General features: G+C 36.4%; 2 protein-coding genes across 6 annotated transcripts; one reads left to right on the forward strand and one right to left on the reverse strand.

The window, feature by feature from the left end:
• Positions 1-13,556: 13,556 nt before the first annotated feature.
• LOC113287389 lies at positions 13,557-21,115 on the forward strand. Of its 3 annotated transcripts, none has more exons than XM_026536129.1 (16): positions 13,557-13,868; positions 14,192-14,686; positions 14,906-14,999; positions 15,608-15,794; positions 15,933-16,191; positions 16,710-16,925; positions 17,027-17,113; positions 17,211-17,345; positions 17,583-17,738; positions 17,861-18,108; positions 18,489-18,569; positions 18,647-18,878; positions 19,117-19,215; positions 19,315-19,500; positions 19,669-19,926; positions 20,674-21,115. In XM_026536129.1, exons 2-15 carry the CDS (start codon positions 14,354-14,356, stop codon positions 19,759-19,761), a joined length of 2,406 nt encoding a protein of 801 aa, XP_026391914.1. In that variant the 5' UTR covers positions 13,557-13,868; positions 14,192-14,353; the 3' UTR covers positions 19,762-19,926; positions 20,674-21,115. The 3 variants fall into 3 exon arrangements, with proteins under 3 accessions (XP_026391914.1, XP_026391916.1, XP_026391915.1); XM_026536131.1 differs by having other exon boundaries at positions 17,625-17,738; XM_026536130.1 differs by lacking the exon at positions 20,674-21,115 and having other exon boundaries at positions 19,669-20,101.
• Positions 20,440-23,300, reverse strand: LOC113287391. Of its 3 annotated transcripts, XR_003330035.1 has the most exons (4): positions 22,875-23,300; positions 22,434-22,519; positions 21,147-21,249; positions 20,440-20,913 (listed from the first exon to the last, which is right to left on the reverse strand). XR_003330035.1 is itself a non-coding variant. In XM_026536132.1 (2 exons), the coding sequence occupies exons 1-2, from the start codon at positions 23,227-23,229 to the stop codon at positions 20,849-20,851; spliced, it is 420 nt and encodes a 139-aa protein (XP_026391917.1). In that variant the 5' UTR covers positions 23,230-23,300; the 3' UTR covers positions 20,440-20,848. The 3 variants fall into 3 exon arrangements, 1 of the variants encoding a protein (XP_026391917.1); XR_003330034.1 differs by lacking the exon at positions 21,147-21,249; XM_026536132.1 differs by lacking the exons at positions 21,147-21,249; positions 22,434-22,519.
• Between the last annotated feature and the right edge of the window lie 48,789 nt (positions 23,301-72,089).

A 72,089-nucleotide genomic window follows, 5' to 3' on the forward strand; every position in this document is an offset into this window, starting at 1 on the left:
TCAAATGGAATGAATCCTTAGCTACTCTCACTCTTACACCCCTAGAATCAGCTGTCTTCTTACAACACAGCTGATCACAGGTGCATTCACTCAACTAGCCAATTATCAATCCTACTTAGTTTCAGCACTACAAGAACAGTGACATGAACAAGGACTATCCTAGCTTACAATTCAAGAGTATCATCTAACCCCTAGCAAATGGAGTTAGAACATAATGAAATTAAATGACAATGGAATTGAAATTGTTTAAAACATTGAACTAAACTTGAACTGAAATTAAATTCTAAAATGAACTGAAATTTACAAAACAATTTAAACTAAGAACTAACCCTTGAGGCACTGGCTATTCCAGTCCTCTTGGGTGAAGCACTGGCTAGCCCAGGCATGCCCTAAATAACATCCAAAGACCCATATTTATACATACAGTTGAAACCCCAAAATTCCCCCAAATCAGCAAAATTAGGGTTTGCTAAAAAGTTTAATTAAACTCACAATTCCCTCACCTAACACACTGATAACCACCCTAATTCGTGACCCATGCTTCCAATTGGACATACAACCAATTTCCCCAATTTATCCCCAAATTATGAAATTAGGGTTTTACAAAAAATCCTTACCCAATCTCTGAAAACGATTGATAGCTCTCAGCCATGCTTCATTCTCGTCTGCTGATGCTACCCATGCCTTCGATTTATCCTCTAACCTCACCTATTTCATCAACTCCTAACCTAGGGTTCCTGTGAGATGAAACGATTAGGAGATGATAATATAAGTGTCTAGAAAGGTAGGTCTTGGTTGTTAGAAGTGATGATGGCTCGAGTGGTGGCGGTATGGAAGGTGCAAACGGAGTTGGTGGTGGTGGCAGAGGCAGAGCAGGTGGTGGAAATGGGTTCTGCATCGGGGGTGAGGGAGAAGAGATGGAGAAGAAGGAAACTCGATGGGAATTAGGTTGGGGCGCGTTTGGTTCTGTTTTGGGTAGGGTTAGGTATTGTGGTGTTGAGCGGGTGCAACAAATTTTGATGAACAACGAAGATGAGCGTTGGATTGTCACTTCTGAAATGGATCTAACGACAAGATGGAAGCAGGTCTTGAGCGACCGTTGGATGCCTGATACAACGAAACTGACGGCTCAAGATGGAGTTAGGTGCTGTAGTGTTAGACAGGAGCTTCAGACTTTGATGTACTGACAATGCTGCGACCGTAGGATGCTGAGATGATCCAATCTGACGGCTAGAAAGGGAAACGGGTATGGATATAGGAAATGGACTTGGATGAGGGTTTTGGGCCTTGGGTATGCCAAGCCCATATCTTCTTTAAGAACAATTCTTCCTTTTCAAGCCCAGTTCTAGCCTCCTGGTCTTGCGCACAACATTCTTCGCGGTTTCCTTGTGTGATTCCTCTTGGCTTCCATCACTTTTCTGCTCTTTTCCGCTCCGCAATTCACCTAAACTTTATTTGGTACCTAAAAATGCAAAATTAATTAATAAAAATATTTATTCTTGAAAACAATGAAAATACAGAATATGGGTTAAAATGGAGAATTAATGCACAAAAGATGAGTTAAATGCCAAGAAAAATATATAGAAATATGCACTTTTTAGCACTCATCAAATACCCCCAAACCTGTATTTTACTTGTCCTCAAGTAAAACAAAACTAAGGAAATCCTACCTATACCACTGTCGCTGGTCTCTCGAATGCATTTAGCGAATGCAATAAGCCTTTTAAACCACTAAGTGTCCCTAGTGGACGAGTGAAGTCTCGTGAAGGTTTGCTTAGAACGTACCTACAAAGTTCTAGGCCAAAATATAAGCTCAGATTCCATGAAATGTGACATGTGCAAGACAATAGAAGCTCACAGCAAAATGGAGATGTCAATCTAGCTATCAAAGGCACAATCCTAGCACTGATAACGACTAAATACACGTGATAAGAGTGTAAAGTGTATTTACACATGTTTCTAGAATGACCTGAAGTTATGACTACTAATCACCAAGAGATAGTTTTTAGGCTAAGAACCGAATTCTAAGCCAAGCTAGCTGTCCGGCTTTACGAGAATTGTGAATGTTCACCCAATGAGTTGGTGATATTTCAGTTTACCCGCGTTATACATCGATGGCTGCACCCTCCTTGCTTATTACAAGACTATTTACAACAAAAAGATGACTCTTTACATGACTCTTATTTACATTGATTACTCTCTTTTATTTTTGGAACAAGAGAGAATATTGTCTTTAACATGACAAAACATGGAATAAATAAATACTTGATTGATTATTATTTTTTTTTCTTTTTTTTGATTTTTTTTTTGATATTTTTTTGATTTTTCTGAATTTTTCTGATTTTTTTTTTTTGAAGAAATAACTTTGATCTTTACAACATAGTGACACTTTTGATACATGAACAAAAAAGAAAAACATAATTACATGACTCTTAGCAAGAGGTGGCCCTTATCGAATGCATCCGGTCAAATTCTATGGTTGCTTTTCTTAACGTATCCTCCAACTTCTATCCCAGCTAACCAAAGAACAAGCTAGTCAAGTCTCATTCAGTATTTTAAAGTGATTGGCAATCTAACTTCCTATCAAACACCTTGAAGATCGAGGCTATACATGTATTGGTAGATCGTGCGCGTGCAAGTTTCTTATCACATGTGAATTGTGCTAGAATCAGGGTGCCTAAATATCTAGACTAAGAATCCTTATGTTTACATACATGCACAAGAGTCAACATTTCAAGGTAAATGAGCTCCATTTTTATGATTTTTTAATTTTTTAATTTTTTTTTTTTAAATTTTTATATTTTTTCAAAAAGAATTCAAAAAGAAGGAGTTCTTGTTTTCAATTATGGCATATTATCGTGGTATCTACTCTATACCCCCAAACCTAAACTAAACATTGTCCTCAATGTTTCAAAAGATGTAAAGAATTATAATACAACATATGAAGAGGATCATGCTGAGTAGAGAAAAAGGAAAGAGAATACCCGATTTCGGCGAAAGCAAGATTAGAACTCCGTTATTCAAGGCAAGAATCCAACATATGTCAGCCGAGATCATATTGGATTAGCAAAATATGTACAAAAGAAACAACTTATTTTTTATTTTTTATTTTTTTTTTATACAAAAAAATTTTGGTTTTGTCGGGAGACATTTTGGCAAAATTTGGTATTGTCGGGAGACATTTGGTTTTTATGGGAACCTTTTGGAAAACTTTGGTTTTTTTTAGGGAAAAAGGGGGGTTGCAGTTTGTTTGAGGCCCAAAATTCAGTTTAAAAAGTTGGCCTAGATTTTGGTTTTCAGAGTTACAATTACAGGCCCACAGTAAATTCAAACAAGCCCAAAACAGTTTTAAACAAACTCAAAAACAAATTAATCAAGCCCAAAAACAATTAGAACAAGCCCACAAACTGGGTTCAGAAGCGCAGTTGGGTATTTGGCTGTTGGGCTCTCAGAGAGTAAAAGTACGAGGACCACTTGGGCTTGGAATTTGTTTTTCAAATTTTAAATTTGGGTCAAACCCAGTGTTCAGAAACAAGCCCAGAAGTTCATTTTCAGTTGGGTTTTGGGCTAGCAGTTTAGCCAAAAGCTTAGGCCCATCGGGGCTTGAAAATGTTTTTCAATTTTTTGTTTGGGTCAAGCCCAGAGTAGAAACAGGCCCAGAAGTGAGTTTTAGAAATGGGTTATCAAAATTTTCAGAAACAGAATTTGTTACAAGCCCAGAATAATTACACTTTCAGAATTTCTACTTTTAGTTTAGGCTTACACTTTGAAAAGGGGAGCCAAGTTGGGCTCCTTAGTTGCACAGCCCAGTTGGGCTTGGTTCTCAGCAACAAGCTCAGACCAGCAACTCAACAACAGCAGAAGGAAAACAGCAACATCACCAGAGGCTGGCTGTAGCAATGGCCCAAGCACCAGCAGCAGCAGGAACTCAGCAGCAGCAGGGAGAAGAAGAAAGTAGCAGCACAGCTGCAGCAACAACAACAAGAGCACCAGAGGCTCAGCACCAGCAGCAGCAAGTGGCAAGCCCAGCAGCAGCAGCACATCAGCAGAGGCTGGCAGCAGCAACAGGAAGCAGCAGCAGCAGCAACACCTGTTGGCTCAAAAAGAGAAGTAAGTTTCTCTTGAAAAAGAAGCAATGAGGGATCAATACAGCAGTGATATGCAAATTAAGATGCAAACTAATATGCAATATGCAAGATGCTAATGCAAGTTACACTAAGATGCAGTTAACCTAAGATGCAATGCAAAACAGTAAGATGCACAGCAAGTTATGCAAAAACAGCAAACTAAGATACAAGAAAAACTTCAACAAAACAGCAGCCAAGTCCCCGGCAGCGGCGCCAAAAACTTGGTGGCTCTCTAAAAGAGTCACAAACTGATACCTGCAAGTGCACAGGGTCTGTTGTAGTGAGTGTGCAAGGCATGGTAGAACCACAGAGACTAGGGTGTATAGTTGAAGTGATGAAGCAAGTGACAGTTAACAAGAAAAATCAGTGGTAGTGAATAAGAAACAGTGAAACAAAGACAAACAAACCAAGGCTGTGAGCCAAGGGCAGTGACAGAACTGAAAAACAGTAGCATGTAAAGCAAGTAAACAGGAACATGGTAGGGCTTTTGAATCCACATCTTGATCCTCAACTAAGGCAGATCCTAATCAAATCATGTTCTTGTTTCATCTCAGGGAAGATTATGGATGATTTAACTAATCTTACTAACTTACCCCTAGCATCAACTGTCTTCTCACAGTACAGCTGATCACAGGCTTGTTTGCTCAACCAGTTATCTAGCAATCCGCATTAGTGGAAGGTTAATCCCCTAAGTTCTCTAGTTCACCCCTAGCATTGAGTGTCTTCTTACAGCACACTCAATCACAGGTGCATTTGATCACTAAGTTTACTAACTTCCCTACTTCAATTAAGCACAGTCCTTCAAATGGAATGAATCCTTAGCTACTCTCACTCTTACACCCCTAGAATCAGCTGTCTTCTTACAGCACAGCTGATCACAGGTGCATTCACTCAACTAGCCAATTATCAATCCTACTTAGTTTCAGCACTACAAGAACAGTGACATGAACAAGGACTATCCTAGATTACAATTCAAGAGTATCATCTAACCCCTAGCAAATGGAGTTAGAACATAATGAAATTAAATGACAATGGAATTGAAATTGTTTAAAACATTGAACTAAACTTGAACTGAAATTAAATTCTAAAATGAACTGAAATTTACAAAACAATTTAAACTAAGAACTAACCCTTGAGGCACTGGCTATTCCAGTCCTCTTGGGTGAAGCACTGGCTAGCCCAGGCATGCCCTAAACAACATCCAAAGACCCATATTTATACATACAGTTGAAACCCCAAAATTCCCCCAAATCAGCAAAATTAGGGTTTGCTAAAAAGTTCAATTAAACTCACAATTCCCTCACCTAACACACTGATAACCACCCTAATTCGTGACCCATGCTTCCAATTGGACGTACAACCAATTTCCCCAATTTATCCCCAAATTATGAAATTAGGGTTTTACAAAAAATCCTTACCTAATCTCTGAAAACGATTGATAGATCTCACCCATGCTTCCTTCTCGTCTGCTGATGCTACCCATCCCTTCGATTTATCCTCTAACCTCACCTATTTCATCAACTCCTAACCTAGGGTTCCTGTGAGATGAAACGATTAGGAGATGATAATATAAGTGGCTAGAAAGGTAGGTATTGGTTGTTAGAAGTGATGATGGCTCGAGTGGTGGCGGTATGGAAGGTGCAGACGGAGTTGGTGGTGGTGGCAGAGGAAGAGCAGGTGGTGGAAATGGGTTCTGCATCGGGGGTGAGGGAGAAGAGATGGATAAGAAGGAAACTCGATGGGAATTAGGTTGGGGCGCGTTTGGTTCTGTTTTGGGTAGGGTTAGGTATTGTGGTGTTGAGCGGGTGCAGCAAATTTTGATGAACAACGAAGATGAGCGTTGGATTATCACTTCTGAAATGGATCTAACGGCAAGATGGAAGCAGGTCTTGAGCGACCGTTGGATGCTTGATACAACGAAACTGACGGCTCAAGATGGAGTTAGGTGCTGTAGTGTTAGACAGGAGCTTCAGACTTTGATGTACTGACAATGCTGCGACCGTAGGATGCTGAGATGATCCAATCTGACGGCTAGAAAGGGAAACGGGTATGGATATAGGAAATGGACTTGGGTGAGGGTTTTGGGCCTTGGGTATGCCAAGCCCATATCTTCTTTAAGAACAATTCTTCCTCTTCAAGCCCAGTTCTAGCCTCCTGGTCTTGCGCACAACATTCTTCGCGGCTTCCTTGTGTGATTCCTCTTGGCTTCTATCACTTTTCTGCTCTTTTCCGCTCCGCAATTCATCCAAACTTTATTTGGTACCTAAAAATGCAAAATTAATTAATAAAAATATTTATTCTTGAAAACAATGAAAATACAGAATATGGGTTAAAATGGAGAATTAATGCACAAAAGATGAGTTAAATGCCAAGAAAAATATATAGAAATATGCACTTTTTAGCACTCATCAACCTCACACCACCCAAACCGAAAAAACCGATGAGGCCAAACAGACTAAAAATGTGGAAAAAATGTAGTGCGAACGAAAAAAAACAATCCAATGATTCTTTGAGAATGCAACTGAAAGGTATGTAATTCACCTCAGATCACATAGTTTTTTTTTTCTTGGTTTATGCTAGTTATTTTTAATAAGATTTTAATTTTTTTTTCTTTGTTGTTGAAAATGCAGCGAGAGAGCTTACAGTTTTTATTTCTGCAATCTTGATGTGGAAGTAATCATCAGCGGAAAGCAAATACAGTATCTAATGAATAATCAAAACATTCACGGCGAGATTATTGATTACTACATCACCATGCTGAAAACAAAGATGGAATCACCGCAAAAACCTGCAAACAGGAACCACGTTATTCTCTCAACAAATGATTATGTAAGTAACAGAAAATCTTGGTTTGTTCTCTAGTTAAGATGATCCATATTTAGTGTCAGTTTCTTTGTGGATAAACAGTGGGAGTTGATCCATGTGAATAGGATAAACAACCACTGTTGATCCAGTTCCAGTGTCAGTTTTATATGGATAAACAATGGGAGTTGATCCAAGTGAATGGGGTAAACAACCACTGTTGATCCAGTTTTAGTGTCTATAATTTATTTTTGATTTGTGTTGATAATGCTTTGCAGTTTCGTTATCCAGTTAAGATGATTCATAATATGGCAAACTAATATATTTGAAAATTATATTGATATAGGCAATATTGGGAATGACATTAGCCACGCAAAATATAGCAAAAGTAGAGAGATGTGGGATTCTGGAGAAGATAAGGCAAAGTTACACAGGGAATGTTGAAGACACGTACCTCATTATACCAGTGTGCTTGACTAATCAGCAAGGTGTTGGATACCATTATATGGTGCTCGCGTTGGTAAAAGGAAAATGGATAGTATACAACTCTGCAAGGCGCAATGCGGCTTACAATTGGCAGTATCTTGTGATGATAATACCACTGACTAAATTGCTGAATGAAATGGGCCACAAAGATCCAGAGACAGGTGGTGATATAAAGACAAGCTTTTCACACTATACAGTACCAGCACAAGACGGATGCGATTGTGCATTGCACACTTGCATGTACATGAAAAATTTGGTAAAGCGTGGAAACTGTGAAAATCTATCTGAAATCACTGACTTAGATGAGAAATTGAACAAGAAGAGAGTGAAGCTTGTAGTAAGAATCTTGTCAGAGTTGGGTGCATGGATGAATCCTGCTTCAGCTGCTGATGTTATCCAACTTCCTGATTCTGCTACTGACTCTGTTACAGAAATATTTCAATTGCAAGACTCGGCTGAACCATTAGACTGAGCTTGTTGTCATAGTCTTTTCATTGTCTGTAAAGAAAATGCAACTGTAGTTTTTAAAAAATCTATATTAGTAAGTAAATCTAATTGCTAGGTCTGATTTTGAATGAATATGTTATCATGAAACATTATTGTAGGTCTGATTATGAATGAATATGTTATTATGAAACATTATTATTGCTCTGATTATGAATGAATGTTACATGTATGTAAAAGCTTGAGGAGTTTACTAGTAAATAGAGATAGAACCATGCCAATTATTTTTTTGTTTAGTGTGTCAACAACCATTTTAGTTGGATAAACAACCACTGTTGATCCATTTCGGTTGGATAAACAATCATTGTTTATCCACAAGAAAAGGATAAACAAGTGCAGTTGATACATTCTATACAAGTGTGTTTCCTGTAAAAATCAATAAAATTGGAACCTGCATGCTGACATATACTAAAGAAACACAAGAATAAAATTCATAACAACAAATAAGAATCTATGTGATTAAAAAAATTAACAAGTCCAAACCAAAAAAACATAAAAAAGAAAAAGAAACAACCAACTAGTTATAAAACTAAAACAAGTGGTTCAGAATGTGAAAACACCAAAACAACTTCAAAACAACATCCTCTTCAAGAATTTGATGATCCTGGAATGAGACTCCTTGCGAAACGTTGGTGCACGAGGAGCCAAAGGAGCTCTGCGATATGTTCGCCGGTTGTGAAAGGTGAGCATCCCACATTGGCCACACTTCCTCTTCTTCCGCACCTTTTCACGAGAACAGTGATACCTAGTACATTTAGGCCTTCCAGCTTGTTCTCGACCACCATTGGGAGGCCAAACATAACCCTTTTTATTAATTCCAGGTGGTTTCTCAGAGTCTGGAATATGATATATGGGTCGAGAGTGCAACTTTCTATAGTAGTCAGAAGTATAATAAGGGCTGATGTACCTGTACGGTTCATTTTTCCAATATGCAACATTGCCTTCATTGCATGAGTGAAAGGAAAGCTATGTTTTTGCCACCATCTGCAGCTGCAAGTTCTAGAATCCAAGTCGACAATATGCTTTCCTGTTGGAGAAATGATCTCAAATACTTTCTCACTTGATCTACGAACCCTGTATGAACGACAGTCGTTTATCCTCTTGTTAAACCTCGCTTTCATACGAGGAGTAAGAACCGCATTCCACTTGTAAGGCTCTAATTTCCTCTTGTAATTCTGCTCCATTACCTTAGCACGAATAGAATCGACAAGCTCAAGTCCTGGAAGCGGCTTATCACTCTTAATAACATTATTGAAACTCTCAGCAATATTAGATGTGTTCTTACCCAACCTCTCTCCTAGAAATGCATGAGAAGCCCATTTCTCTAATGGAATCTTCATCATCCAAGCAACCATTGAATCCAACTTTAGATTACTCATACTCTTCGCAGCAGCATAATTTTTTTATTTTGTTAATGCAGTGTAGCACTGTTCGAATAACATGACTGCAGTTTGTCTGCTCTTGCCCTTTGGAACAAGAATATTTCCTTTCATATGGTACAGACAGAAGGATTGGTAAGCATTTGGGAAGACTTCAGGCACATGCTTAAAAAGGCCGATTCCACGATCTGATATGATGGTCAGTGGATGATCTTCACGAATAATACCCTTCAAATTGGTTAAGAACCATTGCCAACTCTCACAATTTTCACAAGGAACAAGACCAAATGCAACTGGATAAATCTCTACATTAAACAAAAAAGAAAATAAGTGTCATAAAACTGAAATTGATACATTTCAGTTGGATCAACAGTAGAAGTTTATCCATTTCAGTTGGATAAACTGTGGATGTTTATCCATGATGATGGATCAACAATAAGTGGCATAAAACTGAAATTGATATATTTTAGTTGGATCAACAGTAGAAGTTTATCCATTTCAGTTGGATCAACAATTGATGTTTATACATTTCAGTTGGATAAACAGTGGATGTTTATCCATGATGATGGATCAAACAAACAACTTGATTACTAAAACTACTAAATGAAAAAGAGTGATAAGTAAAAAGTTATACCTTGGTTACCAGTTTTGCCGCATGCAACCATAAGACCACCTTTGAACTTTCCAGTGAGAAAGGTACAATCGATAAATAGAATTAGACGACAGTAATTGTTGAAACCAGTTATGGAAGCTTCAAAAGCAACGAAAAACCTTTTGAACTGACGCGTCACACTATCATACTCAAAATTGAAGACACTTCTAGGATTGAAATGTTCAATGACATCTTTATACCAAACAAAGTCTGAATAAGATTTGATATCATCACCCCAAAGAAATTTCTTGGTGAAGTTTAAACCATGGTATGCCTGAATATACGTGAGGTCAACCCCATATTCATTTCAGAATAAATCTATAACTTCATAAGCAGTCTTCTTCTTCTTCGATGCTCGTAAATCATCTGCCAAGATATCCTTCATAAATGATTTTCTCGTCCTAACTTTTGATGGATCGGATGAAGCTAAACTACATGAATGCTCTGAAACATATCTCTTGCATTGGAATACACCATTTGATTTGTCAAGGAGAGAGGCGTGAAACCTCCAGCGACAATTTTCCTCCTTCTTGAACTTGCACTCCACAGTGTATCGTTCAAAGTCACTCTTAACTAATTTATATTTGCGACCACTATTTATTTCGTACTTTGTAACAACATCCTTAAATTCTCTGATACTACCTTGAAACAACTGTCCTACTCCAGTTAAGATGTTGGCCCAAGCATCAGACTTCTTCGGTACCTTTTTGATCAAACACGCATCATCAGTGATGTCTTCCACAACAACTACCTCATCACTTGAAATACAATTTGATGATGACGAAGAAGCAGGAGCAGAAGAAGATGATGAAGGAATATAATCAACACAAGTCCTTAACTGGATTTCAAACTTCAACAAGTCAATCCCTTGTGAGCTGCAGTAGTGAACGAAAAACCTCATTTCCAAATCGTGATTGATGATATTTGAAGTACCATCTACAGGGTAACCAAAAAGTATAAGTTCTTCAGGAACATAAGGCCACTTTTGTTTCACCAAACTTATCATATCCTTGGCAGTAGTTGAAAATGAAACAGGATGAGAGACGGTCTGATTGCAAAATTTGAACTCTGCAACAACCATCTTTGTCCCGCAACAACCATAACATATAGTGGTGTTCAGAATAAATCTGTGTAAACAATCACTGTTGATACAAATAAAATGGATCAACAGTAGAAGTTTATCCAATTTAGGGGATAAACAACAACAGTTGATCCAAATAAAAGAAGGATAAACAATAGAAGTTTATCCATTTCAATGATGTTTTTGAGTAAACAATCACTGTTGATACAAATAAAATGGATCAACGGTAGAAGTTTATCCAATTTAGGGGATAAACAACAACAGTTGATCCAAATAAAAGAAGGATAAACAATAAAACTTTATCCATTTCAGTGATGTTTTTGAGTAAACAATCATTGCTGATACAAATAAGATGGATCAACAGTAGAAGTTTATCCAATTTAGGGGATAAACAACAACAGTTGATCCAAATAAAATTAGGATAAACAATAGAAGTTTATCCAATAAATTTGTGTAAAATACCACAGTTGGCCCAATAAAAGGTAGTAAAAGCATGAATTTCAAGGCAAACCAATAAGAAAAGCAGCCCAAACTACCCTAAGCTACATATTTGTATTACGTCGCGCCTCACTCGGGGGCTACGCCTCCTCGTGAAAGTTAAATTCAATGTAGAAGGTAAAATAAAAGCTACATTATCAACAAATTAGAATGCATAATGATTATCTGCAAATCTACCAAAGAAATAACAAAAAAAAGTGGAAATAAGAACATTTTGTGTTCAAAAATTTGGATCAACAATATTTCAATAGAGTGTTTTGTGTATCAACAACATAATATCTAGTTTTCATCAAAAAAATAATCAGTAGAGTGTCTAAATATACATAACAAACATGAATCATAAACATTTCAGCATCAATTTTGGATCAACAACAAAACGAAATGAAATTCTTCAACATTTCAGAATATACATAAAACCAAAGTTTATGAGCAGATTTAAGAATAAGTGTAAATAACAGATCAAAAATTAAAAGGTACCTGTTTAATAGATGAATAAGGATCTAAAGATCAAATTATATCGATATCAACCAATCAATCTAACAGAATAATCACGAAATCAATCTTCCAAAATAAATCACCATCTCTGCATCAACAACCAAAAACAAAAATTGTAAATAAAAATCAACGAAACTAACATGCAATCATCAAAAACAACTATATGAATCTTCAAATAAACATCAACAGTACCAATTTGTTTCAGAAAGAGAGATCCAGTTGAACGGAGCAAAAATTTCTGTTGTTAATGGAAATTTCAGTTAAACATAGGTAAAATCTCTGATTCAGTGGATGAATCTAGCTGCACGGATGATAAAGAAGATGGAGGAGAAGATGAGTTTCAATCTCCGAAGCATAAATTGAAACGGAAAAACTTCGAATCAAAATTTTCACGAGCAGAGTGGATCTTCAGCTGGTTACGATTCCGTTGACCAATCTTGCTGCAAGGATGATGAAGAAGATGAAGGAGAAGATGAATTTCAATCTAAGCATAGATTGAACCGGAAAAAAATCGAATCAAAATTTCACGAGCAGAGTTCAGCTGGATCTCTCTCTCGTTCAATTTTTGATTTCCGTTAATAACTGAATTTTAATTATGTTATCTGAATATATACATAGGGTACATTTGGAAGTCCATAATCTGTTATTAGGCCCCTGATGGGCTTGTACAAGAAAATGGATAGAATTATTGTGTGATAAGGATATTTGGAAAGTCCATCAAAAGAAAGGATATTATTTCAATTTCCACTTTCTTTTTTTTATGTCATTTGTATTCTGGAGTCATGGGCAACCCACGCGGCTGTTATGTTGATTTACCAACAGTGGTGTCAAATTCCTATACAAATAGGACTGACTATTGAAGCTTTGTACGCCGTTGTGGACTGATTTATTTTCTCACTGGTAGTCAGTTTTTATATTATTTTTTGGCAACATTATATTTACAGCCTGGAAGTTGAATGGCCCAGCAGATTTGGTGGTGGTGTCACAAAATACATTATATGCTTCAACTTGTGGGGCTAGATTCTGGAATCTATGGATGCCCAGATGGTCCAGATCTTAGTTTTGTTATTGAAGCTTTAGTTTTGACTTGTGCTTTATCAACTATATCAATTTCACTTGTTTGGCAAGTGCATCTGCTGCTGCTTTATCACACAAGACACCAACATATCAGTTTTAACCATCGTGACTCGTGATAGAGTAGTAGCTTTTGACTTTGGGGAAACTTAACACTAGAGTTGTTGGCCCAGTCTCCTCATATCATATCATATCAGTGCCTGGCAGTTGGCTTCCCATTTAATTTTGTTTGTTTCTTACTTTAACAATAGGCAGGAAGGGTATATTGGACTGGCACACTTCCCATAGAGACTAAGACAAAAGTAAAATGCCAATTGTAGGGAAAAGAAAATGATCAGGAAGTTTAGGTGCAGTGGCAGTACAGACAGAACATCCTAAAATACCACACCATGATTCCTTCATTTTGGGTCGTCTCACATAGACCACCAAACTTTTTATAAACAGGCAAAAATGAAGAAAGTCATCATGTTATGACATTTAACTTGAAAGAGTTAAAATCAACGACCCCTTCCAAAGTCATTAATTTTCTATGTTCAAAGCAGCCTGCCGACACACACACTCTCTCTCTCTCTCTCAATTGTGATTTATTAGTATTATTAATATATATATTTTCTTAAATTTTATAATTGTTTTCTCAATCTGGATTCTTCTTAGAATCACTGCTTCTTCTTCTTCTTCTTCAACGGTTTACGTCGTCTCTCCTCTAAATCTTTGGTCCAAATCTCTGTCACGCTGTATCCCCTGTTTTCTCATTTTGGATTCAGATTAAGGTTAGTGTTCTGCTTTTAACAATTTCTACATTTCATTCGTTCTTTTCATGAATTTCGTTGAGGTTAATATTATTATTATATATATACACAAGTCCCTTTTAAATCTTCTTCGAAATTCTAACTGTTTTTATCTTCCTGGGTTAGGAATCTAAATGATGTTTTCGTTTTCAATGAGAATTACATACCAACTTGTATATTTTATTTCACTGTCCTCTATAATTGATTGTCAAATTTCTAGAGTATTTATAAACTTCTAATTTACTGAAAAATTCTAGAGATAAATGTGCTTAATTATTACTTTCTTATATATTTTATGAATGTAGGTATTTTGGCGCCACAGTCATTCAGTTTTCAGAAGAGGCCTTATTTTGTATATCTTGATTGATGCTCTTAGTGGGTGGGTGATGAACAATTACACTCGAAGCTTCAGTGGGTTTCCTTGGATTATTCATCTAGTTTTGTCTAGGGGTTGATTTTAGGAGACAATGTTCACCAAGACTCAGACATGGAAAGGTTCTTGGTCCTTGATAGCAACTATTGGATCTCTCATAGCAATAGTATCATTTATTTATTTGTATTCATTTCCGCTGTCACCGTCTTCGTTAGCTTTCTTTAGTGCTCGACAAGTTCAAGACTCATGTAATCCGATTAATGGATCAACTGGAGGAACAAACCCACAACCAGTTCTTAATTTAGATACTAGGTTTCCAGCTGATTCACACAAGGCTGTCGTTTATCGTGGTGCACCATGGAAGTCAGAAATTGGACGCTGGTTATCTGGTTGTGATTCAATCACGGAGCCGGTCAGCATTGTTGAGGTATTTATAAAGATGTGCAGATTTTTGCACAAGACTTCGGAACATTGTTTATACTGTCATTAAACGAAAATGTGATATGTCCTGGACACACTGTTTTAAAAAAAAAATTAACATGTAATAGTTGGATGCTATTTGACTCAGAATATCGCATTGAGATCGAAAACATGAGATGTTTGCATTTTCGCTGTTTTCAGTAGTGACGAGTCCTTATTTATGCAGACAATTGGCGGGAAAGCGTGCAAGAGTGACTGTAGTGGTCAAGGTATTTGTAACCAGGAATTGGGTGAATGCAGGTGCTTTCATGGGTTTTCAGGCAAGTAGGCTTTTGTGTCTCTCCAACTTTTCTCTGCCCTAACACCTGAACGCTTCCTTGTTGTGAGAATTCAAACCGACAGCTATGTTTTCAATTCATGGCCATATATATGTTTTCAATTCATGGCCATGTATTAAGAATATTGACCTTAAGCCACAGTCATGAGATCTGATACTTGAACCCGTTGATTATCTGTTTTAAAACTGATTCCTGTGAAAAATCTCATTCTTTGCAATCCACATTTTATGTAGTATTAAAAAGAGCAATTGAGTTCAGTAACACTGCTCTAAGAGCTATTCTGGGCAAGTTTTATATGTGAACTATCCCCAGTGAGTACATTGTATCTGTCAATACCTTTAACTTTGCAGAATAATCGGTTCAGATTTGGCTGTTTTTAATGCAGTGTCTAGAATTTATTCTCGTGAGTCGTGACTTTGAATCAAGGACTGCCATTTGTTATTAGCTGAAATTCTGAGGAATCATCAGACTCAGACTACTAACCTTTTCTATCTTTTTTTAGTGTTTTAGTTGCTCCAATAGTGATTCGATGTGTTCCATTACGGAAGACACTAAGTTTGTAGGTTTGCTGATTATTGATATTTTCACAGGAGAAGGATGCACGGAGAAACTGGAGATGAAGTGCAACCGTACAGGAACACCAGAGTTTCCTTATGGATCATGGATTGTTTCAATATGCCCAACCTACTGCGATACTACGAGGGCAATGTGCTTCTGTGGAGAAGGAACAAAATATCCAAACCGTCCTGTAGCTGAAACGTGTGGATTTCAAGTAAAGTAAATACTCCCAGCTTTGTGATCCTTGAATACATTATACTATGCCCGTTCCAAAAAGTTAAGATCCTTGTCCTGTCACCAAATTCTTAAACTTCCACTTTGGAGAAACAATTTGACGCATGATCAAATGTTCTTCAGCGAACCTTCTGAACCGGGTGGTGCCAATTGGACTGACTGGGCTAAAGCTGATCTCGATAATATTCTTACAACAAACAGTAGCAAACCTGGATGGTGTAATGTGGACCCAAAAGAGGCTTATGCTAACACTGTAAAATTCAAAGAGGAATGTGATTGTAAATATGATGGTATTTCGGGGAGGTTCTGTGAAATACCTGTCTTGTCTGTTTGCATCAACCAGTGCTCTGGCCATGGGGGTTGTCGCGGTGGATTTTGTCAGGTATGCGACTGGAACTCTCATGCTTACTATTATACATACAAGATAAGACATTCAATCAGAACTGACAAAGTAAGACTATTTGATCAGAAAGGAGAAATTAGTATCGATGAATACTTTTGTTCAGACCAGTTGGATCTAGCAAGTGGAACACTTTCTGGTTCAGGTTTCAAGAAACATGGTTCTTCAGTTGATGCCAATTCCTATAGAAAGTTAATACACTATTTCATAAGATGTAATGAGAATTTATTTCAATTCCAGAGCCCACACTTGATAATTGATACACATGCCATATACAAAATGTTCAGTAATGTCCATAACAAATGATCTATATCAAACTGAAACCCACAGACAAGGTGATATTGAATACAACTTACAGAAATGCACATGAAAAATATCAAAACTTTTTAAGGCTAAGCAATAGTTTCTCTATAGATTTTAAAAGTAGATGACATTTCTTTGTTGTACTTCTTTTTCTTATCCAAACTGATATAATTAAAACAAGTAATACATAATTTCAGTGCAAGGATGGCTGGTATGGACTAGACTGCAGTATCCCGTCAGTTTTTTCATCTGTACAAGAGTGGCCTCAATGGCTTCGACCTTCCACGGTTGATATACCTGATAATTCACATCTCACAATAGCTCTTCTTGGCATTAAAGCTACGGTGAAAAAGAAAAGACCCCTAATATATGTTTACGATTTGCCGCCAGAGTTCAATAGTCACCTTATTGAGGTCAGTGTTCTAATTTATAGCCCCCTTTCTTTATTTTCTCAAGCACCGATGAACCTTGTTTTGATCTTCTTTTCAAAACCCAATTTGTCTGTGTGCTACAGGGACGGCATTTTAAATTTGAATGTGTAAATAGAATCTATGACGACTTGAACGCAACAGTGTGGACAGAACAATTGTATGGATCTCAGGTATCACATCCACTTAAGTTTGAAGCTCAAGCAGGATAATGTTATAAAAGTCATTTACCAAGTCATTTATTATCCTGCAACACTACATTCTTTGCAGATGGCACTACTTGAGAGCATGCTCGCTAGCCCTTATCGTACATTAAATGGTGATGAAGCTGATTATTTCTTTGTTCCTGTTCTTGATTCTTGTATTATAACTCGTGCTGATGATGCACCTCACTTGAGTATGGAGGTACTGTTTCTGTCTGTTTACAACACCTGAATTGTGTTACTAAACATTGGATATCTAGATTGGTTGATCAAACAAGGAAAAAAAGTATGTTTTAATGACCGGCCTTTAGTCACAAGCAGCCGTTGGTGTTTTTTTTTTACAAAAAAAACAATAATAAATAAATAAATAATGGGACCCAATGTTTTTCTTTATTATATCATGTTCATGTTAATATGCTTGTCTTTTGTGCTTTAGCAGCAGTACCATAGATTCTCAGTGGCTCTAATATGTACACTTCAGGAACACATGGGCTTAAGGAGTTCACTTACACTCGACTTCTACAAGAAGGCATATGATCATATTGTTGAACAACATCCTTTCTGGAACCGTTCATCTGGAAGAGACCACATTTGGGTATGACGTAGGTATAGGAACTTTATAGGATTGTTGGTTCTGATAATATTTGAAATCAGAACTAATTTTTTGAGTTTCATAGTCAATGCTCTGATGCTGTTCATTTTAATGTCTGATGGCAGTCTTTTTCATGGGACGAAGGTGCCTGTTATGCCCCTAAGGAGATATGGAACAGCATGATGCTAGCTCACTGGGGAAACACAAACTCTAAGCATAATCACTCAACAAGTGCATATTGGCTAGACAACTGGGACGCTATTCCTTCTTCTAGTAGAGGCAACCATCCATGCTATGATCCGGAGAAAGATTTTGTGCTTCCTGCATGGAAACGGCCTGATCCAGATTCCTTGCGATTAAAATTTTGGACCAGGTAGGGGTGTCGATGTTGAGTTTGGATTGGTTGTTCAACTACTGCCCACTGGTTCTAGTTTAATCGAATTCCAGTTACACTTGGCTCGTTGCATGTCTTCATGTTTACTTTTTAATTCTTGTAAGGATTTGTATGAAAGGATAGGAATCAGAGGGTCCAAGTGAAATACCAAAATCTGTAAACTGGTTCTTGGTCTTATCTGTTTGCTCCAAATTTCTCTGAATGTTATATCACCCAGAACAGGATTACTTTTTGATGATACAGCTACATGTTTGTAGCAGTTCTTGTACTGACAATTGTGAAACTTGAAGCTGCGAAATTACATTGAAGTTTTTGTTTGTTTCCAGCAAATTAGTACTGAATGAATGTTCTATGTGCAGGTCTCTTAAGGATCGTAAGAAACTTTTCTATTTCAATGGAAATCTGGGACCTGCTTACGAAAAAGGCAGGCCTGAAACAACGTAAGTAAATTTGAAAAACATTCTTACATACCCATTTGAGACAACTTAATATAGTGCTTGGCGATTACTGTCTTTAGGTATAGCATGGGTATCAGGCAAAAACTAGCAGAAGAGTTTGGGTCAACCCCAGACACGAAAGGAAAACTTGGGAGACAACATGCAGACGATGTGATTGTTACTCCGGTACGTTCTGATCATTATTACAAGGACTTGTCCAGCTCCATCTTCTGCGGCGTGTTACCTGGAGATGGTTGGAGTGGTCGTATGGAAGATAGCGTTTTGCATGGTTGCATTCCTGTGGTCATTCAGGTTTCTCCTCTCTCTTTCTCTCTCCCTCTCTGTCTCTGTGACTGTGTGGGTGTGAAAGATCAATAAAAAACACATAGTAGAGTTATCATTACTTCATAAATCCGATTCTATTTGTACTGCAGGTGCTTGAGTGGTTAATATAAATGATTCTCGAAATTGGATGCTTTAGATTGTCACATTTAGTTGATCTCTTTTCTAGTCATCTTCCCGTTTCATTTTATACCGATATTTGTTTCAGGATGGTATCTTCTTGCCATACGAAAATGTGCTAAACTATCAAAGTTTTGCCGTACGAATAAATGAAGATGAGATTCCAAACCTGATAAAGATTCTTCGGGTAACTTTTCAGTTAAAACTAACTTAAGTTGGATCATGCGAAGTTGAAAATGCATAGCAATCACTTACACTATATTATTTTTGTTCCTCTTCATCGTAGGGATTTGATGAGACAGAGTTGGAATTTATGGTAGAAAATGTTAAAAGGATCTGGCAAAGGTTCTTATACCGCGATTCAATTCTACTTGAGGCTGAGAGACAGAAAACTACTTTTGGTCACGTGGAAGATTGGGCTGTAGAGTTCTTAAGATTAACTGAAGATGATGTGTTCTCCACGTTCATTCAGGTACTCACTCTATTCGCCTGACCATTGCCCTTATAACTTAAAGATTCCTTGCTGTGAATAACTGTCTGATTTGAAAAATTAGTAGTAAATCTTTTTTTCTTGATATTTTACATGTTTCTCAAATCTTAATACCAAATGATTTTGCTGAACTTCTTTTGATATGACAAGGTATTGCATTACAAGTTACACCACGATCCTTGGAGACAAAAACTTAGCTATTTAAAGAAAGAGTATGGAGTACTGAAAGATTGTTTGAAGTAATATATTAAAACAGGGGAAAGATAGATTAATTATGAGAAATATATAGCATAATGCAGAGTGGCAGAATTCGTAGGAGAAGTGCTTGATCATGTACTGCAATCCGAATGTAGATTGATTCCACAAATACACCACGCAAGTGATTATAGGTGTTACATGAACTCCAAGGTAAAGGCCCTTATTCTTGCAATGGTTTTGTTTCAGTTACAGGTTTACTTTGCCTTGTTTATAGTGAAGTAGAGTAATAATTGTCATTATAGAGAAAAGGTATTCCTTCGATTCCTTGTGAAGTTTGTAATTTTCAAGTATAAATACGGAAAAAGGTGATGCTTCATATGCAAAACGTGTGATTTACTGATATTCCATATGTTCTATATCCCTAAAGCTTTATTATACTAAATAAGCCCATAACCCCAATATCCTACTCTTCTCTTGTAATTTTACAAAATCGTAAGTTCACATTTCATCACTGCAATCATGTCGTACCATTGACAAGAGGATGGGCTCAGAGAGATTTTCACAAGGCTTACACAGAGATTTTCATGAAGTTGGCAGTGATCCAGCTAAAGCTTAAAAGATGTTGATAGTACGTATTTATAGCTCCAAGCCTGTCTTATACAGGTACTGGTGGGAGAAAAAACAGAGGGAAACAAAAAAGCAGTTAAAAAAGGCATAAAAAACTGAGGAAAAAAAACAACATTTTCATGATTCCACCCACATTGGCCATATAGTTGAGTATGTTCTGAGTTGAGATATTACAAAACATCTGGACAGTTTTAAGATCATCAGATCAGCAAGTCTCAGTTGACTAAACTAAAAATATCAGTTTGTAATTCCATTTTCGAAGCATGTAAGCATTCGGTATATTGACAGTTCATCAGATTTGGCAAACTAATCCAACACTAAAACCTGCAGGAGTAGCAGTGCTCTTCTCTCTCCCTGGAACCACAAGGCTGTGGCAATTAGAGAGTCCAAATCTGATATACTTATCTCCACAGATTGCAGCAGTGTAAAGCATGTCATTGCGAATCAAGAACCACAAGGCTGTGGCAATTAGAGAGTCCAAATCTGATATGCTTATCTCCACAGATTACAGCAGTGTAAAACATGGATCACACCTATACTTGAATGGTGGCTGGTTACCTCCCTTTATACCTGCATAGAGAAATAAACACATTATAGGGACATACATTAAGGATTCAAAATTAAATCGGTTTCAATATCTTCTACATACTAATATTGTAGTTTTCCTTAATCACATAATATCTTCTATACTGCAATTAAGAAGTCGGATGTGTTTTATTCATCGTCATTTAAGAACTTAGAGTTACATGATTGTAGTTTTCTTTTTCTTTAATATTACTATTTACCCCTTAATCACAGCTTACCAAGAATTTCTCGGACAGTTAGCCAGAATTGTTCTGTCCATTGACTCAAGAGAAGCTAAAGCATGATATAACTTGGTAGGATTTCCACTGAGAACCTTATTCTCTTAAACATGAACAGTAAACGAGGGGTAAGGAAACTACAGTACACGAGGTAGATAAACAAAGCACCATGCGCAGTTTAAAGAGACAATCACAATTTCAAATCTCTTTTTTTTTAAAACATATGAGCTCAGACATATTGCAACCAGCTATCCAGAAAGAAGGGAAGTTGAGACGAGAAAAGTACAGCTCAAGATGATAAGCCGGAATCAAGTTCTATATACCTCTTTTACTTTCATGGCATCCTTGGTGGCCTAGTTTTCGGAAAAACGTCTTCTAGTGCTTACTTGTATTATAGAGTGCCAAGGACAAACATAAAATATGTCGGTAACTGATTACAAAATGCCCTGTTAATAATCAGATATTGCCGACTTAGTGACTTAAAGATTTGTTACAGGCGTTTTTTTCTTTTTTTTGCCAAACCCTTTAAGAGATTTTATTAAGAAGGAAAAGAAAGCAAGAATAGGAGGGGAGAGGAGGAAAAGAAAGAAAAAAGAGAGTTACATTAACAAAATCTATAAGTCACTAAGTCAGCAATATGCCCCTATCACCTCCCATTACTGTGTGAATAAAAGGTGTCAAGGTTGGTTCTGCAATTCGAGGTGAATGAATGCACCAACTTGACCGTGTTTCTGTTTTACACTTTATAATATCCCCATTAGTGGTTTCAACTTCATATTCTCTGAGTTGTACCTAAATCAAGACATACAGTGAAGTAAAACCAAGCTCATGAACTTATTATCCTAGGTCGGAATAAGTTGATAGGATCCCCTTTTTTTATGTCCCCACGTTCCTCTCGTGTGGCGACATGGGGGCGCAAAAAGGAAAAAGAGAGATGGGGTTTCTCTCGGCAAGGTTTCATCAATAAAACAAGAGCTTCAGAGTTGAAATTTCCGTTAAATGTACAGTATCCATAATACAGATAGTGTAGTTTTGATAACGCTTGTGTCTATCAGATATAAGTGTAACCTTGTCATGGAGAACTAATGGATATAGGTACTAGGAGGTCACCTTCCTACTATGCTTAAAAATGTTTATGTTCATCGTGTTACCAGCATTTAGTGATTGCATCAATCTTATAAAATGTACATGTACATCCTAGGAACAGCATCAAATGCACATACACCGGCAGAGACACGGACATGTTATCTGAGTAGAGAATTGATTTACTGTTTAATTCCACGGTACCTTGATTTTGCAACAAGATATCTACTTCTTAACTGCCATCACTCATCAGTATCCCTTGTGTTGATTTTAATGAAAATGTAGTAGTCCTGTGAATAAAAACAAACTTAGATGCTTCCCGAGGAATCATTGACTAGAAGAATGACTATGTATGAACCAAAGTAGTCCGCTCTTGAAAGAGTTGCGGAAATAAGAAGTATCAATCATCAATCAAAAATGGATTTAGCAACTGGGACTTGGTTGCTGCCCCGGAATATATTTCATCATGTTATGCATCCTTTAGGATTCTTACACATTGCATAAAAAGATCACTCTTCTGGTACTGGATTCATTTATTTGTATAGGTTAAGTTAATTTCTAAAAGACAACCCTAATAAATTGAAAATCGTATTTCAGAAAATAATGGTACAAATCAATCCAACAAGAAGTATTAATTGAACTCACTTGAGAAATCCCTGATAAAATCCTCAACACGAACCCTGATGATCTTATTAAACCAGTGAAACAGCCGCTTCTTCTCCTGGCTTTTTGACGGAAGAAGTAAAAAAGGAACTGTAGAAAAGCATAGATAAATAAGCAAGTAATATTCCAAAGAGATCAGCAATGGCATCTTTAGTAGAAGCACCGGCAGATTTCCATAGTCCAATCTCATCTCCAAATTCTTTAGCTGCTCCAGCAGACATGGACACGAGAGATCCAATCCAAATACTCCATCTTCTGAGGAAAGGATATCGAGTTGTGGTTGTAATAGCAACTGTTGTTGAAACGAGTATCGAGATGAAGAAACAGAATAAGACATGATAGAGTTTGTCTAGGGCAAACCAATCGTCCCCGCTCTCCATTTCGGTCACAGACAGATGGCCCATCCAACAACTACTACTGGTAAATCAATTGAGAACTTTCGTGTTTAGTCCAGAAAACCCGATTCGGGTTAATCTGTAGTCCAGCCGCAAAAAAAATAATAACCGGAGGTCCAAAAAAATTTTAAAAACTTAAAAGTACTTGACTACCCTTTTTTATTCTTTTTCTCATCGTTTTTATCTACAGATGATAGACAAAACTCTTCTTCCTTCTTCTCAATCAACAACACCAACAACAAAATCAACACCAACAACAAAATCAACACCAACAGCAAAATCATCTCTAAAAATCGATTAATCTTCTTCAGCAAAAACCAAAATCTCCAATCAATCTTCTTCAACAAACCCTAACTTCATTTTCAGCAACTCTAATCCTAATCTTCTTCAATCAGCAACCCTAAAATGGTTACCAAAAGGGAGATTAAACGAACAATTAGAGAAGTAATTGTATAAGAAACTCTTTCACCAGCAAAAACCCGAAAGAAAACTTCTGTCGATTCACCAAAAGCAAAAACCAATGAAAAACCCGCTGCAAATTCACCAACAACAAGAAGTATGATAAAATCTATTGAATCTGTTACTCCTTCACTAAAAAAAACGAATGAAAACGACGATACTCCTTCAACAGAAGCAAAAGGAAAGAAATCAAATGTACCCTTGAAAAAAGGTAAACATCTATTCAAAATCTTTAGACTACATATCAATATGTAGTGTTGGTAGATTTGCAAAATGTGGAAAATCTATTATGTTTTGTTGTGTTTGATATGAATATGTAGTGATTGCTCATACATGCATAGGTTTATGGCACAACTATACGATCTTTGTAACGCAGCAGACCATCAGTATAAGAAAATCTGTCATATCATTGTTGTTTACTTGAATTACATTTCAATATTACTCTTAAGTTCTCTTCTCTATTAGTAATTCTTAATTCTTAATGATGATACATATCAATATGTAGTGATTTCTTAATGCTTAATGTTTAATTCTTGAGCTTAATTATGTACTGATACGTATTGTATAACCCTTGGTTTATGCTTGAAAAAGTGAGATTTTTAGATGCAGTACATATCAATATGTACTGTGTAAAGCACCAGTTTATGCTTGAGTATGATCCTATAATACATACTGATATGTACTTAGGAAAAGAGAAATTTTTAGATGCAGTACATATTGATACGAATATGTATTAGTGCAAATCAATATGTACTTAAAATATTGAGTACATATTGATACGAATATGTATTAGTGCAAATCAATATGTAGTGTTATCAAATAGATTACATAAGTATTGTTGAGAGTACGTATTCGTCAGTACATATCACCATGTTCTTGTTACTTCGTTTTTTTATGTAATAACCTTGTTGATTATACAACTAATATGAAAGAAAATCTATATGTACTGGTAAAAACTGCGGTACATATTTCTTTTTAATTTCTATGATTCATTGCCTGAAAATTCGTGCTGGTTTATCATTATTACTCATACCATTTTTGTTGATTGATACAATACATATCATTATGTACTGTATAAACCCTATATGAGCTGATATGTACTTGATGGGAGCAGTAGGTACCTATATGTATTGCATCAATTTATGCACTGCATGTCAATGTATATTGTATAAACCCTAGAATGAAAAAATATGTACCATTATTATGATACCACAATAAATATCGATATATACTTGTTGAAAGCAGTAGCTATGATATGTACTGCGTGAAAGCAGTCATCCGTATTTCCGTTGTACTGCAGAACTAGTTATCTATATAGATCGACCGTTTTGTTTACGATAATATGAATTAGCAGTGCGTATTTTGTTTGATATTACATTGGTTTGTAATTTATATGTCGTTGCTTCTCTTTTTCGCACAGGTCATCAGATGATAAAACATGTCGTATCTGGGATGTTATAGGTACTCACAGTTTAGTCCACAAATTTATCTTCCAAGACCTATTGATCTTGCAACTGGTGATTTTGTTTCTTCTTATCTTGACTTGTTTACTAGGCGCTCGGAATTGCTAACTTGGGGGATTATGCTAACTCACTGCAAGAGAAGAGCAATTGCCCCTCATCAAGCACTTTTCTGCAGAGCCATCGAATATTATGGTGTACGTACAATGCCAACAGAACTGTTTTTGTCACCAGAAAAAAATTTGAATCCATTTTATGAAAGCTTTTCCTAAAGTAGATTTTAGTTGGCAGTACGTATAAATTCAGAATGTTAAAATATTATAATGTAAATGATGAAGTATGTTCATTTATCAGAATCTATTATTTTAAAAAAAAAAATTACTTGTAATCGCTCTTTCGGATTCAATGCAAATGTCATGCTTTTTATTTGTAATTTTTTTTTGTACTTAACCATTATTTGCAGTGTTATATTATCGTTCTATACCGTCAGTATGAAGACAAAAAAATAAGTAAGAACCCTTGAATACCTGCAGTACATATTTGTATTAATGTAAAAAGTGATGCACATAAGTAAATTGGAACTTTATACTCAGAATTTTTTTAGAACATAGGGGACTACAAAAAAATATTATAAACTAGGTGATGTTAACAATAATCAACAATTTTTCATTAACAAAATCAAAAGATAATGCAGACAATATGCAGCATGGAAGAGGAGAAAAAGGCGTAAACTTATCCCGTATACGAGGTCTTAGCCATACCCTGCAAAAGATCTCCTTTAACAACAACTAATAAGAAGAAAAGAAACAAAAATGATGATAATATACATCCTCCCTGGAAACTTATCAAGTACTACAAGTTCAAGTCTATTATTAATTCTATTAAGAATATGAAATTCCGCTGGATGAGCCTTCTTTTGGAGTGTGACGATCTGGTTTAGAGTATTCTAGAGTTATATCTTATAAATAAAAATGTGGTTGCACAATTCACCGCCACGCAGCACCTGTTTCTCCAGAAGATGACACGCGTCAGGTGAATAGTATGCTTGATGAGCAAGCTGGCAAGCCTGACGTGTGATTTTCTCTGTGCAAACCCGGAGCGCGATATGTTATCGTCAACAAAGTACCTAACCTGATGAAGATTGATTTTGAGAAATATATAAATGAAAGAAACTTGTCATAAAATTCAAGTAAAAACAGAAAATTGCAGTACGTAGACACATGTGCTGAAGAAAATAAGAATTGAAAGCCTAGTACATATTAATATATACTAAGACATATTGATATGTACTAAGTAAAAACCTAGTACATACCGATATATATTTAGTTAAAACCTACTAGTTATCAGAGTACACATACATATAACTGACTATTGGGGAAAAAAATCTACTGAATTGTCAAAACATAATATGTACTCTATATAATATGGAGATGTAGTTCCAAAACCTTGCAAAGATAGTGCCTTTATTAAGTCTATTATTAATTCTATTAAGAATATGATTTTCCTTCATTCTATACCAGCAGTTGAGTAACTAATAGGATCTTGATCCATTCAGTTAAATAAATTTCTTGTTTACGAGGGGGCGCTGCCCCCTCGACCCCCGTTAAGAAGTCTTAACTATATACTAGGTAAAAACCTAGTTTACGCTTGGATACGCACCACAAATCTAGTCATGTATGATTCAGCAATACATATGATATGTACTGAAGGATAAAGTGTATGATCCCATAGGACATACCGATATGCACAAAAAAAAAACACGATATTTAGCCAACTACAATACATATTGGTATGTACCAAGTGAAACCCAGTATATACCGATATGTATTGAGTGAAACCCTAGTAGATTGATGAATGTATTATTTGATCCAAAAGACCTGATAATTCCCAAAAGTATGCTTCAATACTACCAGTTTTGGGGTTACATATTCAATGACAAAATTTGTAGTGCATATAATTGTTACTGCAAATATCATTTAGGAACAGTAAGTTTTAGCTATGTATGGAGAACAATATGAGGCTTATAGAGAGGAATTTCTTGCTTCAACTTGATTGCAATCTCTTTTTCTTAATTCCACGACCTAGATAAGATATCAGATTTTACAATTTTTTAGTTTTTACTGTTCTTAACTGTACACTTCTAAACAATCCTTACTGATAAATTTCATTTCCCTGGAGGCAACAACTTTTCTTGACTCTCTTAGACAAGCCTCCCATAAAAATAAATGAATATTATTATGGTTATCATCAAAAATCAAATGGTTAGTTACCCAAATCCGAGCAATTTTTTCTTGGGCAGTCAAGCTTCATTAAATCTTTTTTCATCTGCCTCAAACTCATTTCTCTTTTGTTCTTCAACAATTTTATTCAGCTATCACTAGCTTTCACCATACCTTGTTGTATGTCATTCAACCAATTCCAAATCAAAACCAAAAAAATCCCAAACACAAAACCTCTGCATTCAAAATCAACGTCGAAAAAAGACGATAATCACCATTTTTCACCATTGGAAATCACGATTTACAAAGTCTGAAATCAACCAATTTGAAAAATTTATAAAAGAAACCCTAGAACATTAAAAGTATAAGAAAAAAATTGAGTAGAAAACCTAAACTAAAATCAGCAACAAAACAAATCAATTTACCAAATACATAGATATGAGTTTGAGTTTGCGTTATAAAACCATCTCTTCCAGCAGCTTTGCGTATTGGATTAATTTGACGATCGATGAACCAGAAAGAATGAAGAAGAAAACTCACTCTCTATCTCTCTCACACTCTCTGTCTCTTTAGATTATCGACAAAAGGTTAACTTTGGTATTTACGAAAACGTATTATAGAGTATCATACATTTTTGGACCGGGGAATGAATTTTTCGGTCCAAAAACATGTTTTTGGACCAGCGATTAAATTTTTTTTAGGACTGGACTATTCATTAGTCGGGTCTTGAAAAACTGGATTAACCAGTAATTCCTAGAAATCAAAAAGAACCGTGATAGAGGGTGCTCGCGGGTTTTGTTGCACCCTGCGTTCCCGTAGACCGTGTCTAAGAGGGTTAACTTATCAAAAAAAAGTGTCTAAGAGGGATGCCCATGGATCGGTTTTCTATCCGAACTGAACTGGTCCAAACCGATAAAAGAAACCAGAAAATCAGAGACCGAAAAATCCAAAAACTAAGAAACCCAAAAAACGAAAAAACCGACTCTAGGTGGTTGGTTTTGTTTTGATGTCACAAAAAACCTAACCCAAAGAAACCAAACAAAAAAAAACCTGAGAGTTAGAACCAAAAAATCCAATGGTTGTTTGTTTCAAAATTTGAAAATTCACCAAACTAAGGGAAATCTTTCGTTACATTGCAAATAATCATGGTTACAATGTTTTTTTTTGAAGAAATTTAAAAAGTGCATTGCAATTAAAAATCTACTTTAAAAAAATAAAAAAGTACATTTTGAAATCATACTTCTAAATAACTTAAATTATTACTAATATATCACTTTAATTTAGGGTATAGGTGGTAATCCATTACGGACCAAAATCTCGTTCTTTCATAGTTTGTAGAGGGGTTTCTCCCAATCCTCAACTTCATCTAAGTTTTATCATAGGATCTTCAAGTCAGCTTCTCTTTGTTGTGTTTGTGACAAGATTGTAGAGTTTTCCATGTGCTTCTTAAGGTACGCTTCCTCTGTTCATATTTTGAAACTCTTTGTGCTTGCGATTTTTCAAGAAGTTCGATGAGCTTGTCCATTTTGTCATCTGCTTTCTGCAATGTCTAGCCTCACGAGCCCTTTTCTTTGAATTATCTCTCCCTGCACTTCTAACATCATCTGTTTGTTCGAAATAACATCTTCTACGAGATATGTCTGAGGTTTCAGAATTATGAGTAGATGATGAGCTACCAAACATTGCCATATCCTCCAAATTTTCATCCATAATTACTGGAGCAGAAGTATCAGCTTCATTATCTTGAGTAGGTTGAGTTTGTTGAGTAGTTTGAGCGGAAGTACCAGCTCCATCATCATTATTAACCTCTGGATTGTAGTCGGGTTGATAGGTATTCAGGATCTGGAAACCGATTCATGTTTCCAACCTCTCTTAAACTCTGCTTCATAATTCTTTTGTCCATGATAATACTGGGAAAAAAATATATTAGAGAAAGAATGAAAAAAAAATTTAGACGAAGAAAGAAAAAGACCAAAATGGAAAAAAAAACATCAAAAAAAATTCAGGTCCTTACATAATCCTTGACTGTCAATCCCGTATGTCGGCTTCATAAGTAGGGCCTAACATGTGAAATATATCTTCTCACTTCGGATCTCAACGCATTACACCTTGATTGCAATGACTTTTTGTCCCTCTCTCCACCATTAGGAAATCTTTTAAGGAACTCTTCAATGATTTTCGCCCAAAGTTGTAAATCTTTTCTTATCCTTTTCTCTAATCGGATCGTTGATTGCTATAACCTTACCTAAAATTAGTGCCTCATCCTCTTTTGTACTAAAGTGTGCCATAATTTTGTACGGAAAAAATCATATGAAGAAGAAGAATAAGAAAATCAATGAAGAAGAAAATCAATTGATTTTGGTGTGAGGGATGAATGAGAAGTAGTTATCTATTTTCTTATGGCCTGGAAAATTTTGATGCATGTGGATACCGTGGTAGTTCCTTGCTATTTCTTGTGAGCAGTGATTTTGGCCAGAGCCTGGCAGCATATGCCGGTACTGCTTATTTCGAAGGTATCATCAAAGATGGTGCATGTGGACACTTTGGTTTTGTTTTGCTGCTTCTCACCTCTGAGAGCAGTGATCTTTGCTTGTTGTTGGGATTATTTTACTATTACAGTGGGGCTATTCAAATTGAAGTTGAAGTAGTTTTATGCTACAGAATTTGCTCGTATTGATGATGGTGGCTGACAGCAATCTTTCTTTCCAGCCCGTATTGAAGATTATTAAGCATATTGGAGTTCTTTGGAACTCATCTGAAGTTTGCAAGCACGAGTAATGATAGCTGGCCTTGTCTTTCAAGGTCTATTTTTGTTGCTTTTGAAGAATTGAAGATTTTTTGAAGTTTTGGGAGCATTGAAATCGAAGTCTAAAGCAGATGGGTGTTTAGTAGCATTCTTGAGGCAAATGGAGCGTCTTGAAGCCCCTGTTAGAGACCTTTTTGTTTTATTTTTCCAGTTTTCTAGCTTTCTGCGCTTGTTGCCCTTTCTTTGAAGTTTTTCCTAGCACCCTTTTGGTTTATGGGGGTCTGGGGATTTCAGGCCCCTTTTGTAATCTTGTCGGTTACGTTTTTTTGCTCATAATAGACCGTTTATCGACCGAGTAAAAAAAATTATAGGGTAGCCTAAAAATATAGTTGTTGATATTTCAAGCGTCCATTAAATCTAAACCGTTGAGATTTAACGATCATTTTGATCTGACGACTTAAATTAGACAGCGCTGATTGGTTCAACGCTTCAACGCGGAATGGTACATGGCAGCCTTCTCTGCCTTTGAAAATAACGGTTATTTTATTATCTTGCAACTGTTAGATAAAGCGTTATTTGGTTCAGCGCCGGTGCTGTACCATTAAGCGCTTATCTAATGGCTACACTTCCAGCCCAAAATCAGATCAATTCTTCCCTCTATATAAACTCAACACATGAACTCAACATCCCCACCCAACCTTGTGAAGTTTCACTCTTTTCTTCTTCTTTTAAATTATCAATTCAAGAATGGCCGGATTGGTTGGTTCTCAATTGCCGAAGACAATGACTTGGTGAGAAGTTTTTGCAAAATTAGCGACACAAATCCTTTAGAAACATCTCAAACACGCAATAATTTTTGGGAACATTCTTGAAGAATTTGTGAGAATCAATGGTAATGATAATGGAAGAAGCCGAGGAATCCTACAATGTCTGTTAGCAAGCATCGAGCGTTATTGCAAGCTTTTTGCCATTTCATTAAGGGCATCAAATGGTAATCGTCAAGATGCTATGGTTTTATACCAAACGGATCAAGGAATGCCGTTCATTCATATCACCGCTTTGGAGATATTTGGTGGCTTGACGTTGAGTATATGCATGAAGAAGTATTATGAAGTTCTAGTTAAATATGTAATGTAAACGTACTTAAATGAAAAAAAGAGTATTATGGAGTTATTACAAAAACTAATTAAAATGTCTACTTAATAAAAACGTGCTTGAATGAAAAAAGGAGTATTATGGTTAAATAAATTGGTTAATATGAAATTTACTCTTCATTCTCATAAAATGCTCCATCTCCTTCATTGTCATATTGGTCTTCATCGGTATCCATGTCGGTTGTACCCTCATGAACTTCCGGAAAGGCATCATCCATCACCATGTTTGGAATATCACCATCTCTCAAACCTTATCCATGTCGGTTCCAAATGTGTGTAGTGAGTTCCAAGCGAAGTTACGCTTAACGCGCAGGGTTGTACAATACATGAGGAGCCAGCCTTATGTTTCCATGAATTGGTGTTGAGGTTCATCTCCCGTGATCCCCCCTCCCCTTCCACCCCCACCCATTCCTCATCATGATATTCCATCTCAACACATATATTGTGCATTATCAAGCACCCGCTGATAATTGCCTTCATGTCCAATTTTTTTATAATAACGACAAGGTTTCAATATAATGCCAAACCTACCTTTTAGACCACTAAATTCACGTTCTATGTCCTTCCTTTTGGCTTCTTGATATTGATTGAAAATAGATTCTCTATTGGTTGAGGCGGGTTTGTACGCTTGCACAATGCAACCATACATAGGATATGCACCATCTCCTAGGTAGTAAACCTTGTCGTAGTTCCTGCCATTGATTTGATAATGACAAGGAGGTGCTACACAATTAAGTTGTCTATCGAACAAACCCGAAGCATGCAATACATTAAGGTCATTGTTCTTCCCACCCAACCCAAAATAGGAATACCAGATCCATCTATCATATGAAGCTGCTGCCTGCAAAACAAACCAGGTATATGACTTACAGCCGCAGTGGGATCCTGCTTGATCCATTGGACATGCTCTCCATTCCCAGGGAAAACAATCTCCACTGCCAAGCATCCCAGGAAATCCTCGAGCTTCATTTTCTGCCAAAATCTTTCCTGTATCTTGAGCGGTAGGATGACGCATGTATCAACCATTATAAATACAAATAATTACATCCATAAACTTCATAGCATAATAATACATAGTGGTTGATCCCATTTGTATGTACTCATCTAAGGAACCGGGTGCAACACCTTTGGCCTCCTCTATGTCCTCTCTTCCTTGGTAGAAGGTTAGTCTTCTTGAAGAGACAAATCTTTGGGAAAACATCGTAATGTTCTCCAGATGTCTGACAAAGCAAGGGTTGCATGTTGCGGAAGTAATAATCTTACCAATACTCAACTACCATAACCATGCCAGATATATCCTTACCGTTGGTTGACCAATCGTCAAGAAATTTATAGGTATTACCTAACGAAGTTGTGCCCCAATCATATTCCCCAGCTCTATCTAAATTAACCAACAATAGAACCCAACACTTATGTACACTTCCACTAGAATCAACAAGAAGAAAATGACCAAAACACCACATAAAGAATGCTCGTGTCAATGTCTCTGCACATGCTAGATTGTCCTGGTTTTCTCTACTTTTAATGTAGTTTTTCAAGATATCCAAGGATATTGAATTTTTCTTAGATTCCCATGCACCATGATTTTTGACATCCAAAAAATATAAATCATCCAGAGCAGGATATGTTAGATCACTACCCAATTGCGGCATAACTATTGGTCGTTTACTAGGGTCACCAGTGGGAATTCCCATTAACATGTACCAATCTACAAGAAGGAGGCCAGTTTCAAACTCCTAAAAATGAAAGCTCTTCGTTTTTTTCCACCATGTCTCATCTATGGATTTAACTAAGCCTCTATCCCCATTGGCGAAATCAAACTCAAAAACTGAAGAAAAGCCACAATTGTCACAATATCGTTGTGCTTCCGGATTATTGTTCACTACAGTGCTATAAAACACTTGAACCTCTTTCAAACTACTTATAAAGTTTACTTTGCGAGGATGTTTCGTATCTTCACATACATATTTTTCAATAGTATTTGACGATACTATATCAAAATGATCTAGCAATTTATCCATACTCATACTACAACCAATAACAAACATGAAAAAAATATCAATCATACAAACTAAATTTCATACAAATTTTCATCAGAAGTAATCATATAAGCTAAATATAATAAAAAATAATCAAATTATCATACAAATTATCATTATCATTCATTTTCATCATACAAATAATCAAAAATAATCAAATTATCTGTAGATGGGGCAAAACGATTTGCTAGTTTTTAAGGAATTGAGGAGATGACCATGCGGAGGAATCTCCTTGAACCGAGTAAACTGTCTAACCTCACACATATGCACTGCAAGAAGGGAGTGCTTTAAGTTCGAGAGATGTATGTAGGACTCCGGCCTAAACCAAGACAATGGCCGTTCCAGAGTTCAATTCGGTCACAAGAGAGGATGGGTCGATTTGTAGGAGGGAAGCTGAGAAATGTGTGAGATCAATGGTGATCAAAGATTGTAGGTGTGTTGTGTATTATGAGTGAAGATATAAGATAAGTTCTGATTGATTGAATTTTGCTATGTTGAGAGTAATTGCTCAGATGTTGAGTTCTTAATCTCTTATTGTCTATTCGACCAGAGATTGTCCCGTTTTCAATCATTATTCAGAGACTTATTTATATTGCTAGAATTGAAAACACCTTGATCCTATGAAGTGTGACAGTTGCTGGAGTTAAAGAGTGGGGAAGTGGAAATCGTGTTAAAACCAGTTGCTCATCGTGCGGAGACTTGGTTGATTTTCCATCCACTACTTTGCTAACTCCTCCAACTGATTGCACGACTTGCTCACATTCTCATCGTGTGTACGAACACACGTGCCGTAGACCGCCAGACCAAAACCCTAGTTGATATCCCCCCATGTGACACGATTGATATCTTGTGATTGTGGGGTATGCAAGGCAGACGTGTATTTAGTTAGTCAGTTGCTGACTTTATGGGACGATAAGTCATCGTATTGCTGAGTCGAACGTGATTTGTAAATGTTCTAATACTCGTGACTTGAACGTGTCTGTTGAGACAGAGGTATAATTCTCGAGTAAATGTTGATAGTTAAGGTGAGAAAATATTGCTCATTCGATGGATTGTTGAATATTTATAGTTGAACCAATACTCCTTAATCTGAGCAAATATTGCTCATCTGAGCAAATGTTGCTCGTTTGATGAATTATTGGTAGAAGGACAAAAATAAAATATTAATTTAAAATACTGGTAACTGAACCGAATATAATTAATTAGAATGTTGATCATGGGATCAACGTAAAATTGTTAGTGTTTGAATCTGCTCAGAATTATATTTTGCAGAACTTTGGATCCAAAACCCTAATTTTGATCAATTGATGATTTATTTAAAATCAACCACGGAGTGAAGGAGGGACCGGCTACATGGCATGATGAGTCGACCATGTAACGCCCAGATGCTCAAGTGAGAAAAATACCAAAGTCTCCTGAAGACCAGTTGGTGAAAAGATGATTAAATGCTGGTTTAATCCTTCATTAAAATAATGTTCGTCTGAACCTTAGGTGATAAAACCTAATAAATTATGAAGATATGAAGGACCGACCAAGGGGTCATGAAACCGTCCCTGGTTGGTCACGGGATCGACTGACGATCATTTGATGAAATTCCAAGTTGTTTGGAAGAGTTTGAACCTAATGTGAACAAATTAAGTCAAGTTATGAAAATATGTGGGACCGACTCCTTGCAATCCAAAGAGCCAACCTTGGTCGGTCAAGGTAACATGCCCATGTCATCAAAGTGTTCGTGTCTCAATCCTGAGAATTTTGATAGTTTCTGATGCGCGTTTGAGCAATCACTTGAGCAAATATGAAGAAATCAAGGTTTTTGCTCACACTGAGGAAACTTCATAAGATGAAGGAAATAATAATAATAAAGTAAGGAATCATGAAGTGTGGGACCGGCTATGGCCAAGGCATGGCCGGCTGGCCAATAAGCCCGGTCCCATGGCACTTTTCCTAATTTTATGTTATTTTCATGATTTTAGGGAAATACCATGAAATCAAGGAGTTTGTTGAAATAAAAGAGATTTCCTTAAAGTGAAGGACTTTCCATGAGATGAAGGAAACAATAATCATTAATAATAATAAAATAAGAGGCGTATGGGACCGTCCACGACTAGGGAATGGTCGGACGGCTAGGGCCCGGTCCCGCGAGTCTTCCCTAATTTTATATCTTTTCCTTGATGTGAAGGAAATATCATGAAACCAAGGAATTTCATGGGATGAAGGAAATAATAGTAATAAAATAATAAGGAATGCAAGGTGTGGGACCGGCCACAATTAGGGTATGACTGGCCGGCTAGTGAGCTCTGTCCCGCGACACCTTTCCTAATTTTATTATTTCCTTGATACGGAGGAAAAACCATGAAACTGAGGAGTTTCCTTAAAATGAAGAATGTTTGTTCAAATGAAGGGATTTTCATGAGATCAAGAAAAAAATAATAAAACATGATAAAATAAAGTATTAGGCGTGGGACTGGCCACGGCGTGACTGGCCGGCCGGTGGGCCTAGTCCCCTAGTGCCTTAGCTAATATTTTATTATTACTATTATTTTTCTTCCTATTTTGCATAGGTTCATCGTTCCTTCGTGTTTTGGAATGCTCGTTCGTGCATTCAGGTGCTCATTAATGCATTATTGTTGAATACACTTGCACCTCGGGACTTACTCGATAACGGCTTAGATGCCCGTACGTTGAATATTTATTACTAACCCATGGAATTCTGCCGGAAAGAACCACGAATTGAAGTAATGAAATATTACGGAGAACGTAGAATATTTCCAAATATTCAGTTAATGAATTTAAGGACTAGATATAATTAATTGATGGCTCTATACTAGCAGGCATGCTGTCTAGGAGCATTAATTATCTGAGAATTGAGTAATATGAGCTTGTTGAAGCGTCATATTTCCTTTATATAGTCAGGGAAAACATTGTTACATCCTGAAGACGTTATTGCTCTATACTAGCAGCCAAACTGTCTAGGAGCCGTCCAATCTTTCGATTCTATATAGAAGTAATTACTGAAATTGCTCAGAATTCATGAGATATGTCGTTGCCTCAGCTGAGAGACGACACTACATATACTCTGAGAGACGGTATTCTTAGTCAGAGATTCTTGCGGCATGAGCTTTCGTGCTTCGATGAGAGACATGAGCCTCAATACTCATCTGATTGTCGGATCAGGAGCATGTATAATTATGGTTTTACGATTTTAGTCTTTGTCGAAAATTCACCATCTATATTAAGTCCCATTTTTAGTGAGGGACAGTCATGTTCCTCAGTCACACTGGATGGTGATTTTCTAGTTATAAACGAAATAAGTAATTGAACTTAGTCGTAAGATAAGATGTTACCGGATTTTCGATTCTGCGAGCAAACCATGGCTTGAACGAAGATCCTTGTGGCATGATAGAGCGTCATATAACGAGCATAAAGTGGTGTAGCACCGCTGATTTGGTGATGGAACCTTGGTCGATTCAGTATTCACAGACCGATCCCAAGAAGGAAATCCTTGTGGAATTAGGTTTTGGAAATAAAATTTGATAAAAAGGGAATAAATACCTCTCCTTTTTTTTTAATTTCTCTTCCACGACCGACCACCACCTTCATCTCTTTCACGTCAGCAGCAGGAAAGAGATTTTTCGCCGGAGCTTAACGCCGCCGACCATCGCCACCATCGTCTGGCCAACATCCGGCCGACGCCGACCAGGTGTGTGATTTTTTTTCTTTCTTTTTTGTGTTTTCATTTCGGTAGATACTGATTGAGCATCTTTGGCATCCAGTTGCATGATTTCATCGTTTTGTTGAAGTTTGCATCTTGTGTGAATGATATACTGAAGCACAGTTTTGTGTTCATATTACAGCTACTTCGCAAGGATTTCTGACTCCCAAGAAAACGATGTTTCCAGAGACGATACATGCATGGGTGAGACTTCTGTTGGTGAAGAAGAAGAAAAATTTGAAATCAAAAACGTTCCAAATGTATATGATGCATTCTTCGCGGTTCATCGGGGAACTGAAAAACGCCTCAAAACCCCAGCATTTCGTCTTCTAATAAATCCCAGAAGTATTACTCATAAGAAATTGGTGACTCCTAGGGCAGCCATTCGATTTTGTCTTGAACGAGGAATTTTTCTCGCGTCGATTATAGAGTTCAAGCTTTCTCGATGACCTTTAGAAAAATTCTCTGGATGGGCAAGACATATGATGGGTTTTCCTCGTGTTAGAGCCATGTTGGATAGTGCACAGGTGACAAGGGCTATCCAGGCATCTGGAGACTTATTCATTTTTCATGATGCGCGAGGTATTGTAGCTCTACTTGTTCGATGGTGCATTCCAACTTATACTTTCATATGCAGATGGGAGAGTTTACCTTCACCTTAGAGGATGTAGTTACTTTGTTGATCTCCCAATCACGGGTAACCTCCCTGAAAGTCTTTCGGCGGAGGAGACATCAATCTCTAACATCTTGACAGCCGAAATGGAGGAAATTAATAAAGTATCCGGCAAAAGTTGTTATGCTAACTGGTTAACGCACTAGTGGCCGAGAAATACCCCTCTTGACAGGCCTGTCGATGGTACGTTTTCTATCGCTGCTTTCTTATGTTTATGGCTGTCCAGAGATGTATTTGAATATACTGGAAATTTGTTGAAGCCGTTTGTAATTCATTTTTCCATTAAGATGGTCAGGGTGAGCAACTTCCAATAGGTAGTCTATTCTTGGGTTCCTTGTACTCTAACTTAGACTCCTTGGTTATAGACTCCAGCGTCTCAAATAGCTTTATGAAGATTGAATGTTATGCCAATACAATGTTTCTTCAATCTTTGATGTGGGAAATCTTCAAGAATTATGTTCCCATTCCTCGTACTGTTTTACAAGGACCGAATGCTAATGCTCGTCATGTATTTTATGAGAAGGATAATGCCAGGACTATGCGCTGGTCTACAAAGCAGCCTGGATTCAGGACACGCCTCATTGATGTGTTAGACCGTGAATCTGAATTCAACTAGGTGTCAATTCTCCCTTATATTTCTCAGTTGACAACCTTCAATGCTGGAGAAAGTATGGCTTTGAAGTCTGGTGCAGATTTGAGTGACGGTGAGAAGTCTTTTATGCTGAGTTGCACTCCTGGTCACTTGATATCAGCAATATATGGAGACCTTTCAGTGGAAGAATACAACATCGACAGAGCATCTCGGAAAATGGGTATGGATCAGTGTGTTCCGACTTTTCGAAGGAAGAATCCATCAGTTGAACAGCTTAAGACCCGTTTAGACCGCACACATGTGGAAGGAAGCCTTTACTGGTTCCCTTGCTCTGAACGAGTTACATAGACTTGAGGGATCAACAACTTGAGCGTTTACACGATTTTGTTATGGTTTATAATCCTTTGGTGAAGGAACCTCCTTCTACTGAGATGATTTCTGCTCGACCAAGACTGAAGCATCTCTCTAGTGGTGATAAACGAAAAACATCTCCAGGGTATTCACAAGTATGTATCCTTTGTACAATTTTCATAAAATCATGAAAATTGTATTTTGATTATTGCATCATTTTTTTTTGTAGGACGGTCGTATCGTGAGACCTCGAATTGATGAAAACTTCTCGGAAGCAGAAACGATTATTCACGATGGAGAAGGCAGGAGCAAAAATTGTAAGATGTTGCCTAATACCATAAAGTCCCCAGTGGTTTCTTTGGTGAGTTGTCAATATTTCTTTCACCGTGACTTCTTATCATCCGTGTAATTAGGATCACAAAACTCATGTTTGTTATTCCGTTACAGAATTTTACCCCGTCAAGTATTGATGGCCTTTGATTCTCCACTGGGAAAGTAGTTTCTGAACCAAGTATTGAAGAAGAAGTTGATGTAAGTACCTCTACGCGCATTTAGCTGCAACCTTTACGAATAAAATTCTAATCGTCACAAATATATCCAGGAGGATGCTTCCATGGAAGTGGAGAGTACTGGTGATACTCATTCGTCTTCGGAAAATAATGACAAGGAAGATTCCCGGAACTCAAGAACGAATGAAAACGATGATGCTCGTGATGCTGATACGGGCAATTACGACTCTTTGAATGCTTCAGAGACCACCCAAGTAAGCATTTATCTTGTATTCTATTCATATAAGAATAAAATTGCTGATTTGTGAAAGAATGAACGAGAATCCATGTGAATACATGAAAAGTTTTGCCGAAATACGTCACCAGAAAATTCAGAACTCAGCCTTTTAGCAAAAATGCCATAAAATCTTCGCCCGATGTCAGATTTTCGCGATCTACCCATGTATCCTCATGCCCAGAAAATATCCAAGCTTTATTGAAGAAGATTTTGGAATTTTGAGCACATTTTGGGGCTGAAATCAGCGAAACAGTAAACTTCCCGGAGACTTTCAGAAATTTTCTGCTGGCGTGTAGTTCGATGTTTTAGACACATCTTTTTACTCGTTCATCCAATCGCTATGAAATTTTTATATGTTGTAGAGAACATGCATACAAAGATAATGGTATATAACTAAACCTTATATTCTTCACCAATTCCTCCCAGTTCGTCGTGTAAAATCTCTTCAGATGAGCTTGTCGTAAAACGTGTTTTTATGACTTTCACGCTATTTGCTCGTGTCTTGAATGCATAATGATGAAATTTGATGATGTTAGACCACTTATATTCTGGAGTTTATGATTTCCTTTGGTTTCCATGTTTATATTGCTCTAATCTCATGTAATCTTCGTATTAGGTGCCAAATACCGAAGTTGAGAATAATGAAACCAATAATGATAACTCGAGAAACCCTGGGGTTATTGATGAAGATAAAACCATATATGTACTTCAAGGACATGAGAGGGTTGTTACTGATGCTGTTAAAGAGAACGAGACTTCAATTGTTGTTGCTTCAGTGGCGGAAGAAGCCGAACCACGAGTAGAAGAAACTGAAGAAACTGTTGTCAAGACCGTAGAAGTTGCTCCAGTAATTGAGAATCGTATAGTGGTGCATGAATATTTGAGTGCAGGAATTGCTTTTGATCCTCCATTTGATGCATCACTCCCATACCACGAACTGGTTGGTGGATTCAGCGTTCCTATTGGATATGCCAGCTTGTACGAGAAGATACGGAGGAAATTTGACATCATCGTCATCAGAGATCCCAAGCATGCTTATTCTTTAACAATGAAAGTAAGTGTTATATTTCATGTTGTAAGTGATATATGCGCTAGGGCCAGAAATACTGTTACTCCAGATGTACTCTTTGATTGGAAGTTGAACTTGGAGAATTCTGAGAGACTTGGCTTCAACATGAACTGGCTTCGTAAGAAGATAAATGCTATCAAGGACTCATGCGAGAATAACATACCCTTTCAAAATGATGCTGTGATGGAGAAGGAAGACAAGATTGCTAGGCTGACTGAAGAGCTGAACATGGAGAAGGCAGCTTTACAAGTATTGAAGGATGCAGAGGAGCAAAAATCCTTCTTTGCCGATTTCCTTTGATTTCTTTCCATAATCTCTTGAACTTCTGAACTTCTGAGAGATGTGATGTTTTATTTCTGGTTTTGATTGTTTTTTGATAAATAGATGATTGAGGATTTTCTTTGGATTTGGTAGAGATTTTCTTTAAGTAAACTGAATTTTGATAAATTGCTGGATTTAAATTACTGAATGCAAGTATTGCAAACATTTTGGAGGAATTGAAATACAATGAAAGAAAATCATAAATGCCAAATTCAGATATTTTGGGCGGTCGTGCTTTGAACACCCAACACCTCAAACGTCTAAGACTTTAGGCGTCAAAGGCCTTAAGCCAATTCTCGTGTATTACGGCCACACTCTCCTTTATGCCCATGTTGATTAATTTGTAGTATTCACCAGTAACAGACTTAGAGATCATAAAAGGTCCTTCCCAGTTGGAGTTCTTTGCAGAATGAAAGTTACTTTTAGTTGCTTTGAGAACTAAATCTTCTTCTTGGAACTTGTTAGATTTGATCGTCCACACCCTGAATATCTTCTGTTGGTTTGGAATTATCCGTGCAGTGGAATTCCATGTTGTTGAAGCCTTCCAATTTTGCGGTACATATGGACATTCGTGCAAAGGAGAACATTTGGGATACTGCTTGTTGAATTCAGCCATTATTTCAGCAATGACTATGTTAGTGAGGTGTTCGATTCAGAGAGGTTCTGCGTCCAACCACTTAGTGAAATATTGCTGAGGTGAAGTTATCCATTCATAGAATTTTGCAATATCTAAGTTGTTGGTGGAGTAAAGCCCTCGAACCAAAGCAGCATGTTTGAAAACTGATAATATGGACACATGAGGAGGAATAAGACTTGCCTGAGCGCAAAACCTTTTGATGAAAGCATTTGCATTTTCTTCAGGCTTTTGTGTCATCTCCGTCAAGGTTTTGACTTCCTCCAGGTATTCAAACGGTGACGTATCTTTTATTTTTTCTTCTGAATCAGAGCTTTCCTCAACGGAAAAATGTGCAATTGAAGTTGAAGGTTTTGGGGTTACCTTTCCAGCATGAATCCACGCATGTCCAAGGATCATGTCATATCCTGGATCTTCTCGGATTATGTAAAACTTGGTTTCCGTCCAGGTTGAGTTTACGTTCACCTTGAGAGTAATGTGACTGTAAGCATCTCTGGGTGTCCCTTCATAATCTACGATAGATACTGGAGCATGAATGGCTTCTTGTCGTGTGATACCAGCAGATCTGAGAGTCTTCAAAGGGATAACATTGATAGCAGTGCCAACATCTATCAGTGCTCGTTTGAACTCGTTTTCTTTGTGATGGACTGTGGTAAGAAGTCCCCAGTCGTACATTTCTTTATCTGTTGTTGAAGGCTCAGGAAATGTCTCTTGAATCAATAAAAGCTTCCCTGACATGATGTGATTCAATACAGCAAACATGTCTCCCCTTTGAGCCTTTGATAAGTATATCAATTCGCAGACATGCTCGATTAAGGATTGAACTGCTTCCTAAACAGGCGGTTCAGAAAGAGTGAAGGTTCTGACTGGGAGAGGATCTTTGTGTACTTCCTCAGTCCCCAAGTTGAGTTCTCATGATTCGACCTTTTCTTGGAATATGCGCTTCAATATTGTTCAGTACTTTATGGGATGATTGACGAACCTATGAAAACGAAAGTAACGAGAATTTTCCATGTCTTCTTCAGTTGGTTCTTTCCTGACATATGGTAACTTGATTGCACCGTCTTGAACCCAGACATCTAATAATTCAATCACCTCTTTGATGGAAAAGGGAAATTAGGTGCTTCTTGGTCATCCCCTGCGTGTTTGGTAGGAGCTTGTGCCTCTCTAGTTTGATTATCCTTCCTTTGTGCTTTCGAAGGGGTTGGAGAAGTATGATTGCGGCTCGGATTTTCGTTTGCTCCCTTCTGCAAAAACATTTGTGGAAGGCTGGAGGTTGTATTATTTGTTGATTAGACGTCTGTTACCTCGAGTTTCTCGTGGTTCTTCAGTCTTTGTAATCTTAGCTCTCTCCAATAAAGCAGGTGCAGTAGTTGTTGATCTTTTAGCTGCTTCATGAAGTTCTGAGAAAGTCTAGAACCTGAGATTTTCCAGCAAAGATATGTAGACCGGAATCATTCCACTGATGCACAAGTCCACAAGTTGCTCTTATGTGACATTCGGATCATGACAGTCCAGGGCTTGAACTCTGAACCTTTTCACATAATCATTAGGATGTTCATTGCTCCTTTGAAAAATCCTTCCAAGATCAGAGAGGGTGATTTGCTCTGAAACAAAGAAATATTTCCTGTAGAAAGCGTTAATCATTTCTCCCCAGCTTGTGATACTCCCTAGTGCAATGTTGTTGTACCAGGTATATGCTCTGCCTTTTAGAGATTTTGAAAATTCCTTCAGACGGGCGACATGGTTGTGCTCATGTTCACCCAATGCTTCCAAAAACCGAGAAACATGCTCTCGAGCATTGTTGGTTCCATCATAAAGGGTGAATGTTGGAGAAGTATAACCTTTTGGCAGAGGAATCCTTTGTGTAGCAGCAGGGTATGGAGGTTGGTGACGATGGACAGATGAAGTCTTATCTTTTCCATGGTCCTCCAAGAGGCGTTCCAGGTCTTCACGAGTGATGAAACTGGACTTTCACTGGCGGATTGTCTGAATATTTAGCTTTAGTAACATCTTCATCATCTACTACCTATATTGGAGTGACTTCAGGATCAGTTTCCGAAGATGTTCCTTTAACTTTTCCCTTCTCCTGAGTTTTCTCTGACATCTTGTCTGTAAGAGTCTTGAGATAATTGCACAACTCTTTCTGAGTAGCAGTCATGTCAATCTGAAACTCTTGCATCTTCATGAGATCACCTATGGTAGGTGGATTTTCTCTGATTTCTTCAGGAGACCGGCCGAAGAGAGGATTGCTTCCAATGTTGGTTTGAGGAGGAGTGGTACCACCAGTGCCGTTGTTAGGAACCAGAGCAATTTCTGGAGCACCACCAGTATTGCTATTGCTAGCATTGTTTGGGTTAGGATTTATAATTGAACCTGACCTAAGATCAACCATCTTTGTTAGAATTGAGATTGAAACCGAGAGAATGATCTCCCACTGTGGTCGCCAATCTGTAGATGGGAAAAAACGATTTGGTGGTTTTTAAGGAATTGAGGAGACGACCATGCGGAGGAATCTCCTTGAATCGAGCAAACTGTCTAACCTCATACAGATGCATTGTAAGAAGGTAGTGCTTTAAGTTTGAGAGATAAATCTGTAGGACTCCGACCTAAACCAAGACAATGGCCGTTACAGAGTTCAATTCGGTCACAAGAGAGGATGGGTCGATCTGTAGCAGGGAAGCTGATAAATGTGTGAGATCAATGATGATCAGTGATTGTAGGTGTGTTGTGTATTATGAGTGAAGAAATAAGATAAGTTCTGATTGATTGAATTTTGCTATGTTGAGAGTAATTGCTCAGATGTTGAGTTCTTAATCTCTTGTTGTCTATTCGACCAGAGATTGTCCTGTTTTCAATCATGATTCAGAGACTTATTTATATTCCTAGAATTGTAAACACCTTGATCCCATGAAGTGTGACAGTTGCTGGAGTCAAAGAGTAGGGAAGTGGAAATCGTGTTAAAACCAGTTGACACACCTACTTATCTTTTTTACATCCACTACTTTGCTAACTCCTCCAACTGATTGCACGACTTGCTCACATTCTCATCATGTGTATGAACACACGTGCTGTAGACCGCCAGACCAAAACCCTAGTTAATATCCCCCACCCCCACCATGTGACACGATTGATGTCTCGTGATTGTGGAGTCTGCAAGGCAGACGTGTATTTAGTTAGTCAGTTGCTGACTTTATGGGACGATGAGTCCTTGTATTGCTGAGTCGAATGTGATTTGTAAATATTCTAACCCTCATGAATTGAACGTGTCTGTTAAGACATAGATATAATTCTCGAGTAAATGTTGATAGTTAAGGTGAGCAAATATTGCTTATTCGATGGATTGTTGAATATTGATAGTTGAACCAATATTCCTTAGTCTGAGCAAATATTGCTCATCTGAGCAAATATTGCTCGTTTGATGAATTATTGGTAGCAGGACCAAAATAAAATATTAATTTAAAATACTGGTAACTGAAGTGAATATAATTAATTAGAACGTTGATCATGGGATCAGCGTAAAATTATTAGTGTTTGAATCTGCTCGGAATTATGTTTTGCAGAGCTTTGGATCTGAAACTCTAATTTTGATCAATTGATGATTTATTGAATATCAACCACTGAGTGAAGGAGGGACCGGTTAAATGAGATGATGAGTCGACCATGTAATGCTCAGATGCTCAAGTGAGCAAAATACTAAAGTCTCCTGAAGACCAGTTGGTGAAAAGATGATTAAATGCTGGTTTAATCCTTCATTAAAATAATGTTCGTCTGAACCTTAGTTGATAAAACCTAATAAATTATGAAGAGATGAAGGATCGACCAAGGGGTCATGAAACCGGCCCTGGTTGGTCACGGGATCGATTGACGATCATTTGATGAAATTCCAAGTTGTTTGGAAGAGTTTGAACCTAATGTGAACAAATTAAGTCAAGTTATGAAAATATGTGGGACCGACTCCTTGCAATCCAAAGAGCCAACCTTGGTCGGTCAAGGTAACATGCCCATGTCATCAAAGTGTTCGTGTCTCAATCCTGAGAATTTTGATAGTTTCTGATGCGCGTTTGAGCAATCACTTGAGCAAATATGAAGAAATCAAGGTTTTTGCTCACACTGAGGAAACTTCATAAGATGAAGGAAATAATAATAATAAAGTAAGGAATCATGAAGTGTGGGACCGGCTATGGCCAAGGCATGGCCGGCTGGCCAATAAGCCCAGTCCCATGGCACTTTTCCTAATTTTATGTTATTTTCATGATTTTAGGGAAATACCATGAAATCAAGGAGTTTGTTGAAATAAAAGAGATTTCCTTAAAGTGAAGGACTTTCCATGAGATGAAGGAAACAATAATCATTAATAATAATAAAATAAGAGGCGTATGGGACCGGCCACGACTAGGGAATGGTCGGACGGCTAGGGCCCGGTCCCGCGAGTCTTCCCTAATTTTATATCTTTTCCTTGATGTGAAGGAAATATCATGAAACCAAGGAATTTCATGGGATGAAGGAAATAATAGTAATAAAATAATAAGGAATGCAAGGTGTGGGACCGGCCACAATTAGGGTATGACTGGCCGGCTAGTGAGCTCTGTCCCGCGACACCTTTCCTAATTTTATTATTTCCTTGATACTGAGGAAAAACCATGAAACTGAGGAGTTTCCTTAAAATGAAGGATGTTTTTTTCAAATGAAGGGATTTTCATGAGATCAAGGAAAAATAATAAAACATGATAAAATAAAGAATTAGGCATGGGATTGGCTACGGCGTGACTGGACGGCTAGTGGGCCCAGTCCCCTGGTGCCTTAGCTAATATTTTATTATTATTATTTTTCTTCCTATTTTGCATAGGTTCATAGTTCCTTCGTGTTTTGGAATGCTGGTTCGTGCATTCAGGTGCTCGTTAATGCATTATTGTTGAATACACTTGCACCATTTTGGTCGGGGCTTACTCGATAGCGGCTCAGATGCCCGTACGTTGAATATTTATTACTGACCCATGGAATTCTGCTGGGAAGAACCACGAATTGAAGTAATGAAATATTATGAAGAACGTAGAATATTTCCAAATATTCAGTTAATGAATTTAAGGACTAGATATAATTAATTGATGGCTTTATACTAGCAGGCATGCTGTCTAGGAGCATTAATTATCCGAGAATTGAGTAATATGAGCTTGTTGAAGCGTCATATTTCCTTTATATAGTCAGGGAAAACATTGTTACATCCTGAAGACGTTATTGCTCTATACTAGCAGGCGAACTGTCTAGGAGCCGTCCAATCTTTCGATTCTATATAAAAGTAATTACTGAAATTGCTCAGTATTCATGAGATATGCCATTGCCTCAGCTGAGAGACTACACTACATATACTTTGAGAGACAGTATTCTCAGTCAGAGATTCTTGCGGCATGAGCTTTCATGCTTCAATGAGAGACATGAGCCTCAATACTCATCTGATTGCTGGATCAGGAGCATGTATAACTATGCTTTACGATTTTAGTCTTTGTCGAAAATCCACCATCTACATTATCATAAAAATTTTACCTACAAACTAATCATTCATTTTCATCACAAATAGTCAAAATTTTATTTTATTTTCATTATAAATAATCAAATTAAATCCCCCAAAAAAATTCATCATAAATAATTAAATTATACACATATCATCTAAATCATCTAAATAACTAATATCAATCATCAATTTCATCAAAATATCATGATAATCAAAAATAATAAAACTTAAAACCTAAAACTTAAATTTCTTACCCCAATTGATTTCGTTGACGGAATCGCGCCAAACCACCTTCAAACGATCACAAGTTTGTTGCTTAACAAACCCATGGAAGGAATTTGAATCCTTTTTCTAGAATTATTGAATTAGAACATGCATTTTCGGTTGAGTTTTGGAGAGAAATGAAAACTGGGGAAGAAATAAGGAAGATCGATCTTCCGTTGAAGATATCGATTTTCTGAGCGTTGTTTAGTGCGGCGCGGTCCACCTAGTTGACTAAGTCAAGCGCTGTTCTATTCAGCGTTCCCATTGCGTTGTACTATTCAGAGCCCAGCGATGTTTTATTCAGCGACTAGTATGCTAGATTAGCACTACTATAGGACTTAGGAGGTTACCCTAGCTGACGTGGACTGCTAATCTAGCTACCAGATTAGCACGCTATAGTATTAAGCATAAACCCTAAGGAGATATGGAATTCTAGGTTATCTAACCCTTAGAAGATTTATTATAATCCTCATGTCAATACAATATCTTTCCCTATGGGGATTCATCCGTGGACATATGCATCACTCGCCGAACCATGTTAAATTCGTGTCTCTTTTATATATCTTTATACGCTTTCGAGCCAAAATTCGCATCATGATCATCAATCAATCTTGTTTAGTGCCTAAAATTAATTTTAGGTACAAACATTGGAGCCGACTAAGCGGATTCGTTTAAAACAAAATTTATTTTGTCATTGAGAAAAGTGTGGTAGAAATCATGCACGAGATTCCATGCAAAAATCAGCAAAAAAAAAGATTAGGGTTGAAGAAAAGCGTTGCAACAGTTGAAGAAAGTGTTTGAAAAAAGTGTTCCGAGGTTGAAGACACCATTGTGAAACAGTTGAAGGAACCGTTGAGAACAGTTGAAGAAACCATTCCGAAAGCAGTAGTTAGAAGCGTTAAATCCCAGAGATAGTAACAGAAATAAGTGTTTGATAAGGCGTTTCCAAAGCGTCTTCCTCATCCAACCTAACTAGTCGGTTTACTAGCTATTCCAACCCGGTTCAGCCTATTTGGATCAGTGTGGTCCAACCAGTTCAGTAATAGTTCAACCTGAACAAGAACGAAGCGGTACAACCAGTTAACTGGACCTGCCACGTCAACATCCAGCCAGCTGAGTCTGGCTCGATTCACATGATTCGCCGATTTGACTCACCATCTTGTTTCTCCGATATTTTTATCATTTCAAGTCCGAATTGAGTGATTTTTGGCTCGTTCAAATCTTCTTTCAATTCCATACAACATGGAGGCAAAAATTTATGTGTTTGAAAAACTTTTATGGACACTTGGAGCAGCAACATGATCGAGTTCGAGGTTCGTAGATAGCGACATGGTCAAGTTCGATATGAGGATTGTTTAGACCCTTCAATGTTTAGCCTTTCATCAATTTGCAAGCACCTAAAGCCTCACCTTGCACGTGAGCACTAAAGTCTTGCTTTTATGGCAAGCATATAATCTAACCTTACACGAGAATATAAAGACTTACGCGGATGTAAGCACAAAGGCTCGTCTCGACCACGATCCCAACTCCCGATATTGGTCAAAAGACTCGTACTCAACACAAGAAACATCCAACCTCCCCGAGCAGCGAGCGCTACACTTGTTACATTGAAAAAAGCCTTGCCGCAACCGAAATCACACTATATTCCACTCAAGACTCGACTAGCTCTCGAGCATCACAAGTCCACTTTGTGGAAAAAAGTATCGCCTAGCACGTGAGAAAATTTATTGTAGGTACCACAGTTGGGGGAATCTTTGTCATATTTATGCGAAAGATAGGGTGAGCTACGTTTTATTATAAGAATAGCACTCACGTTTGGGGGCGAGTTACGTCATCAAAAGTCGACACAGTGAAAGCAAACTTCTTAACCCCCAACAAGTTGGAGGTTAAAAGAGGGCCATGTTTGTACCGTCGATAAAATAGACAGAAAGCCCGTTAATCAATCCCGCTTACCTCGTAAAAAAAAAGATTCCACATGTCTTGTTGCCCAAGTTTCTTGCACATGAAGTTTATATCAGAATTATATACATTAACTGTATAAATACATGTATCCTAAACCCTAAGAAGATATGTAATTCTAGGTTAGCTAACCTTTAGAAGATTTATTGTGAAAATGCGTGGGTACCAAAATACACCACCAACTTTTTCTTAGGCAACCTGTATGGACTAAACTCAAATACAATTTCGAGAGGTAAAACTTAATGAATCTCAATCAGGAATTATATGAAGAGTTTATATCTCTTTCTCTTACAATCATTATGTAAGCAGAAACAAGTTTGTGAACCCGATTATTCCATGAGAGTACTTGGACGGTCCCAAAGATCAATATCCAAGATCAATCAAGTCGTATTCACAATTGTGACGGACTTATCTACTTGAATGGATTTTACGTACAACCTATGATATTTCAATTATAAAGATAAACAATATAACGCGGAAAAGAAATAACACAAACACCATAAATTTTGTTAACGAGAAAAACCCTGAGATTTAGTCCAGAGTTGAACACGAAACTTTATTAAGCCGCTACAGACACTAGCCTACTATTAATACTTCAGACTGGAATATGGTTGAGATCGAATCTACCGTCACAATGATTCAGTTAAAGTCGCTCTCCTTACGCCTCTTGAATCCCGCAACACTTCGCGCAATTGATCACCTTAGCTGACGTCCTTTACAGCCTAAGAATTTCTTCAACTCAATTGAAGACTTTAAACCAATTTGCAACCCACAGATAAGCCTATATGTGATTTCCATTCTGATCAAAGATCAAGGTGAGGTAGGAAATGGATTGTAATAGAAAAAGTCTAGCAAACCTCAAAATCCGGTCTTATGACTTAAGAAGAGCAGCCTAGACTATTATTCACCTCACAAGCAGATACTTGTGGAATCACAAACTCTGAGACGAAGAAACTTTGTGATTTCTATCTATCTTGTTTGTTGGAAATAAAGGCTCAACAATCAAAACAAGATCAGGATACACGAACTATCAAGATAAAGATAGTTGGACCTGGCTTCACGAATCCATAAGTAAAGTATTTTTAGTCGCTAAACCTAAAAAGGTTTAAAGGAGAGGACGATCCTAGTTTATGTCTAGGATACACACGAATAGTGTCAGGGTTTCAAAGATCGCAGTTGCTTGAGGTTCTCCTTATATAAAGTTTCAAGATCAAGGTTACTTTAGATTTAAGCTAAGGTAGCTTTGCAATCAAGCAATCAATAATCACTGTTGGATAAAAAACATGACTTGAGATTAACATAACAAAATATACACTGTGGTTAGGATGAACCATAATCGAACCGTGTACAATGACTTGTTCATGAAAGGTTATCCGAAACTATCCAATCAAACGATAAACTTAACCATTTTCATATAACACTGTAAGACTTTAATCTTGAGTCACAAATGTGATCAAACATGTCTAGATAATGTTTTTAGAGAGTTGTTCAATTACCGATTATCTCATAGAAATAACTCTGATGCACCTTAAAATATTCGACAGGTTAAGTACGTGTACTGTATACCTGTTTTTGAGTATTTTTGTCATGGTATGTGTACCAGGTATTATGCCCTTAAGACAAAAACGGGTTCTGGAATCCACAAAATTTTCCGGTTTGCATACTGGGTATGCATACCTTTCTGGTTCACGAGTCAATATGCTTTTTATGGTATGAATACCGGGTATGCGTACTAAAAAATCGTTGCCGAACTGGTACCTATGTTGGTACGTGAACTGGGTACATGTATTGCGGCTCCGAACTTATAACAGTTCTCCCAGTATGTGAACTGGTATGCATATTGTCATGTATCCGGATTAACAATAGTTATGTATCTCTTTAATAATCGATTTCAAACATATTCCGGATAACATCAATGACAAACATCACAGTTCCAGGCTATTTTCAATGACAAATCTTGAATCATAATTTAGGTCATATATATTAATTTTTCTTAACCAAATTCATCAAGTACGAACAAATAATCTCAAGCTTAGCATATTTCGAGAACAATTAACAAGATAAACATGACTCGAAATTTCTATTATGCATGTAATGTCTAATTTAGTCATGTGACATTGTCTCATAGATAGAAAGGTAAAAACTTGAGTAATGGGTGGTTCAGTCTTCACTTACCTTTTGTTGATGAAGTTCTTCAAAAGCTTCGGTTGATTTTTGCCTTCAAACGGTAGAACGCAGTGATGTCTGGTACTCAACTACACATTTCTATACTAATCCGAGACTTGATTAAATGTAGACTAGAAATCAAGATATAGTTTTGATCAACTAATTTGGCAAAAAGCTTGAGATAGCAACACTTGTGAGTTCGACCAAGCAATGCTCTAACATATTGTAATCCTCATGTCAACACAATATCTCTCTCTATCGGGATTCATCCGTGGACGTAGGCATCATTCGCTGAACAACATTAAATTCATGTTTCTTTTATTTATATGCTCTCTAGCTCTAATTTCGCATCATCATGATTAATCTATGGATTTGTGCAGAGTTCTTAAACCATGAAAAATCTATGGATTTGATATTTTCCATGACTAAAATAGATACTACTTTATCTGAATCTAGTGGATTTATAATGTTTAGAATCTTACAGATTCGTATAGATATGTAATTTTGGATTACAATGGATTGAATAAGGATTAATTTATATTTATAAAAATTAAATTGGATAACCAAATCATAATATTGTTGAAAAAACCAAGGTCATCATGTTTCCTTTTCAAAAAATTATCCATCCATAAGTTGAGGTGGTGGGTGGTGGCAGTGGTGGTTGGTGTTTGTGGTCAGAGGTGGTTGGTGGTAGTGTTGGTGGTAGTTTTTGTTGTTGTTGGTGGTGCTGGTGTTGGTGGAAAAACATAACATGGTATGACAAAAAAGAAATGTCCATAAGAATCCACGAAACTCTTGTGGTCTAGGTTGAGATTAATATGAGATAAAAACTCAAATATTTTAATTATGTTATGAAATAAATATGTTAGAGCATTTCTCGGTTGAACCCACCAAGCGTTGGTATGTCAAGTTTGGTTGTCATAATTTAGTGAATCAAAACTCATGTTAAGAGTCGCTTGATTATGTACTAGAGTTAAACTTCGTATAAGTTAGCTTGAAAGCATTAGGATATGAGACATTACAAGTATTGCGAAGTCTTGAAGATGTGAAAAATCAAGGAGCTACAACGACTACAATCATCCTTCCACTTGAGGTTTGTGATATTTGACTTGAAATGTTTCATTCCCTAACGTATCTTTCAAGTCGTGCATATTGAAAAACATAACTGCGAAGCATATCCGAACTCTAAATAGACATAGTATCAAGGAATACAATACGAGGTTTATTGCTTAACCATTAAACTTTGTAGATAAGACATCGTCATAATCATTTGAATGCTATTGTGATTATGTACGGGTATGAGGTGAGGATTTCATTCTAGGGAATAATGTTTACATGTGTTCTAAGGAAGTAAGTTCATAAACTTGTTTGTGAACCGAAAAGAAAATTTCCAGGAGTTATTGGTTTTGTTATTCATTGCATATCTTATGAACAACTAATATGTGTGATAGAGTATAACCGCTCACAACTTGTTGTGTTCTTGGTATAACTATTCACAAAGTCCTGACTTTTGTATTGGTATAACTTTTATTAGTAAAACCAATCTTAAGTAATCACCTGTAGTATGATCGGATTATGTCTGCGTTGGGGAAGGGAACCGATCCTAGTAAGGGAAAGGGAACCGATCCTTGTAAGGGGTGAAGTACATCAAGGGGAACCGATCCTTGTATGGGGTGCAACAAGGTTTATAGCAGGAAGGGGAACCGATCCTATGGACATGTGCAACACATATAAGTTAGATACCATATATATGTGGGGAACCGATCCTAGTACCTAGTCAACCGAATCTTTGGGAAGCTAGTGTGACTATGCGTAGTACTCACATGGAGGTAGAACCGAAACTTGTTTTGGTAGAACCGTAAACCCATGATTGTGATTGAATGTTGGTTTGATCAATCACATAGTTCTTGAAAGTCAGATGAACCGATTCTAAACTTGTTTGGAAGTGTGGCAAATCGGTTTCAAGGTTGTAAGTGTTAAAGAGAACTTACAAAGTAAATATGTCGACAAACTTTGAACACCTGCTGTGAATGTTTATTTATATAATTGTTCAAAGATATTCCTTAACGGCTAAGGGAAGAGAATCCCAGGATCGAAACATAAGTAAGTTAAGAATCTTTTAATTAAGGTTATTAATTTATCTTTGTAGGTAAATTACATAATTAGTAATGTGCATTTACTAATTAGATTTTCCGAGAGATTTCGATTGTTATTTTTGGACAGAGCATTTCCAGGAATTATGAAAACCGAATCTGTGCATTTATGAATATCTTGAGAATATTTTCGTTTTTGGACATTCCTTGGTGTCCAAACTTCCTTGTCTATAAATACACGAAGTTTGCCTTTCTAGCAAACTAATCCTTCGTAACAACAGACTTCCTCTTTTGTCTTTGTTACTGGTGTAGCCGCCTATGGGAGAAGAGAGTAATCTAATCAGGTGAAATCTCTTACGGCCGCTCGTTTTAAAGTCTTCTTTGGGATTGAGAAGCTCTAGCGCGACCCGTTGGTGGTAAACTAGATATTTGCGGTTTATCTTTGTTTTCGATTGATTTGATTGACTGATGGTGGTTGAAATCTGATTGCACCTAGTTTGTTTATTCATGAGAATCTTCTCTTTTGATATAAGATTCACTCAAACTAGTTCAGAGTTTCGACAAGGATCTATAGACTGTTGTTAGTTCTAAAGACGATCTTGTGATAATCCATTGTTAACAGACTCCGTTCTGTGCATGATTGATCACAAGAGATTCAAGTGATTGTGTGCAGGTGTTCATTTAAGATTTAAGAAGATTTGAAGACAAAGAAGATATTGAATATCTGACTTGGGTTTTATAATCTTTGGTGTGCACAATACTTGTTTGGGTAAAAGAGGATCCAATTAATAATCGGTTTATCCTTGTGGTAGATTGGATTGATTAATTGAGTAGATCAGCATCAACACGGTTCTTCGGATTAAAGGTGTTGTTGGCTTAATCTTAATCGATTACCTTTGGGTGATTGAACATAAGATAGATCTAGACCCGACGAAGGAGTTTATGGTGAGATAAACGGAAGAGCCTTTGTTCGACTCATATCACTTGGTTGAATAGAGTTGATACCAAACAGATTTCTTGTTCCTTTACTGTTTGGAATACAAACCAAAGGGATTGTTCCAAGTACATGACTTATTCATAAGTCGGAGGCATGGGAATACAGACGGAACTAGGTGAACTATAGGGTTAGTTACTTGGTCTCAACTATACGAACTTAAGTGTAATTTTGTGTAGCGGCTTAATCCTGAGAGTAATCAATTCTGGACTAGGTCCCGGGGTTTTTCTACATTAGCGGTTTCTTCGTTAACAAAATCTTGTTGTGTCATTTACTTTTATTTTCCGCATTATAATTGTTTTATTATAATTAAAGTAAATTACATAAACGTTAATTCCTATTTACTTGATAAGCAATCCTATTATGTTTGTTTAAGTCCGAACCTTTATATCAAGTAAACATACTTCGTTGTTGTATTGTCTCGATCTCGTACCCATAGACGATCACACAAAGTATGAACCGATTAGTTGTATTGTCTCGACTTAGTCCATAGACAATCACTTTCGGAGAAAGGACTTATAGGTAGGAAAAGTTTTAGCTTGAGGTATATTTGGGTACCCTCGCCTTTTCAATTGGTATCATAGCAGGAAAACACGAAAAGATATAACAATCTGTGTTTGGTACGATCTTACATATAAGAATTGAATCTAATGAATGATTCAGTTAACGTAAATCAAGACATCAAGAGTTCTGCATTAACACTTGATGATGGCATCTACGATTCAATATCTGAAGAAATCATCTCTAGAAATTCTACGAGACAAGTTAATCTTGTTAATAATGTAGAAACCGATGACGACTGGAAAATACGTCTACAAGAAGGGTTAGATGAAATTTTCGATGATGATGACTCAGATTTTGAACAAGAAGTAGAAGAGGATATATTAGAATACTCTAAACTGCAGGAACCTTTGAAAAATGAAAAGCTGAGAACTTCGGATTTTCTTGGTTTTATGACTCCTCTTTGCCGTGAGAACAAGAAATTGAAGAAGGTTTTTCAAGGTTATTATATTGGTTTCCAAAACCATGATTATCTTCTTAAAGATCATACAAACGATTTAAATTCTAAGAAATTAGAATGTGAAAATCTTCGAAGAAAATTATTTTTGTCGGAGTTTGGTTGTCATATTTTAGTGAATCAAAGCTCATGTTAAGAGTCACTTGATTATGTAGTAGAGTTAAACTTCGTATAGGTCAGCTTGAAAGCATTAGGATATGAGACATTACAAGTATTGCGAAGTCTTGAAGATGTGAAGAATAAAGGAGCTACAACGACAACAATCATCCTTCCACTCGAGTTTAGTGATATTTGACTTGAACCGTTTCATTCCCTAACGTATCTTTCAAGTCGTGCATATTGAAAAACATAACTGCGAAACATATTTGAACTCTAGATATACATAGTATTAAGGAATACAATATGAGGTTTACTGCTTAACCATTAAACTTTATAGAAAAGACATCGCCATAATCATTTGAATGCTACTGTGATTATGTACGGGTATGAGGTGAGGATTTCATCCTAGGGAACAATGTTTACATGTATTCTAAGGAAGTAAGTTCATAAACTTGTTTGTGAACCGAAAAGGAAATTGCCTGGAGTTATTGGTTTTGTTATTTATTGCATATCTTATGAACAACCAATTTGTGTGATAGAGTATAACCGCTCACAACTTGTTGTGTTCTTATTTGTTAGAGCACTGCTCGGTCGAACTCGCATGCGTTTCTATCTCAAGCATGTTTGTCAATATTAGTGATCAAAACTATAAGTCTTGATTTCTAGTCTACTTATAGCTAAGTCTCAGACTAGGATAGAAAGTTTAGTTGAGCTCTAGACTCCATGGCGATCATCATACAAAGAAGAAGAACTACTCAAGGAACTGGTGGAACTTCATCGACTAAAACGTATGTGGAGACTTGAACTTATCTATTACTCAAAAGTCTATCTACTCTATCTCCAATCTTGAGACAAAAGTCTTATTTTTATAGAGACTATGATTATACACATTTGCTATTTCGAGCCGGGTTTATCTCGCTTATCTATTTCTCGAAATATGTGTTGGTAAGCTTTCTCTTTGGCCAAGTTCATCTTTACTAGTGACGAAATTCATATTAAGTTTTAATTACTTGAAAATTGCTTTGACGAAAAATGGTTTGTGAATAACAACTATATAACGTCCTCTAAGAATGTTTCAATGATTGAAATGAGAGTTTAGAATATATTACCATTGTTAGATATAAACATTGTGTGATAACTCATACGTGTGTAAGTCCTTATTCCTTGAACCAAAGTATGCGTACTTTGCTTCTCAGGAAAACCGGAACTAAAGTCCGAGTACCAGAACGCGCACCATCGGAAGTTCACGTCCCGTGAAAATCTGCTGGAGTTTGTGAACTGAAAACATACTTATCCCGGGTACTTAAGTCCGCGTACCAGTCCGCGTACTTAGGTTGGTTATTTTCTAAAAACGACTATTCATGAACTTAAACTTATATAAACTAAGGAATGCATAATTGCAAACCGTGGATGTAAAGTTCATGAATCGATTCGAGTGAATCAAATAGTTTTTGCTTCAATTGTATCTTGTATACTTTTATAAGATCTAAGCAATTGAACAACTCTCTAACTAGTTCATTTGAACTAGTTATAGTAAAGAAGAATATGGCTGATATGAAAGTGCTCGTGTGGCTAACCATTTGGTAACTATTGTTGAACCAACTAAATGTACATATTTGGGTACGGTTACACAAACCTAAAACGTGCATTTCATTTGTGTGTAATAAGCTAAGTTTCGATCTAACGGTTGAAAGATATTAGATTGAATCTAATCAGGTTTTCATCTAACGGTGAATATTGAATGCTTTGTTACCAAGGTAACTTAGATTGCAAACCCTGATTTGAAAGACTATATAAAGGAGAACTCTAACAACTGGGAAACCTAATCCCCACATCTCCTTTGTGATGCTAGTTGTATAAGCTAGAGTCGGTTCTCCTTTAACCTTAGGTTTCTTCCGAGACCCTGTAGGTTAACGACTTGAAGACTTCATTGGGATTGTGAAGCCAGACCCAACTATTTTCTTCGTAGTTGCGTGATATGATCTTGCTGTTTATATCGTACTAAGTACAATCGTAAGATTGGGTTGAGATTGATTTCTCCGATAGGCAAGATTGAAAGAAGTCACAAACATCTTCGTCTCATCGTTTGTGATTCCGCAATATCTTCTTTCGCTAGTCGTTTAAGGTTATTGTGAGGTGATTGATAATTCTAGGTTGTTCTTCGGGAATATAAGTCCGGGTTATCAATTGGTTCCTGTTCACCTTGATTTATCAAAAGACGAAACAAAAACTCGTAGGTATTTCTGTGGGAGACAGATTTATCTATTACCGTAAACTTTTCTGTGTGATACAAATTTGTTTATTAAAGTCTTCGACTTTGGGTCGTAGCAACTCTTAGTTGTAGTTGAGATCAGCTAAGGCAATCAAGTGCGTAGTATTCTACTGGGATCAGAGACGTAAGGAGCGCAACTGTACCCTGGATCAGTGTGATATTGATTGGGGTTCAACTACAATCCAGACCGAAGTTAGTTTTTAGTAGGCTAGTGTATGTAGCGTATTAATACAGTGTGTGTTCAATCTGGACTAGGTCCCAGGGTTTTTCTGCATTTGTGGTTTCCTCGTTAACAAAACATCTGGTGTCTGTGTTATTTCTTTTCCGCATTATATTTTGTTATATAATTGAAATACCACAGGTTGTGCGTTGAATCGATCAATTGGGAAATCCAACCTTTGGTTGTTGATTGAAATTGATTGATCCTAGAACATTGGTCTTTGGTACGGTTCAAGTGTTTTCTCTTGTATTCAATTATACTCGCAGATTTCTATTTGCTTGAGTAAGTATTGAATCGAGAAAGTGAGATATAACTCTTTGATATACTTTTATTAAGATTGAGTCTGACTGTCTAGTTGATTCGCTTAAAAGTATATTGGAGTTAGTCCATACAGATTTCTAAGCGAAATATTGGGTGTGGTTGTTGTACCCCCGCTTTTTCAATTGGTATCAGAGCAATAAAAAACGTTTAAAGACCTTACAAGTCTGTGTTTGTAGCGATCTGACTCTATGGAAGATAAGAATATCTCGGATAACGCAACATCAGCTTAGAGTCACACTTGTGAGGTTCAAAATCCTGAAGCTTACAAGAAAAAAATTCTGTTTCTGGTCCTTCGACTAAATCTGCATTTAACTGGAAAAAATCTCTTGATGACCAGTTGGATGATCTTTCAGATGACAGTGATTCAGAAGAAGGACAAAGTATTGATGAGGAAATCTCTCAATATATCAAGCTTTTTGACCATGCGTTGAAAGAAAAGAAGTCAACCTCTTGCTTGAGTAAATACATGGCACCTCTCTGTCAAAAGAACATAAAACTAAGAAAACTCTTTAAAGGTTATGATGGTGGATATAAGCTTCTACAATCTATCGTTAAAGATCGAGAAGAAGAAGTACTCTCAAAAGGGTCCGAATGTAATAATATTCTTCGAAATTTCTTTGTGTTGAAAGAAAGACTTGTAAAATCTGAAGCAATATATGACTCTCAACAAAAATGTTTTAGTGACAGAGAACTCAGACATCTTGCCAAAGAAAAATCCTTGGAGACTGAACTTGCTGCTGCTATTGATAAAGTAAAATCACTGGAAGAGAGTCTGAGTAGATTCAATTCTGGATCTACAAAATTATCTTCTATGCTTGGAGCATGTAAAGAATATCGTGATACACGTGGTATGGGATATAAAGGAATAAATGCTCCAGGAACTAGTAAGATCAATTTTGTTAAAGCTAATGATAAATCTTCATGTGAAAAACCTTTTGCATCTTGTAATGTTCCTAGAAACAAGTATCATACTCCTTCTAAATCTACCCACACGAGAACAGTCAAGAACAATTCTTTTAACTGCTATTATTGCGGAAATAAAGGACATCCTGAATGAAGATGGCGTCTTCGATTAAGGAATGAAAAACTTCACAACATTCTTGCATGGATGTCTAAAGAAGTTGTTAAACCTGTCTCTCACATTGTTGGAGAAAACGGCATTGTCGGCAATCAAGAAAAATACTGTGATAAGTCTTTTCTTAATTGTGTTTTTGAGAATAAAAATGCCTACATGGTAGAAGGAAGAATGGAAGAAGGTTAACTGACTTCTTAAATAACTCTGAAAAGAGAAAAAGGCATAAGAGAAAAAAAAAAAAGGTTAAATTCCTCTTCTCTCTCTGAGGAAGGCTGCAGTTCCAAGATGCCTGCTCCATATTTCATACATGTCAATAATCTAGTCTCAGAACTTAAGGTCTGCATAAACAGACTCAAACGGAGCATCAAAAAGACAAGGAAAGCAGCTGGTTCAGGTACTCCTTGTTCCCCTCTTGTTAAAACTCCTTCAACTAGTTCTAGTGATTTTTCTGTAAATCCTTTTGAAGGAAAGAGAGAAGAATTCAATATTTTTGATGAGCAAAATGCTCATCCAAATACAACTTGACTGCTCACTGTAGCATCCTTCATATAGTTATAGAAGGATGCTCATAGTTCTCAAGTAGTGTGTCTTGAGAAAACAGTCGAGGTTGTATGTTACTTTTCTTCTTTTTCGATGATCTTAAAAACTGGTGATCCTCTCTCAGTTCTTATCTTATGCAAATAATGTTGATCATCCTCTCTTAAGAAAAATTTCCTGGCTGACTGTTCTTCCTTTGAGTAGTTGTTATTTTTCAGCAATTATTCTTTTGGTGTAAGAATATCATCCTTTATTTATAATGACTCTTGAGTTCCTCAAGACTTAGTCTAAAATTGGCTCCACTATTCTCTTGGTCTCATACCAGGATTGTGATAAGTGCACCTGAGCCACACGGACGTATACGAGTTTCTCTAGGGTTTTTCAATGAAACTCTCTTTATATACATATGTGTCACCTGACCCACACGGACGTATACATATGTATTGATATACACCTGACCCCTTCTTGATGCATATTTGTTCCGTAAAGTCAAAAAGTTCTACTGAATTTTGATGTGCACAATGGATGGATGTAACAAGGATGATGAAGTCAAGAAGGACACGACTATCGAGTTTTAGAAGAACCCTATTTTCATAACATGCTATCATGCTGTTGATCATGAAAACAAACTACCAGTTCAGATGTCATCACAACTGGTAGGAAATTTTCTTCGAGATTTTGAGGTCGTACGTGAACAACTCGGAATTGCAACAAGGAATCTTGATTTTCTGAAAAACGAATTGAAGAAAGCAACTGATAAGCTCGTCCATATTCAATCTCTAGTTGCTGACCGTGTGTAATGTTTTTCAAATCGTGTTCTCTAAAGAGTTATTTATCTAGTAAATAATCTGATGAGAATTTTATTTTCTTGTTTTGTTTAGAAGAATAACTAGAGTTTGGAATAGCCATTATTGTGATTACACATAGCTATGTCCAACGTTTTCATCTTCATTATTTTTAGGTTTATTTGCTTAAATTCTAAAAATTGTTTGGAAGATTATTTTTGCAGTATTAATCTTTATGGTTTTATATATTGCAATTTGTTATGAGATATGTGTGTTTGCGTCCGTGAACTATGATTGTCCTATACCTTGTCAAAAGTTAAGTCTTTCATATGTCGATATGCATGTATTGATAAAAGAATGAATGAACTTTTGACATTACAAAAGTTTTAAGCCTATTGTATGTCATTATTCAAATATTGATGGAAGATAGGATGAACTTTTGTTTACGAGGATTATGTCTATTGTATGTCATTGTGCAAATAGTGATGGAAAATAGAATGAATCCTTGTTTATTCCGCAGTATTGATCTTCCCTGATCCATATATTTTATGTATATACTGTGCGGCTCCGTAAGTTCTCTTATGCTGAGCATTTCCGATTAAATATTAATCATGGGTTTTCTTGTGGTTAATTTGGTTGAGTATTTTTGGATTCTAATTCATATTCGTATGTAATTTGTTATGTCAAAAAAAATCCTTCTATTCTTGTGAAAGTAAGGTCGCTCTTGTTGTTCTTTCGGGAATGACATTTTATGGGGGAGAGTTCTTAATTGAACTTGTGCTTAATTGCCAAATCTTTGTGGGAGTGCGGCTGTGGAATATTATAGGAGTTATCTTGTATATTTATAAACTCCTTGATGAAAGCATTTAGCTTCAGCTATATGATTGCATCTAAAAAGTTGATATGTGCTTGCTTTTGGTCGAAATGTCTCTATGGAAATTTCATTAGGATCCCACTAGTTTTCATACCTTTGCCAATTTTATTGACAAAAAGGGGTAGAATTAATGTGTAGTTCACACTATAAATACATATGGTTTTCAGATCATTATATAAGGGGGAGTGGTTTCCATGTGAGATGGAGTATTGACTAGGGGGGGGGGTGATACATATCACCATAGTATTGTTGTCGAAGTTGTGATACAATTGAACTTTGATGTTGTGTGATAATACTATGACACTGTGTGACAATGATTGAGAATTCTTTTTTTCTCATTGTCATGGCTACGGATTTTCAACAACGATGATACTAAACTTACAACCTTTGGGATCATTGGATTACTTGGAAGTGACGAAGATTTCGAGTAATGTTGAAGAACCAAGAAGATTAGGCATGTGAAAGAGAAGCTACAAAATTTTATATTTATTTTTGTATTCCGTATGCATTGATAGTTTTGTCACTAAAATTGACAAAGTGGGAGATTGTTAGAGCACTGCTCGGTCGAACTCGCATGCGTTGCTATCTCAAGCATGTTTGTCAATGTTTGTGATCAAAACTATAAGTCTTGATTTCTAGTCTACTTATAGCTAAGTCTTGGACTAGGATAGAAAGTGTAGTTGAACTCTAGTGTAACGCCCCCTAAGCTAATAGCCGACTAATCCAAGAGATTAACTATAAAATGAGGCACTAACGATCTAAAACATCTATTGAAACTTTAAGAAAGAAGTTCTAAACAAAGAATAACCCAAATCTAAACCCTCTCAGAAATTAATACAAGAACTCCTCCCAAGTGATACATATCTAATAGTGAGTTGATTTACAAATAGAATATAAACAAAAAATAAACATAGTGAAAGCTAACCAACTCCTCGAAGCTTATATTGCCACGTGCACATCTTGATATGTCTCTAAAACTGAAAGTGGGAATTGGGTGAGCACATCATCCCGAAGGGTGCCCAATAGAAACAATAACTAACTTTCAAGTAATCACTAGAATGATTTAAAGACAATGAAGATTTTTACTGAAAACCGACAAAAAAACTGAAAGATTGTAAAGCATATTAAAGTAATAAGTAGTACTGAAAATATAAAGTTTACCAACCAATAAACCGACACACATTCACAACATAAATAATAGTTGAGCGACGTCTTCCTTCGGAGTAGCAAGGCATGACTGTTGCGGATTCTTCAATGATCATTAAAGTGCCCATGAGGTTTCCGTCCTCAAGTCATAAACTATATGTACCTTACCAGTACCTTATTCTACAAGCACTCTACATATCAAGTATCTAAAGAGATCTAATAGTAACAACATTATATCCGATCGAAGTGCTTACACAGTGGAGAGCCCCCTTTACTGTCCCCGCATAAATCTAACAATCTTATATAAGATTCTCAACATCATTCTCTCTAAACACCAAAACATAATATAATAGCTTTTGAAAGTAATTTAAAAGAACAGTAAACATCCATGTATGAGACATGCGTTGCCCCCGTACAGAAATAGGGAAAATATAATGGCCAAATTAAAACCAGACCTATATAATATTCAACCCAACGAGGCCTATCTAGGTTTGCATTAAATAGATATAACATTCGGGAGCACGCATCTCACACCAATCAAAAGGAAACCTTCTCCCTTTCATGCTAACAACAAATAAAGATTGTAACCACTTTCCAGTCAATAGAAAGAATCACATTTTGGAAAATAAGTAAATACTCCCAAAACACAGATATTAGTTGTTTCTAAAGATCCAAGCCCATCCCAAAATGTAAAAGAAAACTAGTTTGTAATACACACAAAAAATACATGCGTACACATATCATATAGTAACAAAGACATGCATGCATTTCATAAAAGATAGATTTCTAAAACAATAATGAATACAAGAGAGTTTGTTATCGATTCCCACCTCTTTTTATGACAATCCTTGCCTACCTCGAGATCCATAATCCACTGGTTCATTCTTTAGATCGATCGTTGTTAATAACTACTAACTGTTAATCACACAAGCACTCTAAAGATTAGTCAAAAGGCTCATACAAGGCTCATATAATAATCTCATACAAATCTCTAATTATAGGTTAAGTGAACTATCTAGTGGTTCTAAGCCCATTTATGGTTCTACATCTTTTAACGATCTAACTTTAGCACATCCAAGGTTTACTAATTGAATTGGGTTGGTTTTATAGTTTAATAGACAAGTATTACAAAGATCTACCACTTTGTAGAAGGAACCAAGGATTAATTCGGACCATAAAGGGTCCAAAACACCAAACTAAGAATACATGGCACTAAGCCCAAGCCCACTAAACTTGGCCCAATACACAATGCCCAGTCCACTCGGTCAACTAACGGTCTCTAAAAGTTACAGGGTCAACTAACAGTCAACATCCAGTCAAGGTCAAGGTACTGGTCAAATGGTCAACTGAGTCAAGTCTGGTCAGGTCTGGTCACTGAGTTAACTCAGTCAGATATTCTAAGTCAGCTGCTAGCTTTGGGGGCGCTACATCTAAACTCCATAGCGATCATCATACAAAGACGAAGAACTACTCAAGTAACTGGTGGAACTTCATCGACTAAAAGGTATGTGGAGACTTGAACTTATCTATCACTCAAAAGTATATCTACTTTATCTCCTATCTTGAGACAAAATTCGTATTTCTATATAGACTATGATTATACACATTTTCTATTTCGAGCCGAGTTTATCCCGCTTATCAATTTTTAGAAATATGTGTCGGTAAGCTTTCGCTTTGGCCAAGTTCATCTTTACTAGTGACGAAAGTCATATTAAGTTTCAATTACTTGAAAATTGCTTTGACGAAAAATGGTTTGTGAATAACTATATAACGTCCTCTAAGAATGTCTCAACGATTTAAATGAGAGTTTAAAATATATAACCATTGTTGTATATAAACATTGTGTGATAACTCATACGTGTGTAGGTCCTTATTCCTTGAAGCAAAGTATGCGTACTTTGCTGCTCAAGAAAACCGGAATTAAAGTCCGCATACCAGTGTGCGCACCATCGGAAGTTCACAACCCGTGAAAATCTGTTGGATTTTGTGAACTGAAAACAAACTTATCCCCGCGTACTTAGGTTGGTTATTTTATAAAAACGATTATTCGTGAACTTAAACTTATATAAACTAAGGAATGCATAATTGGAAACGGTGGCTATAAAAGTTCATGAATCGATTCGAGTGAATCAAATCGTTTTTGCTTCGATTGTGTCTTGTATACTTCTATGATAAGCAATTGAACAACTCTCTAACTAGTTCATTTGAGTCATTTGAACTAGTTATGGTAAAGAAGAATATGGTTGATATGAAAGTTCTCATATGGCTAACCATTTGGTTAACTATTGTTGAACCAACTAAATCTACATGTTTGGGTACGGTTACACAAACCTAAAACGTGCATTTCAATTGTGTGTAACAATCTAAGTGTCGATCTAATGGTTGAAAGATATTAGATTGAATCTAATCAGGTTTTCATCTAACGGTGAATATTGAGTGCTTTTTACTAAGGTAACTTAGATTGCAAACCCTGATTTGAAAGACTATATAAAGGAGAACTCTAGCAAATGGGAAACCTAATCCCCTCATCTCCTGTGTGATACTAGTTGTATAAGCTAAAGTCGATTCTCCTTTAACCTTAGGTTTCTACCGAGACCCTATAGGTTAACGACTTGAAGACTTTATTGGGATTGTGAAGCCAGACCCAACTATTTTATTTGTAGTTGCGTGATATGATCTTGTTGTTTCTATCATACTAAGTACAATCGTAAGATTAGCTTGAGATTGATTTCTCTGAAAGTCAAGATTAAAATAATTCACAAACATCTTCGTCTTATCGTTTGTGATTCCGCAATATCTTCTTTCACTAGTCGATTAAGATTATTCTGAGGTGATTGATAATTCTAGATTGTTCTTCGGAATATAAGTCTGGGTTATCAATTGGTTCCTGTTCACCTTGATTTATCAAAAGACGGAATAAAAACTCGCAGGTATTTCTGTGGGAGACAAATTTATCTATTACCGTAGACTTTTCTGTGTGATACATATTTGTTTATTAAAGTCTTCGACTTTAGGTCGTAGAAACTCTTAGTTGTGTGTGAGATCAGCTAAGGGAATCAAGTGTGTAGTATCCTGCTGGGATCAGAGACGTAAGGAGCGCAACTGTACCTTGGATCACTGTGATATTGATTGGGGTTCAACTACAATCCATACCGAAGTTAGTTTTTAGTAGGCTAGTGTATGTAGCGGCTTAATACAGTGTGTGTTCAATTTGGACTAGGTCCCGGGGTTTTTATGCATTTGCGGTTTCCTCGTTAACAAAACTTCTGGTGTCTGTATTATTTCTTTTCCGCACTATATTTTGTTATATAATTGAAATATCACAGGTTGTACGTTGAATCGATCAATTGGGAAATCCAACCTTTGGTTGTTGATTGAAATTGATCGATCCTTGAACATTGATCTTTGGTACCGTTCAAGTGTTTTCTCTTGTATTCAATTAGACTCGCAGATTTCTATTTGCTTGAGTAAGTATTGAATCGAGAAAGTGAGATATAACTCTTTGATATACTTTTATTAAGATTGAGTCTGACTGTTTAGTTGATTATCTTAAAAGTATATTGGAGTTAGTCCATACATATTGCTACGCGAAATGTTGGTGTGGTTGTTGTACCACGCTTTTTCATTATTGACAATAACAAAAACCATGTCTATGAGATCATAAAATATGTTCTCATTGGAAATATTTTTCTTTCTGTGATGGCTTTCTTATCTTCACTGCACCGAATTTTAATTTTGGGGTGCAATTCAATTAAATTCATTTATTAATTCTAAAGAGACATGGTCCATATTTTATATGGGTTGTAGGTGGACAATATTAAAAAAATTGTTCTTCTCTATTTTCTTAATAAAGAGAAATAAATAAAAAATCCATCGAAGGATGGTTTACAGTTTTTATTCGTTTAATTAAACTGTAATCACCAAAAATTGGTGTTATCGTAATTTAATTACCTATCAGATAAGTAATCATGTGCATGGTTGAAAAACCTACGACCATTTTTTTTTGTATCTTCGTTCATTCGAGGAGATCATGCGACTTTTATATTCGGTTTCTATTCACCTACAAGAAACATCCGTCAAATCACAAAATGGATTTCCCCTTTGCGGTAACTAAAACGACAATATTTTTTTTATTTTGTCGATACGAGAGCTTGATAAATCGTATAAACCAATTGGTGATAATTTTCTCCATTATTTCTATAAGATGAGAAAATAAATTGACATATTTTATAAAATTTTGCTAATAAGGAGTGATTTTATTCGACCACGTAATGTTTTTTTTTCTTCCGAAGAATATGACGATAATGATTTCTTTATTTCGTAAAGAAACATTTTAAGCCAAATAAAATTAGTTTTAATTTTCGATCCCAGAATGATATATCGTTATTATGGTAGATAAACAGTTTCAAATACCAATAAAATAAGAAATCGCTATATTCTTGAGGGATATTTAGCAATTTTTGATTTTTCCTCGTGAAAATAATCTCCAATATTAAAACCATTCCACTTGTAGATGGAATATGGTTGGACATAAAAGATCAAAGAGTGCGCACCCGGCTAGTTAGCTTATATTATTAGTCTTTTTAGAGACTTTATTGATCTTGGTATAATTTTCTTTTGATAAAGAATATGTCCGTATATTCCTTTTAAATCGTTACTTCGTTGGTGTCTCTTGAAATCAGAATCTACTGTCCAACAAAATCCAGAATTATTATAAGTATATGTACTCGAATTAATCAGATAATACTTTACGAAACTTGTTTTCACGTATGAGACGAAAATATTTCCGCCATATTTAGGGGGAGACTACACACTAATAAGTTATTGCTAATTAACTTTAGAAAGTTATATAAATTACTCTCCCATTACGAGCAAATTGAAAGAGGCTTCCATCAAATAGGCATGCAAATATCTCATTTAGCTTCCCCGTAAACTTATGCCTTTGAAAAGGAAAATCCGATCACACTTAAAAAGCACGTAATATTTTAGTACATGCCACAGATAGTGCTCTTATAGAGTTTATCATATTACAATTCACATTCTCAAAATATCTCCTCGTTTGAAGATGAGGAGATTATAACGCCCGTGGGCACTGGTACCAGTAAATTTTGAAATTTTCAAAATATGCATACACTTGAGAATTGTGTGGGCTCATTGTAAATTAATGATTGTCAAATATTTATTTATAGTAGCTACTGAATAACAACTGATGGTGGTTGTGAATCCCTCTACAGATAGATATCGACAAATGTGATTGATAGGCACAAAATCCAAATTATGTTGGATTAAAATCTCTTGAATAACACAATTTTTGGATCCAAGACTTAACTCCTTAAACGTGCAATCCTGAATTCTGAAAATTACAGGTTGGTGTAGACTTCATGCGTCTTGTGAGACATATGATCCTTGTAAAAACGATTTGAGAGTTTGAATTTTTATTTCTCAAACCCTAGGATTGGTTAAATAATATTTTGTTCACCCTATATGATGCATTTTGCATGGTAGTCCATAAGGACTCATATTGCATTCTCACAAGAAATGTGGGGGAACATATTTGAATTCAGAAAGCCAACTGACTCAATTATGTCAGGTTTAACCATCCTTTTTGTGTTTTTAGAAATTTGGTACAAAACCAAAATCGGGATTAATTAATTGATGATATCAACTTTATAGGTCTCATAAAGAGTTCCTAAAACACAAAAATCCACGTTTTGGTTGCATAAATATTATTTGTTTTCTTAAAATACAGTTTAACATTATGCTTGCATAAAATTTTTCTATGATATAGATTAGAGTTATGATTTTGATGCTTGTTTATTTATAAAATTCATACCGTTGAGTTGGCATCTATAAGTTTTTTTTTGCTAAATCACCAATTTTTAATTATATCAAAAACCTAAAATGTTTTACAAGGATAGAAGAACCAAAATTACAACAAAAGAATTACATAGAACTAAAGATAGCTAACAAAGTCTGTAATATTTTCTGTTTGGCATCTCTATCTTGATCAAGCTAGATGGTCTACCAACATGATGTTCAATTTGTCCCATCTGCATTTTTACTCCCTTCTTAGCTAAGCTCTCAGCTGTGAAGTTGATCTCCTTATAACAATGTTCATAACATATTTGAGCCAAGCAAGATTTAGCTTTGAACCGTCTTATTTTGAAGCACCATGGAATTGATTCCTTTTGAAAGTCTTCTATTACCTTTTTTGAATCTGATCTGATAATGATGTTGTCACATTGCAATTTGCTAGCCAATTCAATAGCCCATATAACTGCAAGAGATTTAGCAATATAACTTGAAGCATTCCCCAGACCTCCTGAGATGGTGCCAATAACGTTGCAGTCATGACTTCTGGCAATTATTCCAAAACCTACCAAACCTGGATCCCCAATTGAAGTTCCATTACAACAAAACAATACCACTCCTCTTGGTGGATGCACCCAAAAACATTCTCTAATGGCTGTAAATTTAGTTACCCTGTTACCTAACTTGACAAATTAAAGTATTGATAAATCATAGTCATGACTCCATCTGGTTCCCCTCATTTTATATCTTCCATAATGAACTAAGCTTAAGATTTTACTCTTGAAAGCAGTCTCATAGTGGAAAAAGCTGTTATTAACCATATTTCTTTGAAAATAGGACTCTGATTTTTTGCATAGTGAACAACATTATCAAAGGAAGAAGGTTGAGGAAAGTTAAAAATGTTACCTAGCCATTGCCAAATCGTAACACTGAAACTGCATAACCACAAAAGATGAGTCATACTGTCTTGATCTTGTTTGCATATACAACACATAAATGCCATTGAGTAACCTTGATTGACTTTCTCCTGATCATCAATAAAAACCCTTTGCTGAAGTTTCCAGACGATACTTGAAATTCCAGGATGAATGAAAGATTTCCATATATTAGAAGGCCACTGAACTTTGGGTTCCTTGTGTCTGATTTAGTTAATTGTTGCAGCTGTAGAAAAGGTCCCCTTTATATCACCAATCCAAATCATTTCATCTTGATTGTCATTTATAGTTGGTAATGGACAATGAATGAAGCCTTGTAATTCAATGGGAATGATCCATTTATTGTCTTGTATTAAATCCTCGACTCTCATCTGTATGTTTTGATGGACATAGTCAGTAAAACCAATTCTCTCAACTATTGGACATTCACCAGTCCAAAGATCAAACCATACTGAGATGTGCTCTCCATTTCCTATAAGCCATCTGACATTACTTTTAAGAGATTTCCATGCCCATTTTAAGCCAGGCCACACAGAGGACAATTTCCATTGGTGTATCCATTGTCCATTTTTATCCTTGAATTTAGTTGTAAAGAATAATGACCATACTTCCTTGGAATTGATAAGATTCCACATCATTTTCATCAATAGTGCTTTGTTAATATCTGACAATCTTCTAATCCCCAACCTTCTTTCATCAAAAGGTGTACATACTCTTCTCCAAGAAATGGTTTTTACTTTTTTAACCTCAGCATCACCTGACCACAAAAAATTTTCTCATAATTTTTTCACACTCCTTGAGAACTGAAGATGCCCATTTGTATATAGACATATTGTATATAGGAATGCTAATTAGAACATGTTTAATCAATATCAATCTGTCATGAAAAGATAAAAGCTTCCTTTTCCAAACTGCCAAATATTCTTGCATCATTTCAACCATGGGCCATAAAGTTGTAGTCTTGATTCTTCCTGGATGAATGATGACCCCCAAGTATTTATCTAGGAAAGATGTAAGTTCCATTTGTAACATGTTTGATATCTGAGCTTTTCTGACACTATTACAACCATCAATAAAACATTTGCTTTTAATCTTGTTAATAGTTTGACCAGAGCAGTTTTGGTAATCTTCAAACAATTTTAGCAGATTAAGTATACTTCTTTTTGAACCATTACTGAAAATAAAAATATCATCAGCAAATAACAAGTGTGTAGGAGCTATACCATTTCTTATCACCATTGGCTGTATTTTACCTGTTTCCACCAACTTTGTAAGTCCTTTGCTCAATACTTCCTCCATTAAAACAAAAAAAATTGGATATAAATGGATCCCCTTGTTTGAGCCATATGTGCATTGAGAAGAATCTATTTGGTCCACCATTGACCATAACAGAGATTTTGGCAGATGATAAAAGTACTTTTAACCAATGACACCAACCCACAGAGAAACCATACTTCTGAAGGACTTTAAATAAGAAATCCCATCTTACTGAATCATATGCTTGAGAGATATCAAGTTTCAAACTTAAATTACCTCCTCTTCTTTTCTTTTTCATCTCATTTACTAATTCAGAAGCTAAAAGAATTTGCGCATGAATGATTCTACCCTTAATATATGCAACTTGTTGGGGAGACACTAACTTATTCATAAGACAAGCCATTCTTAGAGAAATGATTTTAGTGAAGACTTTAAAACTAAAGTTGTTAAGACTATTGGCCTAAACTGATTGGGCTTCTTAGCACCTTGAACTTTGGGCAATAAAGTCAAGAAGTTAGAGTTTAAACCTTTAGGGATGTATTTTCTGCTCCAATAATATTGAACAGCTTTGATGAAGTCATGTTGAATAATTTACCAGCAGGCTTTTTAAAACATTCCTGATAAACTATCTGGTCCACATGCACTATCTCCATCCATTCGAAATACTGCTGCTTTTATTTCTTCTGCTTCTGGAATGACTTCAAGCATGTATTGATCATTTTCAGTAATAACATTAGGAATAACATCAAGAATAGACTCATTGACAACCACATTTTGAGATTGAAATATGTGCTCAAAGAAATCTACTAACATTTTAGTAATTATCGTTTGATCAGATACTAAATTACCATTTTCATCTTCCAATTCACAGATAGCATTCCTTGTTTGTCTGATTTTAATATTTGAATCAAAGAAACTAGTATTTGATGAGCCTTCCTGGAATTGAATATCCCCCACTTAATTTTGGACTTTTGTTTCATCATTGTGCTATATTGTACCTCTTTGGAATTGAATTCATTTTGAACACTGACCAAATCATTCAAAGCATGTTGATCATGAGGATTAAAATCTGAAATTTGCATCTTAACTTTAACATTATCTTATATTTCTTGAATTTTGACTTTAACATCACCAAATACCTTCCAATTCCACTCCTTAAGAATTTGTTTGAGATTTTTGAGCTTTTTCATAAAAATATATGCAGCATCACCATGTATTTGTTCTGCCAAGCTATCTTGTACCACCTTCA

This window comes from Papaver somniferum, chromosome 6 (genome assembly GCF_003573695.1).
Source record: "Papaver somniferum cultivar HN1 chromosome 6, ASM357369v1, whole genome shotgun sequence".
In the NCBI taxonomy this organism is placed as follows: Eukaryota; Viridiplantae; Streptophyta; class Magnoliopsida; order Ranunculales; family Papaveraceae; genus Papaver; species Papaver somniferum.

Bases quoted from the DNA above. Each gene is read 5' to 3' on its own strand.
- LOC113287389 (XM_026536129.1), top strand. From the start codon at position 14,354: ATGTTCACCAAGACTCAGACATGGAAAGGTTCTTGGTCCTTGATAGCA. The intron at 17,114-17,210 runs GTATCACATCCA...CATTCTTTGCAG, and splicing joins AACAATTGTATGGATCTCAG to ATGGCACTACTTGAGAGCAT. The intron at 17,346-17,582 runs GTACTGTTTCTG...GTGCTTTAGCAG, and splicing joins CACCTCACTTGAGTATGGAG to CAGTACCATAGATTCTCAGT.
- LOC113287391 (XM_026536132.1), bottom strand. From the start codon at position 23,229: ATGTCTTATTCTGTTTCTTCATCTCGATACTCGTTTCAACAACAGTTG. The intron at 20,914-22,874 runs GTGAGTTCAATT...TTCTCTATGCAG, and splicing joins TTTTATCAGGGATTTCTCAA to GTATAAAGGGAGGTAACCAG.